The 67,358-nt window shown below is 41.3% G+C and overlaps 1 protein-coding gene across 1 annotated transcript; it reads right to left on the bottom strand.

The window, feature by feature from the left end:
• Positions 1-22,528: 22,528 nt before the first annotated feature.
• On the bottom strand, positions 22,529-67,109 carry LOC122553008 (heterogeneous nuclear ribonucleoprotein L-like). Its single transcript, XM_087991553.1, has 13 exons — positions 66,647-67,109; positions 53,248-53,414; positions 43,541-43,778; positions 43,163-43,248; positions 41,004-41,100; positions 40,842-40,914; positions 36,533-36,592; positions 33,282-33,481; positions 32,632-32,753; positions 32,328-32,529; positions 29,444-29,501; positions 24,914-25,009; positions 22,529-23,146 (listed from the first exon to the last, which is right to left on the bottom strand). The coding sequence occupies exons 1-13, from the start codon at positions 66,800-66,802 to the stop codon at positions 23,091-23,093; spliced, it is 1,611 nt and encodes a 536-aa protein (XP_087847679.1). The 5' UTR covers positions 66,803-67,109; the 3' UTR covers positions 22,529-23,090.
• Between the last annotated feature and the right edge of the window lie 249 nt (positions 67,110-67,358).

Raw genomic sequence — 67,358 nt, 5'->3', positions numbered from 1 at the left:
AGGTTAAAGCACTGGCTGGAAAAGAAATGAAGCATTTTCAGTTCATATAAAGAACTCCAGAGGTGCGATAACCACTGCTGCTGCAACGATGAAGAAGTATTCAAGACTTTCCTCAGGAATGAACCTGACAGACAAAATGCTTTCCAGAGAACATTCTGAAGACATTCTGAGAATGAAGAAATTATCATTTCCCTAATAAATCTAGGGCAAGAAGATCTCTTCCTGTAAGTAGTAATACTATTGGCATATTCCATTCAGCTTGAGGCTGCTTCTCTTCCGATAACAAAATCTTGGAAACTCCATCAGTGAGAATGAGGGTTCCATCATCAACAATAATGTACAATAAAGGTGAAGATTTGAGGAATCTAGACTCTCAAAGATACCCAAATCAGGACTGGAATTTAAAGGAAGTTCTGCAGACTTAAATGAAAGTTGAACTTTAACATCTCATATTTTACCACAGATAACGGGGAAGGACAGTTGCTGTTGGTACTTCTTCAGTTAGTTGTGCTGTAACTTTTACTTCTGTCTGATGCTCTGTAACCTCCTTAGATACAGCATAGCACTTGTACATTGCTTTACTACAATATATTCATTTTATTCTATTGTACCGTTTCTAATGTGTGACTCTTTCTCTTCCTGAGGTTTGATGGTGCTGTGTGACTGCTAATAGCTGGGGTTTTAGTTCAGCAGTCTCTTTTAGATACTTGGACTTCTCCAATCCTGCTTAATTCTAATATTTCCAAGTCTCATTTGAACGTTCTGAAGTAAAGTCACTTTGAACTCAAAACATTAACTCTATCCCTAAAATAGATGCCTGTCACATACGCTGTTTCTCCAGCATTCTCTGTGTTTGTCCTCAGGATGATATTCCTTTCCAGAAGACTGACTCAAAGCAATAATGAGTCAACGTCAAATTCTGCTGGAGTTGGAGAAGAAGAAGGGGAGATGTCAGGGGTGGGTTCTTTACCCAGAGAGTGGTGGGGGCATGGAATGCGCTGCCTGTGGGAGTGGTAGAGTCAGAATCTTTGGTGACCTTTAAGCGGCAATTGGATAGGTACATGGATGGGTGCTTAAGCTAGGACAAATGTTTGGCACAACATCGTGGGCCGAAGGGCCTGTTCTGTGCTGTATTGTTCTATGTTCTATGTTCTATAAGATTCAATGCTATGCACTTTAATAAAGAACATTGCTGATGAGAATGACATACAGGTTATCAGTGATCTCTTTCCCAATACAGTAAAGTATAGCCTGCAATTGTCCTTTTGCCCTTATTACGGTGCCCCCTGCAGCCTGACGTTTAATGAAAGATGGTTGGAAAAATAAAAGCTTCAACCACAGTGTTGCATCTGAACGAATTGCTATACCTGTCTCGCATCCAGTTTAAAATTAGTTTTCTTGTTATTCACCTATATTGGAAATCATCTACTGTTACCTTCAAGAGGAATGTTAATTTATTTCTTTGACAGTTGCACTTGGCAGTGATCTGGTTTTAAGCTTTTGTCCCATTGGTGGAACGCCCCTACAGCCTGTTTCAGCAAACCCCTTTAAATAGCTTCATTTATATCAGGCATGGAAATTAACAGGTTTTGCACCAATTTGGAATTTTCCAAAATTCCAGTCTTCCATTACATTTCAGCCCTTTATAGGTTCATCAATCAATGTCCTATAGTGGGAATGCTCTGCGAAAACAAGTAATTTATAAGAAGATTTAATAATTTCTCCTGGCTCCTGGCTGCACCAATTAAACTTCTCCTGGTCTATAATATGATTGCAATTCAAACTAAAATAAGAATCAAAGGCCTTAATTATGTTGTTATATTTGGTGGTTCCTTTTTCTATCCTCTGTTTAATCAAAATGGCATAAGCACCACCACAGATTTCATCCAGCAGGTGACTGGATTGGATCCTCCTCATAATCTAAGGGCTTGGGTAAAGGCAAGGTTTTTGGCATCTTCAGCTTTAGCTGTTGATGGCTCCATTGGTGTGCTGCTCTTGTCACTGTTGTGGGTGAATTTCTGAGGTGGATTCTGATGGTTGAAGTCTTTAGTAGTTTATCAGTATTGCACACAGTTGCACTCTCTGTGGTCTGATTGCTGGGCCAACCTTGAAGTCCTTCTCTGTCTGATGCCACTGCTAGCTTCTCCTCAAGCGTTTCCCTTTCTACAGTCTAATTACTAGGCTGACCATCAAAACCCTTCAGCTGCTGCTTTCTGCTACTGCATTTTTTTGTTCAGGCTTTTGGTTACTGTTTTCAGCTGTTTTTTATGATCTGGTCACTGCTTGCCACCATATAGGAATACTGTTAGCTGGTACTTCACCAATCCATCAGGTCTCAACACTATGACATAGCTTGCTAGGCACATGCTCAGTAGCTATTATTACAGTATGTGTCAGCAAATCCTTTCATTTGCCTAGTAAAGATCATCTTTTCAAATGTATTATAAAGTTGCCTGCTTTTCGTTTGTGAGTTGCTTGATTACATTGCACAAATCTATTATTTCTCATTAGTCGAGAAGGATATTTCTCATGGAAATTTTAGTTCAAACCAGCATTTCCAATAGTCCTCATGAATATCGAATCCACCACTTTAGAGGCCCTATGTATTTACTTGCTGAAAAAGTCTCTGGAGAATTAGCTCATCAAGATACTGTTGTCAGTTTTGTTCAGTGGCTAGCACTCCTGTCTTTGAATTTGAATGTCATAGATTAAGTTCCACTAAAGACTAGAGTGTATTATCCAGGCTGACACTTTGGGACAGAGGAACTATCTTCTCAGCTTAGCATTAAAGATGCCAAGGTACTAGTCCAAACAAGAGGAAGAAGGCTCTGTTCTGTGTGCTAGACAATATTTATGTCTCTCTCAGTTCCACATTTTTTTAAACATTATCATATTAGTTTATGGGGATTGAAAGCCATATTCCCACATTACAGCTGTGACTAAACTTCAAAAATACTTCGCTGTCTCTAAAACAAATGCTTTCATTGCCAGTGAAATCATTTTTGACGTTTGGGTGCCTGCTTTGTGCCATAGTTTTCCAGCTCTGCTCAGCATCAACATTATTAAACTACTCATGCGATACACATTGGACCTTGGACTCCATAAAGAAAATATTTATGTGTCTTTCCCTGCATGATTTCAGCCTACCTGGCCCCTTCCCTCACCTCTGTTTCCAGGAGACTTAGCTTTCAGATCACAACGGGGCAGAATCACAAAACACCCAACTTTGAACATATTATTTTTAAAGGTGGCTTTCTGTAGCTGGTATCCCTTCACTCTCCATCACAATCCCCAGCAAAATTCAATTAAGCAGAATTTGATATATCTGAAAGTTGTGGCTCTGTTTGTAGGACTTTCTCCTCTGATTTAAAAAGTTGATTGTGTAATTCATACTCCAGTGACTTGAACATAAAATCTAGGCTAATGCTTCCAGTACAGTATGGATGGAGTGCTGTATTTCACCTAAAAATTATTTTTTTCTCTCAAGTGGTTTTATTTGATGAAGATCTGGGGACTTTCCCTCAGTAACCTGGTTAATATTTATCCCTCATTCAACATCATTAAAACATTTCCTAATTATCATCACATTAATTTTTGTGGTATCTCACAGCACACAAATTTATTACTGCATTTCTTCCTATAGTGGAGAGTAATTCATTGACCACAGAATTCTTTAGGACATCAAGAGGCAATGAAAGCCTCTATATAATTACAAGTCTCTTTTTTAGAGTTTTCAATATTTAATTAATATATATTATTTGATTACCTTTTTAAACTAAAATTTCTTTATAAGCACATAGCACAATGCACAATAAATTGAGGGCATTGCCTCTAATATTACATAATTTAACTCTCTTATCCCTCTCCCAAACCAAGTATCACAGCCAAAGAGACCAGCCTAATCCCTGACCTGTACAGACCTAACGGCTCCCAACTGGAGGGGTTAGCTCACCATAATTCACCTCAGTGCCCTGGATTAGGGAGAGAAACATTGGACTATTCTTGCTTTCAAAAGACTTGCTGAAAATGGCTGTGCAGACATCAAATGTGAGCTTGGTTCTGATGCACCCTGCACAGGAATAGGTTGCCATGGTTTACTTGCCCCTGTTCAAGCTTAAATGGACATCTGTGTTAGTTATAATGAACCTTCAGGACATATAGATTTGGTCTTCACCAAAGAGTCTGCACATTCCAAGGAAATAAGTGGGAAAAGTTGATGTGGACATATTTTATTTAAAAGTTTGCTCAAAGCACTTTACTTATAAACACTAATTGTTGATTTCTATTTAAACAAGTCTACCTGTGCCTGGAAGTATGATGTTCAGTATTAGGCAGAAGACAGCCATTGACCGGCTCATGCAGGGGATAGCTCCAGTGATCTTGGTTGGCTTCATCTCAGGGTCATCTGTGTCATTCGCTGAATCCTCCTCTTCCTTTTGCAAGACTCCCCGGACCAATGACACCAGGTTATTTCTGGAATCAGTGAGAGAGGCTCTCCTGAGATCGAGGTGAGCTATAGACAGCCCATCCCAGAGGTTCACTGGTCGACATCCCAATCCAGGATTTTGTTTATCATGAGAGGGTGTCTCCGGGATGTGGGAGATGAAAAACGTTGGACACCTCTTGTTGATACTCATATTTTCTTCAAACATTTGTTTTGAAATAACAGGATCCCTACACTGCTGTCAAATCTGCAATACTTAACTTTTAACTTGTCGCTGTTCAGTTTCTCATGCCACTTAGTTAACTACTTCTTCACTTCAAACTAAAACAAAAGCAAAAGCAAATTTTCTAAAAACCTTTTATTTTCAGTGTCAAACCCAGACAGAGGAGTTATATAGAAATCGAAAGATGGCACCAGCTAGCTTGTTTTCCCCTCAGGCTGGATGTTGTTTCACTGAAATGAAGTTTTAATTCCAACTCCTGGGTCATGCTGTTTCACAGTTGAGTGTGCCTTTAACCAACCAGATCAGTCAAGAGCTAATAGGCCTGTGATCACAGTGCTGTGATTTATACAGCTGACCCACAATAGGGAGTATGTAGATGAAGGCCAATAATCGACTGAGGGAAAGAAATTGTAGTACAGTAACGGGCCAAAATATGCTGTTCCCTCCCACCACAATGATGGATGTTCATGCTTAGTAGGCAGTCTGAAGGCTAGCTATTAAATTTTTAAAAAATTGAAAATGTGGAAATAGGTAAGGAACCAAAGGACAATGTAAAAGGGATGACATTGGACCTAAAATTCCACCAGAAATCTTTGAAATGAATGAACACCTTCAGTAACTAAAATAACAAACATGATTCGGAGATGCCGGTGTTGGACTGGGGTGTACAAAGTTAAAAATCACACAACACCAGGTTATAGTCCAACAGGTTCAATTGGAAGCACACTAGCTTTCAGAGCGACGCTCCACACAATCACCTGATGAAGGAGCGTTGCTCCGAAAGCTAGTGTGCTTCCAATTAAACCTGTTGGACTATAATCTAGTGTTGTGAGATTTTTAACTAAAATAACAAAGTATGACCAGTTAAAACACTGTGCTAAGTTATTACTGTGTGCATAATAAATATTAACTAGAATTGTACCCTATGTTATTTATCACGTAGTTTCTAGCGGTTAATTGGTTTGTCAACAGTCCAATTTTTGGCATTAATTTCTGTAAGATCACATTTTTCACATTGAATTAAGCTCCACCCATAATGGATTGTGCATGAAAGCTCAAACACCAACTTGAATTGCAGTCAAGAGGGGAACTTGATTAAAATAAACTTCGTTTAAACTTTTCTAAATTCTGTTAAAGCAAGTTCACAATGAGATGGGTGACTCTTTGAACAGTTGGTGTGGACTTGTGGGCTGAAGGGCCTGTTTCCACAGTGTAGAGAATCTAATCTAATCTAATCTGGAACTCCTCAGTTTTCAAACTGAAAAATACTGGAAATCTGCTCTATACATTCCTCGACACAGAGAGCTTTAATGCATTATACAAGTATTGGAATATATATCAACTTAGTTTCTCCTGGCTTTAGAAATATTTAAACACTTCTGACAATAAAGTAGTGTTGCCTATATTAGATTGTGTGACTCTGTGCACTATTCCTCTTCATTCTTCTCAGCCTGTCTACAACTTTGAGACAGTTGAATGCTCCATCTTTGTTCAATGCCTCTCTTCTACCATCCAGTTTTATTCTTATCCAGCAAGTTATAACCAAAGGATCACTTGTAATAGTTTACCTCTCCCTTCCATTATCTCTGGAGCCCCCAAAGGATCTACGTTTAGCCCCCTTCTATTTATTATCCACATGCTGCTCCTTGGTGACACTCTCCAAAAACACAATGTCAAGTTTCACATATAAATGATCAACACAGGTACCTGTTTCTAACTCATTTTCCCCTCGTTTGTTCCTTCCAATGCCTTTGGTTTGTCATGCTGCTTCTCTGACATCCAGTATTGGATGAGCTGAAATTTCCTGCAATTATGTAATGGAAACTCTGAAGTAATTGCCCTTGCCCCTGCCATAAATTCAGTTGCCTAATCATCAATTTCAGCCCTCTGCTCGACTACTGTCTGAAGCTAAAGTGGGCTATTTGCAACCTCAGCGTCCAACTTAATCCTGACTTAAGGTTTCAAGGCCACATCTCTCACCAAGACAGCTAGTTTCTATATCACAATGTCAGCACTCTCTGCTCCAGCCTCAGCTCACCCATTGCTGAAACTCTGACACAAAATGGGACTAATTTAAATTGCGAAAACTGGGCAGCATGGGCCTGTTTCCATGCTGTAGATGTCTATGACTCTATGACTCAGTGCCTTTTTTAAATCAAACTTCCAATGCCCTGTTGGGCATCTGACCTTGCATTATCTGTAAACTCCAGTGTTTCCAAAACTTTGTTGTCCCTATCTTATTCCTACCCAAATGTCATTCTCTCATTACCAATGCACTCACCGTACTACAATCCAACAACGCCATAGATTTGAAACCCCTACCCTTGTGATAATATCCTTGTACAATCTCTATATCCTCCCCCATCTTGGCAACTCTCTGAGAATTCCGTATTCCTCCAAATTTGGCCTATTGTGTATCCCCGAGTTTCTTCAGTACTTGACAGGAGGCTGCGATTTCAATGGTCTTGGCTCTAAGCAATGGAAGTTCCTCCCTAGACCACTCTGCTTCACATTCCTTTAATATACTCCTCACAACCTACCTCTTTGGCCAAGCATTTTGGTCACCTGTCCAAATATCTTTTTTTAATGTGGATTGATGGCAAATTCTGTTTGTTAATTCTCCTGTGAAGCACCTAAGGAGGTTTGACTGTTTAGAAGGTATCACATAAATTTATGTTGTTGTAGATGTAAAGAATTGCATTGCTATAACGTTTTTCGTGTACACTGCATGACTCAGATTGCTTTACATTCAATGAAGTACAAAACATAACCATAATGTAGGAAATGCAACATTTAATTTGCATTGCAAAGTACCACAAACAGCAGCATGACTTTTCGTTGTTGAGGAATAAATATTAATGAGGCCACCAGGGTTAACACACACACACACACCCGCCCTCCCCCCCCCACCCCACGTTCTTCTATGAAATAGTGCTATTGACCACTTACGGCCATCTGAGCAAGTATCTTGGTTTAATATCTCATCTGAAAGATGGCATTGCTGACAGCACATGTTCCTTCCATGTTGTGTTGGAGTCTCAGCCTTGATCTCTGTGCCCAAGCCCCGGAATGGGACTTGAACCTGGAAACTTGTGATTTGGAGGCATAGTCAACACTGCCCTTGACAACGGGGCCTAGTCCACTCTCTGACTTTCAGGTATAATTGGAATAAACTGTCAGGGCAGAGGTTTAAACTGAGAGGGGAAAGATTTAAAAGGGACCTAAAGGACAACTTCTTTCACAGAGGATAGTTCATATACGGAATGAACTGCCAGGGGGAGTGGTGAAGGCTCGTACAATTACAACATTTAAAAGGCATCAGGATGGGTTTATGTATTGGAAGGGTTTAGAGGGAAACGGCCAAACGCTGGCAAATGGAACTAGATTTTTTTTATTTCAAAAATATACTTTATTCATAAAATACTTTGATGATCTGTACAACTGGACATGCCATACATATGTAAACATTCCATTTGTTTGAATACCGAAACAGAGTAATCATTCCTATTTACAGGTCTGTACGATTACATTTTTAGCTGAGGCGTCAGCAGAGTCCAAATGACTGCGCGGGCCCCCTGTTCTTCTTTAGGCAGGCAGATGTTACACGGTGGTCTTTCCCCACCGCGCCTTGGCGGCAGCTGCCCCAAGCTTCAGCGCGTCCCTCAGCACGTAGTCCTGGACTTTGGAATGTGCCAGTCTGCAACACTCAGTCGGGGTCAACTCCTTCAGCTGGAAGATCAACAGGTTTCGGACCACCCAGAGAGCATCCTTCACCGAGGTGATGATCCTCCAGGCACAGTTGATGTTCGTCTCGGTGTGTGTCCCAGGGAACAGGCCGTAGAGCACGATGTCCTGTGTCACAGCGCTGCTCGGGACGAACCTCGACAAACACCACTGCATTCCTCTCCAGATTTCTTCTGCGTAGGCACATTCCAGAAGGAGGTGTGTGACAGTCTCGTCCCCCCCACAGCCGCTTCGAGGGCAGCGTGTGGTGTGGCTGAGAGTCCGGGCGTGCATAAAGGATCCCACAGGCAGAGCCCTTCTGACCACCAGCCAAGCCATGTCTTGGTGCTTGTTGGAAAGTTCTGGCGATGAGGCATTCTGCCAAATGGCTTTGACAGTCTGCTCAGGGAACCGCTCGAAAGGATCCGCCCTTTCCTTTTCCCGAAGGGTCTCAAGGACACTACGTGCTGACCACTTCCTGATGGACCTGTGTTCAAAGGTGTTTTTCTTTATAAACTTCTCCACGAAGGACAGGTGATACGGAACGGTCCAACCACTCGGAGCGTTCCGCGGCAGCGAGGCCAGGCCCATCCTTCGCAACACCGGGGACAGGTAGAACCTCAGTACGTAGTGACACTTGGTGTTTGCGTACCGGGGATCCACGCACAGCTTGATGCAGCCACACACAAAGGTGGCCATCGGGGTGAGGGTGGCATTGGGTGTATTTTTTCCCCCGTTGCCCAGATCTTTGTACAGCGAGTCCCTTCGGACCCGGTCCATTTTGACCTCCATATAAACTGGAAGATGGCCTGGGTGACTGCAGTGGCACAGGTTCTGGGAATAGGCCAGACCTGTGCCACGTATAATAGCAATGACAGTGCCTCACGCCTGATGACCAGATTTTTTCCCGTGATGGAGAGCGACCGTAGCTTCCGTCTGCCCAGTTTCTGCCTCACTTTGCTGATACGCTCCTCCCAAGACTTGGCGCATGCCTCAGCCCCCCCCGAACCAAATACCCAGCACCTTCAGGTGGTCGGTCCTGACGGTGAAGCGGATCGAGGATTGGTCGGCCCAGTTCCTGAAGAGCATGACCTCGCTCTTGCCTCGGTTTACCTTGGCCCCCGAGGCCCATTCGAACTAGTCACATATGCACATGAGTCTGTGCACGGACAGCAGATCCGAGCAGAAAACGGCGACATCATCCATGTACAGGGAGGCCTTAACCTGAAGGCCCCCGCTGCCAGGAATAGTCACCCCTCTCAGGCTCGCATCCTTCCTGATGGACTCGGCAAATGACTCTATGCAGCACACAAACAAGGCAGGAGAGAGAGGGCAGCCCTGCCTGACTCCAGATCTGACTGGGAAGCTATCTGATTCCCACCCATTGATTGAGACTGCACTGATAATGTTGGTGTAGAGCAGTCTGATCCAATTGCATATTCCCTCCCCAAAGCCCATTTTGGAGAGAACATCTCTCATATACGTGTGTGATATCCTGTCAAAGGCTTTCTCCTGGTCCAGGTTGATCAGGCAGGTGTCCAACCTTCTGTCCTGCACGTAGGCGATCGTATCCCTGAGGAGTGCGAGACTCTCAGCGATCTTCCTGCCCGGCACAGCACAGGTTTAGTCAGGGTGAATCACCGACCCCAGAGCAGACCTGACCCGGTTGGCGATTACCTTTGACAGAATTTTGTAATCTGCATTCAACAGTGAGATTGGTCTCCAATTTTTGAGTTCCTCCCTCTCCCCCTTCCGCTTGTAGATGAGGGTGATGATGCCTTTCCTCATGGATTCACTCATGGTACCTGCCCGAAGCATACTGACATACACCTCCAGCAGGTCCTGGACAATCAAGTCCCACAGAGCAGAATAGAGCTTGACTGGTAAGCCGTCGCTTCCGGGAGTTTTATTCTTTTCGAAGGACTCGATGGCCTTGGTCAGCTCGTTCAGAGATAGCGGCTGGTCCAGCCTCTCGCGTGTTCTGTCGTCTAAGACCTCCGTGATAGAGGACAAGAACGACTGGGAGGCTGCGCTGTCAGTCGTCTTCGCGTCATACAGACTGGCATAGAAGGATTTACTGATCCTCAAGACGTCAGCCTGAGATGACGTTAGCGAGCTATCTTCTTCCTTCAGGCTGCTGAGCACAGAGCTCTCTTTGTGCACCTTCTGGAAGAAGAAACGTGAGCATGTCTCGTCCTGCTCCACCGAGCGGACCCTGGACCGGAAGATTATCTTGGAGGCCTCCGAAGCAAAGAGCGAGGCTTGCTGGCCCTTCACCTCCTTGAGGTCCTCCGTGACATCCACCCCCATCGTCTGCAGCAGGAGCAGGTTCTGCATACTTTCCTGGAGCTGGGACAGTTTTCCCCACCTCTCTCTCGCCTCCTGAACACCTTTGAGGATGAAGAACCTCTTGATGTTCCCTTTTACTGTTTCCCACCAGTCCGCTGGGGATTCAAAGAGGGGCTTCACGGTTCTCCGACCTGCGTAGGTCCCTCTTGAGCTCCTCAATGTTTCCCGGGTTCAACAGCTTTGTGTTCAGCTTTCACGTTCCCTTACCAGCCCGTTGCTCGTCCTGTAGGTGACAGTCGGCCAGCAGGAGGCAGTGGTCAGAGAAGAACACCGGCTTGACGTCGGTGGATCTGACCGAGAGCATTCGGGACGCAAACAGGTAATCTATCCTTGAGCGGATAGACCCGTCTGCCCGTGACCAGGTGTATCTACGCTGCGCTCCGTCTGCAGGGGTGCTGAAGACGTCGTGCAGCTTGCATCTTTTACCGTGTCCATCAGGGCTTGGGACGTGGTGTCCAGTTTACTGTCCCCCCCGCCGGATCGTCCATCTGCATCAATGATACAGTTGAAGTCTCTGGCGAGAATGACCAGCCTGGACGTAGCCAGCAACAGTGGAAGCTGCTGCAGGATGGCCAGCCATTCACTCTTACCCACTGGGGCGTACACATTGATCAGTCTCAGGGGAGCATTCCTGAACATGACATCGGCGATGAGGAGGTGCCCGCCCACCACCTCCTTAACCTCGGAGATGGTGAAGTTGCCTCCTCGCAACAGGATACCCAGGCCGGAGGTGCGGCTATTGTTGCCCCCCGACCAAACTGACGGCCTATGGGCCCACAAGCTCGACCATCTCCTGTAGATGCTGAAGTGCGGTATCCCACACTCCTGCAGAAACAGGACATCGGCTTAAAGTTGGCCAGGAAGGCCATTGTAGAAACACATCGCGTAGCCAATTTGATGCTACGCACATTGATGCTGGCAATTTTTAACCCCATTTTAACAGTTTACAAGGTTGACACTGTCCATTTGCTGCTGGTCTTGCCCCTCTGGGGTAGCTGTGTGCATCCCCGTGGTGATGGCAAACTGCTGGACCCTCCCAGGGCTGAGGTAGCTGTCCGGCTCCACGCTGAAGCCATTTCCCCGCTCTGGTGTCTTCGGGTCGGGCCCAGGGTCCGCATAGTCCAGTTCTCCATCTGACAGCGAGGCTGTCACAGGACCGCTGCTCCCAGTTACCTGGAGCTGTGGGGCGGTGGGTACCTCTTGGTTCTCACCGGGTGGGGGGAAGCCTTTACCCATCCCCTCAGAGGGATCGTCTTTTCCTATTTGGGCGGTGCTGCACTCCTTTTTCCCCGCGGCGCTCTGTCTCTTCCTCTGGTGATGACCCTCCTCACCGTCAGATGAGCTGCCTGTATCCTCGTCGTGTAGGTGTCGTTTCCCCCCTCGCTGGGTGGCTTTGGGAGGTTTCCTCTTCCTGCTTTTCACGGTAATCCAATCCTCTGCCTCCTTTGATCCCTTCTCTTCCATTTCCTCCGTCTGTCCTGAAGGAGCTTGGATCGGCTGCTGCATCTCCCCGCTGTCTGCCGTCTGCTCCGCTACAGCCTACCCTTCCTTCTGGGTACCTCCTGACACCATTCCCGTGCTGTTTTGTGGTACCTTGCTGGTCTTAGGCGGTTCACGGCTCGTGTTGCCACTTCCGGCCATCTGTGCGTAGGTGGCGGCCCCTCGTCTTGGGCAGGCCTTGTACATGTGGCCCGCCTCTCTGCACAGATTACAGTTCTTGGCCTCCTTACATTCCTTGGTCGGGTGGCCTGCAAATGGAACTAGAATAATTTAGGATATCTTGTCGACCTGGATGAGTTGTACATCTCTATGACTCAAACCTGGCCGACTGTTCTTCACAGTCAGTCTTTATTGTAATCAGTGGCATAGGGATTTTCATGCACCACATACATTTGACACACCCTGAACTTTTCTGGCAGCTTTTACCAATTATTTTTTGAATAAATTAGAAGGATGATGAATTATAATTCCACAAGCAATTGGCAAACAATACGATGATTTCATGCTACAGCTAATCATGTCATCGCACTCTTTTCTGTGTACAGAATAGTACCATGGCAACCACACCCTTTATCAAACCCCGAAAACAATGAGGCCCCACATGGAGTACTGTTGTGTGCATATTCCCCAGCCCAGTTTCCTGTCGTAGGATAAGGAACTGCCCTTCTGTATCCATGACGACAAAGTTCTGTTCTTCACACCAAAGTGGCTTTTTGATGTAGTTTGTGATATCATCTTATTACATTCCAACAGTTTCAAAATTGCTCCTCTGATTTTAAATGATTTTGAATGTCCTGGCAACATGGCTTTTATAAATGTCCTATATTTTCTTTCTAGCAAGCACACTCCTCGGCTAAAAATTTTACCTAAAACTCTAAACCCTGACTACTATTTATTAATAAAATCTCGACCTAACTGATTGCTACATTTGCTCAATGGCCTAACAGCTGGGTGACTGAGCCACTCCAATAAGGGCAGGTGACCCAGTTTTGATCTTTTCTCCATGTTGTCGGCTGTTCTCAGCTGGAACAGTGGCACCATTGGTTTCTGTTACTCTGAGCTAGATGGAGAGTGGGAAAATAGCTATGAATCTGATTCTTTATGAAGTCAGATGAAGACAGGACTTGGCTGGGATGCTACCCATGATCAAACAGTTCATCAGTCCACACTGATCAATAATGACCATCTGAGTGATGTGGTACTGGAATTGTAGCTTCACAAACTTGGGCACCTTATTATTAATTGTGCCAACTGCTCTTAAATCAAAACAAAAATCATTAGAAACCTAACAATAACTTGCATTTGTATAGTGCCTTTAACTTGGAATATTAATAGACATCGCTTGACATTGAGAAAATAAAATCATTTTGGGATGTCATTTTATGTTGGTGCTATAATGAAATACAAATTATTTCTTTCATGTCTAAATGCTGACAAAACATTAGCCTGCATAAATTACCATATTTAAGCTGAGAGGTATTAGGAAAGAGTAAAGTACAGTACAGCACAGGGAACAGATCCTTCAGCCAACCAAGTCTGCACCAATACATAGAGTCATAAAGATGTACAGCATGGAAACAGACCCTTCGGTCCAACTCATCCATGCCAACCAGGTATCCCAACCCAATCTAGTCCCACCTGCCAGCACTTAGCCCACATCCCTGTAAACCCTTCCTATTCATATACCCATCCAGATGCCTTTTAAATGTTGTAATTGTACTAGCCTCCACCACTTCCCCTCGAAGCTCATTCCATACACGCACCACTTTCTGTGTGAAGAAGTTGCCCCTTAGGTTCCTTTTAAATTTTTCCCCTCTCACCCTAAACCTATGCCCTCTCATTCTGGACTCCCCCGCCCAAGGAAAAAACCTTGACTATTTACCCTATCCATGCCCCTTATGATTTTATAAACTTCTATAAGGACACCACTCAGGCTCGGATACTCCAGGGAAAACAATCACAGCTTATTCAGCCTCTCTCTGTAGCTCAAATGATACCTTTTTTTGCAATATCCCTTTATTCCCTCGAAGGTGGACAAAAGAAGAAAGAGGTCAGGGACAGGGAGGAAGGAATTCCAGAGTTTAGGACCTAGTTAGTGAAAGGCATAACTACCAATGGAGCAGCAATTAAAATCTGGGATGCACAAGTTCCTAGAATTGGAGGACAGCAGATATCTGAAATGGTTGCAGGTTTTAAGGAGATTAGAGAGATAGAGAGTTGAAATCAAGAGGAATTTAAAAACAAAGATAGGAAATTGAAAGTTATTGTGTTACCAGATTTTGAGTCAATGCTGATCAATGCCATGTGAGCACATGTGGTACAGACTAGAAATACTGGAAAACAAATAATTTTAAGATTTGACATCAGAAACATGGACTCTCTGGATAACTTAAGTGGCTCATATGTCAGGTCCCAAACTGAATCAAACATTTAGTCAATTGCAGTTGGCCTCAGTATCTCCAAGATATAAGTGTTCAACAACATTCTTCATGGGAGCCTGGTTATCAAGGTTAGATCTCATGGAATACAAGGGAGAACTAGCCATTTGGATACAGAACTGGCTTAAAAGTAGAAGACAGAGTGTGGTTGTGGTGGAGGGTTGTGTTTCAGACTGGAGGCCTGTGACCGGTATGTGTCACAAGGATCAGTGCTGGGTCCACTGCTTTTCCTCATTTATATAAATGATTTGGATGTGATCATAGGAGGTACAGTTACTAAGTTTGGAGATGACACCAAAACTGGGGGTGTAGTGGACAGCGAAGAAGGTCACCACAGAGTATAATAGGATCTTGTACAAATGAGCCAATGGACTGAAGAGTGGCAGATGGAGTTTAATTTAGATAAATGTGAGGTGCTGCATTTTGGAAAAGCAAATCAGAACAAGACTTATACACTTAATGGTAAGCTCCTAGGGAATGTTGCTGAACAAAGAGACCTTGGAGTGCAGGTTCAATGTTCCTTGAAAGTAGAGTTGCAGGTAGATAGGATACTGAAGAAGGCATTTGGTATGCTTTCCTTTATTGGTCAGAGTATTGAATACAGGAGTTGGGAGGTCATGTTGTACAGGAAATTAGTTAGACCACTGTTGGAATATTGCATGCAATTCTGGTCTCCTTCCTATCAGAAGGATGCTGTGAAACTTGAAAGGGTTCAGAAAAGATTTACAAGGATGTTGCCAGGGTTGGAGGATTTGAGTTACAGGGAGAGGCTGAATAGTTGGGGCTGTTTTCCCTGGAGCATCAGAGACTTATAGGGGTTTATAAAATCATGAGCAGCATGGATAAAATAAATAGACAAGATCTTTTCTCTGGGTGGGGGAGTCCAGAATGAGAGGGCATAGGTTTAGGGTGAGAGAAGAAAGATAGAAAAGGGACCTAAAGGGTAACCTTTTCACACAGAGGGTGGTGCGTGTTAGGAATGAGCTGCCAAAGGAAATGGATTCTGGATCAATGGTGCTGGAAGAGCACAGCAATTCAGGCAGCATCGAGGAGCTTCAGCAAAATCGACGTTTCGGGCAAAAGCCCTTCATCAGGAATAAAGGCAGAGAGCCTGAAGCGTGGAGAGATAAGCTAGGGGAGGGTGGGGGTGGGGAGAGAGTAGCATAGAGAATGGTGGAGGCTGGTACAATTACAGCATTTAAAAAGGCATCTGGATAGGTACATGAATAGGAAGGGTTTAGTGGGATATGGGCCAAGTGCAGGCAAATGGGACGAGATTAGGTTATGATGTGGAGGAACCAGTGATGGACTGGGATGGACAAAGTTAAAAATCGCACAACACCAGGTTATAGTCCAACAGGTTTATTTAGAAGCACTAGCTTTTGGAGTGCTGCTCCTTCATCAGGTGTTTGTGGAGTAGAAGATAAGACAGAATTTATAGCAAAAGATTACAGTGTCAAGCAACTGAAATAATATATGGAACAAACCTGGATCGTTAAGTCTTTCATCTTTTATAATGAGTAGGTTTCAATTCATTAATATGTAAATCCAGAACTTCTTTGAAGTCACCTTCTCAAGATGACTTAAGGATTTATAACAAAAGGTGACATCTCAGCTCAGAGAATGCATTAAAGGCATGAGGTCATTGTCTGTCTGTATCCCAATCTTAAGTCAGACCAGTTCTATTTCCACAGTGGAATTTACAAAATATTACATGGATTGACAGCCTGCATTGACTGCCTCCGGTTTGTGCATTTTTTGAGAAAAATAGAATGTATCTGCAAGTATAATTTTGAAAATTCAAATTCACCCCAAAAACATGTGTGTGAGTGTGCATGAGAGAGAGAGAGAGCGAGTGTGAGCGAGTGTGTGTTTGCGTGTGTGAAATCTTGGTAAAGTATGCATGTGGGTGTGATGGAGTAGAAGCCTGTGAGAGGGTGTGTGCGTGGGTGTGAGTGTGGGGGGTGTACAGTATATGTGTGTGCGTATGAGAGACAGTATGTGTATGGGAGAGAGTCTGCGTGAGTGTGTGAGTATGCAAGAGTGTGTGCGTGTGTGAGAGAGAGAGAGTGTATAGTGCAGTGGGGTCACCTGTAGCATGACATGAACCCAAGACTCTGGTTGAGGCCATCCCATGGGTATCAAAATTGGCTATCAGCCTTTACTCGAGCATTTTGAGTTGTTGCCTATCTCAAAGTCCACCTTGGAGAATGGTCACCCAAAGTTCCAAGACCGAATGTCCCTGACCGCTGAAGTGCTTCCCGATTGGGAGGAAACACCTCTGTCTGTTTGTTGTGTGGTGTCCATTCACCTGTTATCGTAGCGTCTGCTTGGTCTCACCAATGTACCATGTCTCAGGGAATCCTTGCCTGCAGCATATGAGATAGACAATGTTAGCCGAGACACCAGTACCTGTTGTGTACACGGTGGTCATATCCCCATGAGTAATGGCGATATGTGTCAACACTCTGACACACCTTGCAATGGTCGCCATGACAGGGTTGTATGGTGTTATGGTCGATGTTGTCCTGAAGGCTGGGCAGTTTGCTGCAAAGAATCGTCTGTTTAAGGTTTGGGGGTTGTTTAAAGGCAAGAAGCGGAGGTGTAGGAAAGATTTTGGAGAGATGCTCATCCTCATCAGTAATGTGTTGCAGGCTGTGAAGAACATTGCATAGAATTGTGACTCCCGGAAAGTACTGGACAACGAAGGGTACCAAATAACCAATGAAGGCTTCCAAATAAACCTGTTGGACTCTAACCTGGTGTTGTGTGATTTTTAACTAGGTTGTTAGGAACTCTGGTCAGCATGGATGAGTTGTACTGAAGAGTCTGTTTCTATGTAATATATCTCTATGACTCTATGTATAGATCACTGACATATGCAGATGTATGAGTTAATAAGATAGATCAGGTTCAGCTTAAAGGTGGTGGTTTGTGCAATCTCATGGTTTGACAAAATTTAGAAATGAAAAATTATATTGGAGAAACTCAGTAGGTCTGGCAACTTCCGTGGAGAGAAAGCAGAGTTAATGTTTCAAATCCAGTGACCTTTGTTCAAAAGTGAATTGCTGCTTTTGGTTCCAGATCTCCAGTATTTGCAGTTACTTGCTTTATGAATAAAAGACATTGTATTTTATATAGCATCCTCACAAATAAATTACTTTATTGCTAATTATGTATTTTGAGATGTTTAGTGATTTTTGAAATTAATTCAGTGATTGTGGGTATCACTGACTGAGCCAGCATTTATAGTCCATTCTGAGTTGCTCTTGACAAGGTGGTAGTCTTTTGAACCACTTCAATCCATTTGGTGCAGGTATACCCACAATGCCATCAGGGGGGTAATTCCAGGATTTTGACTCAGTGACAGTGAAGGAACAGTGATACATTTCCAAATCTAGTTTGTGAGTGGCTTGTAGAGGAATTTGTGGGCAGTTGAGTTCCCCTGTATCTGCTGCCCTTGTCCTTCTAGATGCTATTGGTTGTGCGTTTGGAATATACTAAGAGTCCTTAGTGAATTTCTGCACAGCATCTTATAGATAGTACATATTGCTGCTTCTGAGTATGTGGTAGAGGGAGTGGATGTTTGTGGATGTGGTGTCAATCAAGCAGAGCTGCACCCATCCAGGCAAGTGAGGACTATTGTGCCTTTTACAAAGTGGACAAGCTCTGGAGTCAGGAGGTGAATTACTTGCTGCAAGATTCCTAGCCTCTGACCTGCTCTGGTAGCCACAGTAGTTATATGACGAGTCCAGTTCAGTTTCTGATTAACGGTATCCCATGGAATACTGATAATTTCAATAATGGTGATATCAATGTTTATCAAAAGGTAATTAGATTCTCTCTTGCTGAAGATGGTCATTGCCTGGTGGTGCGAAAGTGACTTGCCACTTTTCAGTCTAAATCTATATACTGCCTAAGTCTTGTTGCATTTGGACATGGACTGGTTCAGTATCTGAGGAGATGCAAATAGTGCTGAACCCCGCTTCTGACATCATAATGGAAGGAAGTTAATTAATGAAGCAGCTGAAGATGTTAGTGGTTGGGCTGGGACATCCTGCAGAGATGTCTTAAGAGCGGAGGTGACTGACCTCCAACTACCATAACCCTTTGCATTGGTTACATCTTCCATCACTTTACTGATGATTGAGAGTGACTGATGAGACAGTAATTGGGCTAGATTGGATTTGTCCTGCTTTTATGTACCAGTGAAGCAATAGCCTAGTGGTATTATCACTGGACTTGTTAATCCAGAGACCCAGGATAATGTTCTGGGAACCTGGGTTGGAATCCTACCACAGCAGATGGTGGAATTTGAATTCAATAAAAATCTTGAATTAAGAGTCTTATGATAACCATGAATGCATTGTTTATTGTCAAAAATAAAATAGAATGCCCTTCAAGGGGGGGAAACTGGTATCCTTACCCGGTCTGGCCTACGTGGGACTCCTGACTCCTAAGTGCCCTCTGAGCAACCAGGGATGGACAATAAATGCTGGCCTACCCAGAATACAGATTCCATGAATGAATGAGTAATAAAAATTCTATATGGTTGGGTATGTGCCAGTTTTGTAGCTGTACTAGGATCCTTTTTGACTTTTATTACTCAAGAATATGCATTAACTGAATTGTCAAATGGACTTCACTATTTTGTCTTCTACACACTGATTGTCATTATGCATCTATATTTTATACATTTATAAACACATGTACTATTGATTTTATTTGTATATTTTAAATGTAATTTACATTTATTACTTCAGCACTTGAGAAAGAAGGGTAACTTTGCCCAATACCAACAGCCAATGGTAAAAACATATGCTCCCAAGGAGCAGGAGTCAACATTTCAGGCATAAGCCCTTCATCAGGAATGTGGAAGGGAAATGGCTGAGATAAATATAAGTGGTGATGGGCGGGGGGGGGGGAAGGAGAGATATAGATAGGCGGTGACTGTGATAGGTCAGTGGGGAGGGTAGACTGGATGGGTGGTAGGAAGATGGACAGATAGGTCAATTCAAGGGGTCAGTGCTGAGTTGAAGGGATGCATCTGGGATGAAGTGGGTGTGGAGATTTGGAAACTGGTGAAGTTAATATTGATGCAGTGTGGTTGTAGGGTTCAAAGGCAGAAGATAAGATGCTCTTCCTCCTGACGGCAGGTGGCTTCAATTTGACACTGGAGGCAGCCCAGGATTTGCAAGTCCTTGGGGAATTGAAGTGGTTGGCCACAGGGCACTGGAGTTGTTTGGTGCGTGCAGAACAGAAATGTTCCCTGAGCCACTCAGTGAGTTGGCGCTTGGTCTCCCAAATGTAGAGGAGACCATTTTCAGAGTAATTGAGGTAGGAGGACGTGCAGGAAAATCTCTGATAGATTTAAAATGATCCTTTAGGGCCTTGGACACAAGTGAGGGGGGAGGTGCAGGTTTTGCACCTCGTGCAGCTGCAGGGGAAGGTGCCAGGTGTAAGTGTGTTGGTGGGAGGTGTACTTAATGAGGGTGTCACAGAGGGAATGGTCTCTGCAGAACACAGTGTGGGGAAGAAAATATATTGGTGGTGGGGTCTGACTGTACATGGGAAAAATTGAAGATAATGCACTGTATCCACAGATTAGTGGGATGGTGGTCTATCCATGTTGCCATTGTGGGGCTGGGTTTCAAGGGCAAAGGTGCGAGAAGTGGAGCAATTCCACTCCAGGCCATCCTAGATGTGGAAAGAGCTGCTTGCAAGATTGACATTTATTGTCCATCCCTAACATACTCAAGGTGGCAGTGGCAAGCTGCATTCTTAAACTGCTATCCATGTGGTTTAGATACACTCATGGTCTTTTTATAGAAATAGGACCAGGATTTTGACCCATAACAATGGAGGAACAATGACATTGTTCTAGTTCAGATTTGATATGTGACGTGGGGAGGAATTTCAAGCGGTCACATTCTCATGCATCTGTTGCCCATGTCTTCTGGAATAGTCGAGCTTGTAGGCTTGAAAAGAGGCTTGGCAAATTGCTGCAGGGCTGATTCCAAACAGTACACATGCCCACTGTGAAAAGTGAATACTTAAGCTTATGGTTGAGACGCCAATCATTAGAACATTTTATAGTGAATGGAATCAAAACATTTTCTGTGTTGGGTGAAGTACATGATGAAGTCAAAATTAAAAAGGGCATCTGGCATCTTTTGAGCAACAATTGACAAAATGGGACAAATTATGGTTCTAAGAGATTCCATCATTTTTACTTACTCGCAGTCAAGCTTTGAGAATTCCAGAGCAAGTAACTCCCTGACTTCCCAATGTTGAGCCTGATTGTGTACCCTAGCTTCATGACTATTCCAGAATATTGATAATTGGAGTTGCTAGATGGTAATACCACTGAATCTGAAGTGGAAGATTCACACAAACTTGAATCTTGTTCAGGGTTACTGCATGCAAGGTAGGCCTGTCATATACTGGCCTGAAATAGTGTAAATGAAACTGAACATTATGTAATCAATGAGCAACCCCATTCTGACCTTGTGTTAGAAAGACATTGGGGAAAAAAAAAGTTGAAGACAGTGGAGCAGGAACTCTGTACTCACCTCTAGAATTTAGCCTGTGCTTGCACCAAAGCTTTAATGAAGTCTGAAGTCAAATGGGACAAACACGCGTGTGTGGGTGAGGAGGCTGACTGAATATTGATGACCTGAGCAGTTTCAGAATGAGGGTCACTTCTATAAGGCAGATGAGAAGAAAATCTCTATCTGAGAGTGATTCAAGCTGTCATTGGATATTCAAGACAATGGTACATATCTGGGAACGAGTACTGAAAATAAACAAGGAGTGGAGGCCAGTAACAAACCAGCCATAAACTTACTGAAGGGCTTGCAACACCATGTGGCTTATTTCCACTAGCTATTTCATCATTTGATCCCTCCTGTCTTCCATCCTATCACAGATGTTCTTTTTCATTCCCTCCTTACCCTACCTGTGAATACATGTGGCACTTGTTACAATCCAACTTTTGCCAGTTCTGATCTAAGGTCAGAACTTTATTTTATGTAGATTTCCAGCATCAGCAAGACTTTGTTTTGACAGATTATAAAAGGTATTCCACTCATCTCAAAAGATATGGTTCTACAATGCACCTTGGGCACATGGACTTTAAATATATTTAACAGATTATATAAATTGCTGTTGCAATTTTATAGCTTCTGTCAGATTCAGAAAGTGCGCAGCTTTGCTCTAAATCATTAAGAATAATGTTCACACGAAATAATTTAAATCATCAACTTTTAACAAGATCATTGAATGATTATAACATTTTCACCAGCAAGAACATTCAGAATATATTTAACCAGGTGGTTCAAAGACATCCCTGGCAACAAAGTATCAGAATTGTGAAAAACCCTCATAGCTGTTTCCTAAATGTGATAGCTAAGCCAGTTTAGAGTCTCAGTGCTCGGAGGTAATTCAGAGCTGTAGTGGCAAGACAACTGCTCTGTATGGTTAAGCTGTACAGTTCAATTCCCACTGTCATGCCCACTGGGAAGGCTCCCAATAGAGGATTTGGATAACACGAGCTCGTTTTAAATAAATCAATTGATCATCTTTTGGGAAAGGGAACTCCACATCTTATAAGCAAATGATGCATTTAGATTTCCCAGCAACGTCAAGATCAAATTCTGTAACACAAGCTTCAAACACAAAACTGGATTTGTGATGTGTAGGGTTAGGGGAGGAAAGAAAAGAAACAAAAACAAGTAAATATTGAGAGTACAGTTAGCGACAACTGGTTTCTTAGTTGCAACAAGTTGACCACCAATTTTAAGTTTAGTTTTACAACCTTTATTATTGCTACTTGAGAAACAAACCACAGGGTAGTTGTAATAATTGTTTAATGAATTAGTGAACCACAGCAAGAATCAACATGTGGCAACAAGCTATACATATACCAAGTATGGGTATAGTGTTCAAAATCAGCTCAGTTGGCACTTCAGTTTGTAGAATACATAACCTTCCAGATGACAACTGTTTTTCATTAATAGCAAAACAAACTTGCAAACTACATTTCCCAAAGAATAAAAATCCTAGTTTCATCTCACTATGGAAAAGTGCCTTTAAATTTGTAAATATGCCACAAGCAGATATTTTTCACCACTTGCATAGTTCTAACGTACAAGGTCACTTGCATAAACATTAAGCTCCAAGTACTGATACACTGACTGCAAAGAAAATTACCTAGGAAAAGGAACACTTTAGTTAAATGTCTACTTTTACATTGATACAATTCTGAAAAAAATTACAATTTGAACAAAACAAAGAAAATGTCTTCCACTTAGTAGGTAGTTGCAAGATAGGACTCCTCTCTCGCAATTTGTAAATAGCCCATTTATATTTACTACAAGTGTTAATTCAAAATCTTCAGACTTTACTTGGATCTTCATGCATGGGACATGGTGGAAAAGCAGAGTTTCAAGGTGTAAGGATATGGGCCATCTAAAAATTTAAAAAAAAAACATTCTTGGCTTAATGTCACATAACTGAAAACAGAAGTTAAAACATATTTTAAATAGCACTACAAAGTAAAAGTCATTATGTGTAGAATACCCCACTACTAATTTGCAATTTGGGGACTAAAATTAATTTGCTATTTGCTCATTACAACTCATTGAAAAATGCTTGTTCCATAAGTGTTACGCAAGATACATTTTTCAGCTGGCAAATTGCATGATTAAATAATTTTGTCACAAAAGCTACTCCACCAAATGTGTGGGCATACCACAATCAAAAAACAATTCTGTTCTGTTTCCACACTTTTAAGTAATCTAATCTAATTAGAAAAGAAAGTTGTTTGAATTTGAGAACACTGACCCATTATCAGAATGTTTTCTTTCAAGAAAAAAACCCATCACATTTTAATTTCATTTAAATCATTACCATCTTTGACAAAATTGTCAACCAAGTTCTGCCATTCATAACTACACTACCAGAAATCCCTATAAAATTCAATTCGATCAATTCAAAAAGCTGCTATAATCCATAAATCAGTAAGACACACTGGCCTGAATGTGCAATCAAATATTCCCAACATATGAATCTGTTCAATAAAAAACTTTTGTTCAAGTCTGAAGTGAAATAATTTCTGTCTGATAGACATTCTTAGTGATAATGTAGCAGTGAATCGGATTATTACACATATTATTTGTTGTCATCCAGGGTATTTCAAGTATTGCTCAAAGTCAGCCATTCCTGCCTTCCTTATTGATGCAGCACTCTCCCATTCTAAAATGTGTTAAATCATGTACAGTAATTTACCCCAATTAACTCTGTAAAATGAGGATTCAGCTTTTTGGCCCTTTCCTATTGATGCAGTGACTTGCATTTTTTCCTCTCTCATGAGAGTTAACGTTTAACTAGGCTTATAATCTCTCATTTCCCATATAAACAAGAACTCCTAAGAATGATAGATGTATTTGAATCTCAAGTCATAAATTTTATCATTTGTTAATTTGTGCTGCATATACAAAAGGTGTATGGAAATAAATATCTTATTTGAATACACACACACACAACATGCTTATTGCAGCACATGCATTTTTGCTGGTCTTCTCAATTTAAAAGATATAAATCCAGCTGCACTGAGTTGCTAGAATTATCCACCTCATCATACCATAACTACTCTCATATTCTAAATAAAAGATGAAAATGCTGAATAGGTCTGGCAGCATCAGCTTCTGTAGAAAGAAATGTGACAAGAATTAATGTTTCATGTTCTGACAAAAGACCCAAAACATTAATTTTTCCCCCACTTCCAGTGTTTTTCCAACATCATCTGTATTCAGATTTCAAGCATGTGCAGTACTTAGTACTGGTTTAGATCATGGCTATATAATCATGACACAGATGAACATGGTTTATGGCTTTTTTCCCTTCCCCAAAGATTAAGGAAACTGTCAAATAGTCACTCTGCTACTCATTCTGTAGGATTTGCACGCAACAAATCAAACAAGTTATTGCTGAAAGCAACAACAGGATAAAATTTCTCACTAAAGTCAATGTGAGTAATCTAGTCACAGTCACAGCTGTACAGCACTTCCCTCAAGTTTCCCACATTACCTAACAGATTGACAAATTTGAATTTACACAATTGGACAAATTTTCATATCCATTTCTAGCTTAGGCTCTGGGAGGTTAAGATAATCCTTACCTATTACACAAATTGAACCTTTTAAGCTTTCACCATCCCACTTATAGAACACTTACTTGTGTTTTTCATCTGGTAGTGATTCAGGACAGTCAGCGCTTCCACGGCATCACTTTTCGTCTCCCATTCCAAAAGGCCAGATAAACTCCTATCAGCTAGAAAAGAGACAGATTACCAAAAGTCATCTAACAAGTAGACTACCAGATTACTACACATTCAATTAAAACAAAACTAGAAAGAATGTCAGTGTGATGTCTCAGAAATGACTGTTCGGACTCAAGTGTTACCATGCAATGGACGCAAGCTTATCCTCATGTCTGTCGTCAAGCTACCCTAAGCGCAGATTAACAAACAAGGCTGAAGATATTTAATACAAAACAGAATTCCCAAACTTTAAGACACCCATGCTGACTTCACAAATCTCCCTTTCATATTCTAATCGTGAACTTAAAAAGTGTTGTCCAAGAACCCATACACAAAAAGACAATCACCAAGCCCACTTCAACAATTTCCCTGTCTCTACTTTGACTCATGCTTTTTCTTTATTAAGACTGGCTTTCTAAACAGCAACCCTGAATGAACTTCAAGAGCCTGCATCTCTCAGTGCACTAAGTTCACTATCCACTACTCCAATTGTTCAGCTTTTTAATTCTAGTCAATGAAGCTTTGCTACATCTAAAACCCCTGCCTTACACTTTTAGATTGCAACTCTCCACTCTTCTAGTTTTAAAGATTGTGTTGTTCCTCCATTACACCCAACATACACACTTTGAAAGTCCTTTCTCAGAGCCCACAGTTAGTAGTACATCTTCAAAACTCGCTTTTCTTCAGCTAGATACACACCTTCCTAAACCTCCACTTCTACCCCTTTTGTTCAGTAATCCATTTGTTTGTAAGACACATCATTAAATGGTGATCGATATCAGGACCACAGATTCTCTTAAATGTATATAATTTGGGTTGACACTCAGAAAATGAACAATGACAAGATTCTTAACAGACTTGAAGAGGACAGTGCGGTAAAACGAAACAGATAGTTGGAAAGTGTGTATTCGATGAAATCAGACAGCCAAAAATTTTAGGATAAATGACAGACAAAGATAAAAACTATGCTGGCAGTGAAAGGAGTGGTAGTTTGTCTCCTGGAGGTCCGCCATTTCAACAGTATTACATAAGATCAAAAATACACTGCAAGCTTAAATGGAACTTCACCCAAGCCCATGGTATTCAAACTAGCAAAAGCCCAGTCAGTCATTGTAAAAGCTAGTATCATCACATTTGTCCACCTGGCATGAATGCACCCTGGGTGGGAAATTCCAATGTCCATTACCAAGACTTGCTCAATAATGCCCAAACTGACCAATTGGTCGAGTCCTGAAGGGCATAAATGCTAAATTGGGTCTACACACGTGGCAACGGAACCAAATGTGAAAAACCTACTTGATCCTGTCATCAGTAATTTACCTGCTGCAGATACATTTGTCCATGACAGTAACGGCAGGGGTATCCACCACACACACTTGTTGAAACAAAGTCCTGTCTTCAGAGAAAGGATATCTGCCAATGTTGAATATCACTACCGATGCTAAATATGAGATAGATTTCAAAACATCTAGCAACTCAAACATGGACATCTATGGGGCACCAAGGGCCATCAACAGCACATCTGTATTCAACCACAATCTGTAATCTTACGGCCACAACATAACCCACATTCTACCATAACCGTCAAACCCGAAGATCAATCCAAGTTCAATGAGTGAGAAAATACCAGCAGCAAAAGCAATATGATACCAAAGTGACGTATCAGCCTAGTGACGATATAACACCGAACTACCACCATGCCAAACAAAATTATGTGATATGCAGAGCTAAGCTATTCCAAAACGAACAGATTAGATCAAAATTCTACAGAACTGCCAAATTCAGTCATGAATGAAGGACAATTAATCTAACTGGAACAGCAGACTCCAGAAATATCCTCAATGATAAGTAAACACAGCCATCAGTGCAAAAGTCAAAGCTTTAGCACTTGCAAACATCCAGAGTCAGAAGTGCTGAACATATGATGGATCTCTTCCTGTGGTCCCCAGCATTACAGATCTCTGCCAATTTGATTCCCTCCATATTAGAAAAAGGCTCAAGGAACTGAATACTGCAAAGACTATAGGCCCTGACAACACTTCAGCAACAGCACCGAAAGGCTTCTGATTTTTAAAAAAAGCACCTAGTTCTTCGCCAAGTTGTTCCAGTACAATTGTAATGCCAACATTAATCTGGCGATGTGGAAAATTGCGTAGGTGTGTCTTCTCCGCAAAAGAGGTTAAATTTATTGCCTCGATCAACCCTTGATTATCAGTAACACGATAGAAAGATTTGTCCAGAGGGATGTTAAGCAGCACTTACCCAGCAATAACATGCTCAATGACATTCAGTTTGTACTACATCAGGGCCACTCAGCTCTTGAACTCATTACAGACTTGGTTTGAACATAGAAGAGCTAAAGTGAAAACAGGAGGTGCAGGTGACTGCTGTTGACATCAAGGCAGCATTTGACCAAGTGTAGCATGTAGGAGCCCTAGCACAATTGGAGTTAATGGGCATAAGGAGAAAGTGAGGACTGCAGATGCTCTGATCTCCAGCATCTGCAGTCCTCACTTTCTCCTGCGCTTTTCCAGCAACACATTTTCAGTTAATGGGCATAAGGTCATAGCTGGCACAAAAGATAGTCATGGTTGTCAGGCACGAATAGTCTCAGTCCCAGGACATCACTCAAGAGTTTCTTATGTGTCCCAGACTGAATCACCTTCAACCAATTCATCAATGGCTTTCCCTTCACCACAAAGGTCAGAGGTGAGCATGTTCCACAATATTTAGCACCAATCCTGACTCCTCAGATACTGAAGGAGCCAGTGTCTACATGCAGCAAGACCTGAACATCACCCAGCTTGGCCTGATAAGAAGTGACATTCATTTACACAAGTGCCAGACACTGTCCATCTCCTACAAGAGGGAATGTGGTCACCTTCTGTAGACGTGTGACAACATCCAGGGATCCCACTTACCAGGAACTGACCTGGACCAGCCATATACATATATAGACACATACACACACAAGAATACACCAGACACTCCTGACTTCCCAAAGCCTAACAACCATCTGAAAGACACAGGGCAAGAACGTGATGCAATAATCTACACTTGCCTGGTCAAATGCATCTTCAACACCACCTAAGAAGCTCGAAATCATCCAGAACAAAGAACCCCACTTGATTAGCCAACCATCTAACAGACAAATTCACTCTGTTCGCCACGGATGAAGTGATGCATCAATATGTGCTACAGCAACTCACTATGGCTATTAACATCACATTATGTATCTCCATATCTAGAAGACAAGGACAATAGATGCACATGCACACAGCACCTGCAAGTTCTTCAAATAACACATTCCTGACTTACAACTAAATCTCCATTTCTTTACTGTTTTGAAGTCAAAATATTCAAACACCTTCCCTAACAGCACTATGGGTATACCTACATCCCAGGGACTTCGGCTGTTTAAGAAAGGGGTTCCTCGCCACCTTCAAGGCGATTAGGTCCACAGCAGTAAGTAAATATATGAAAAATTGCTAGTTATGGTAATTTTTAACTTTAAAATGCCAGGTACAAATTATGCAATAGCAAATCATAAAAGTTTGGGTGTGGAGGACATGCCTCTGTGTGCCTCCTGGCATTCATATATTTCAGATATCTCATACAGGCATAGGGTAGCAAGGAAGTATTGCAAGAACTAATTGCAGGAACTATGGGAAAGTGAGACTAATCAGATTACTCTTGAAAGTAAAGCTAACACAGATTCAAATGGCTTCAATTCAAATGTTATATTATTCTAAGTTATGACACTTAATCAAACTGAAGGTGTGATTTTTATGATCAAGGCTTCCCAAACTAAAGGTTGTGAACTCCAGCAGCTGCCATGGAGCTCCAACTAAGTGCTAACAGCTGTGGGTCTCCTTTAAATCTTGCATTTCTAACAGTGGGCCTGGCCCAAAAGACTAATCTGGCACACCTGAAACTGATCTAGAAAAAAAATCATTGGAAAGGTAGGCACATTTTACTTTAAGAAGTTGTCAGTTAAACAGTTCTCCACTCTCCCACGTCTAGCCCTCTCCTTACCTCCCTATCTCAACCCTTTTTCCACTGTCACAGATTTCTCATACCTTCGGATACATACTCTACCCATCCCCGCTGCCACAGGTCTCTTGCCCCTCCCCATTCAGTGTCACAAGTCTGGAATCATTAAAATTTTCAAGCAGCAAAATGGGAGAATGAGAAAAGTTTTGGGAAGCAATGGTGTAATGCTCAGATTGAAGGTAATGAATAGCTGAAGCTAGATTTCAATTATTCGAAATGGAAATTGCATAAATCACATCTGTTTTGAAAAGGTTTCACAATGTTCAAAGCATGATCAAATCTCAAATCATTTAAAAATATTTATCACAAATAAATTAAGTTTCCATAAAAAAGTAGAGATTAAAAATATAGAATAGCACAATTATGACTTGAGTTTTCAATTGTCCACTTACATTTTCCAGTAAATGTCTTGAAAGTTCTAAAAGGTTTCAGTTCACAATCTTCACAAACCTAGGTGAGACATAGAACGATTTACATTAAATGCTAAAGAGAGCATGAATGATTTTATAATAGTGAGGCAATCATCTCAGTGCATTACAACTAATTGTGAAGCATTCCTAATGGATGCAAAATTATGAATTTTATACAAGTGACCAAGGATTGCTCAGTAGTCACTAAACCAAACTACTTGTAAGGAAACTAGCATGAGGGTGTAACCTATTTGAATCTGTCCATATTGCCATAGATATAACAGCATTGGTATGATGCACAGTCTCTACAGATAAGACAGCGAGGAAACTCCATTTCATGTCGTACAATTGCCATACTGGAGGAGAACTGATTGGCTATCCAAAACTGGACAGTTTATACAGAACCAAGAATCATCAGGAAGAGACATGATCACTCTATATGTGAGTATGATACTGTTGCAAACAGAGAGACATGAAGGAAGGTTGAGACTTCTAGCTCAATGTGCCAGGGTATAGAAATTTCAGACAACATTTTATTCTTTGGGTGGGGGGGGAAAAGAGAGAATAACGACAGGGACAGCAAGAAGAACAGTGGGGCATTCTTGTATTCATAGGAAACCATCACTGCAATATGCTGGTACAATTACAACATTTCAGAGGCATTTGGATGGGTATGCGAATAGGAAGGGTTTGGAGGGATATGGGCCGGGTGCTGGCAGGTGGGACTAGATTGGGTTGAGATATCTGATCGGCATGGACAGGTTGGACCAAAGGGTCTGTTTCCATGCTGTACATCTCTATGACTCTACTGTTGTAGGGCATCTCAATTTTACCAACATTTACTGGGATTACCTTAGTGAAAGAACTAAAATGCATCCAGGAGAGCATTTTGTGCCAGTACGTAGATTATCCTACTAGGGAGAGGGTAGTGCTGGACAGAATCCCAAACAGTGAAACCAGTCAAATGGTTAAAGTGCCAGTGGGCAAGCATTTTAGGGATAGTGACTGAATTCTTAATTCTTAAGGGGATAAAGATAATGCAGAAGTTAAGTGTATAAATTAGAGAAGGTTGATTTTAACATCATTAGACAAGATTTAGCAAACAGACTAGGAGAATTACTTGCAGATAAGTCTATTTTTGGAAAGTAGGAGTCTTTTAAAGTAGGAGAATTCAGGGCCAGCATATTCCTCTAAGAGCAAAGGACAAGGGAACTAAGTTCAAGGGATCTTGGGTGTCAAGGGATATTAGAGAAAGATGATATGCCAGGTACAGCACAGTAAAACAGGGGAGGCCCTTCAAACATAGGGTGTAGGATGTTGTTTAAAAAGGAAAGTAGGAGGGCAAAATACCTTTGGCAGATGGGATCAAGGAAAACCAAGGCTTTTCTTAAAGTATTTTAAGAGTAAGACGATTACCATGGAAAGACTGAGAACTGTAAGAGACTAAAGTAGCAACCTGTGCATGGAGCCAGCTGACATGGGTGAAGTCTTAAATGAATGTTTTTCATTCATATTCACTGAAACACCTAGTAGCCAGGAATATCAGCTGGGATGAAGTTCTTGTACACATTACGATTAATAAGGATGATACACTAAGACATTTTAGTGGGCATACAGATGCATAAATCCCCAGAACCAGATGGTATGTATCCCAGGCTGATAGGGAAGCAAGAGGGGAGATTGCTGGGGCCCTGGCAGAGGTGTGTAACACTGCCCTGGCCACAGGTGACATGCCAGATGACTGGAAGATAGATAATGTGGTTCCTTTGTTCAAAGAGGACAGCAAGGATAGGACTAGTTGGTTTGATATCAGCAGTTGAGAATTTATTGGAAGAAGTTTTGAAGAACAGGATTAAATCAATACTAGATAAAGGCAGGGATTGATCAAAGATAGTCAACACTGATTTGTTAGAAGGAGATTCTGTCTAATATAAATTTATTTCTTCATTTAATTTTGAAATGGTGAAGGTGGTACAGTGGACGTGGTTTACATTGACGCCAGTAAGGTATTTACAAGGTCTGACATGGAAGGCTGGTCAAAAGTCAGGAACCCATGGGATCCAAGACATTGGCAAACTGAATCCAAAATTGCCTTACAAATAGGAGGAAAAGATTGATGGTAGAGGGCTGTGATCAGCAGTACCATGGGGATCGGTGCTACGGCCCTTGCTGTTATGCACATTAACAGCTTGAAAGTTGATGTAGAAGGTTTAATTAGCAAGTCTGCAGATGACACTGTTGATATGGAGGATAGTCCCAGGTTAGTCTGATATTGATCAGCTGGTAACTTGGGCAGAGCAATGGCAGATGGAATTTAATCCTAATAGTGAGAGGTGATGCATAATAAGGGAACAACATATACAAATGAATAGCAGGCCCCTAGGGGGTAATGAGGAACAAAAGAACTTGCTGTACAAGTCCATAGATTCCTGAAGGTGTCACTACAGGTAGACAGGGTGAAGGCAGCATATGAAAGGATTGCTTTCATTAGCTGGGGCAAGAAAATTGTTACAACTTTGTAAGACTGGAGGGCATGTTTAAGATGAGCAGTAGTGAGTTAGATGACATCTAAGAGAAAAACAAAAGTCACACAGAGGGTGGCAGACATATGGAACATGCTGCCTAAAAGGGTGGTGGAGGTAAGTAGTCTCACAACATTTATGAAACATCTGGATGAGTACTTAAAATGCAGGGGCATAGGAGGCTATGGACTAAGTGCACCTAAATGAGAGTGGTGTAGTTTGATGTTTGTTAGTTGGTGGGGCAAAGGGCCGGTTTCTCTGCTATATAATTCAATTCCCCAGTCTTAACTTCTAATATGGGAATAATGGAAGTCTTACTATTTCACTTGCATTAGGCATCTTACCTCTTGAAAGATTTCCTCTGTAACACAAGGTGGAGCATTGAAGAAGTGAAGTACGTTGGAAGGAGGCTGGATCCTATTTTTGGCTGCCTGCCCAGGATTAGTGAAGCGGTTATTCCTCGAATTGGTGAACTCCTTGTAACTATCAGTACCATCCACCAACTCATATGATTGGCTTGGCACAATTGATGCCTGTTTAGAGACACTGAAGCAGCACAGTAGTTACAGGGACTACCCACATCACAAAAACTGAACTGAGAATTCTCTACAAATGTGAAAGCATTTTTTAACAAAGAAAACTGCCTACCACAAATTAAGTTTCTTTCCAAACATCTCCACACCGTTCAGATGGGTGATTGCTCGCTCCACAGAAAATTCATCTCCCATTTCAACCATAGCAGCATCAGGCATACTCTTCATGAACTTGACCTAAGATCAACAGATCATTTATAAAGACTGGAAATTTCTTTAAAAGGCAGCCACATTCTGTAGCACAGTATCTTACAAAAAAAAAGTTATTTTTAAAATATTACAAATTAAATTTTCTATTTGGCTGTGGTTTTCACCCCAGCTTGGATGGCTTGGTACCAATATTCTTCAGTTCGTAGAAGGAATAAAACCTTGTTTAAAAGAGGTTCTTGCAGGTTCAGGTGGAAAAGTTTTTATAATTTAGCATCTCAAATCAATTACTGACAAATCAGGCCCATACAGATGTTTAGCTTCATGAAGTTAGGGTATAAAAATAAAGAAATCTTTACGTGAAATTATAGTTCTGCTGCAGTTTGAATGGTATGTCAATCCCAGACTGTTTCTAAAGTATGGCATCAAGTCTGTACATTTTGATTCTGGAGTTTAGAGCTATTGTAAAAAATTCAATTCAGACAAGCTTAAAATTCAACAATAAAGGCAAGTAAGCATTACAAATCAAGACCAAAACAGAAACAATTTAAGTCTTACTTTTTCAATATTGCCATAGAGGCACAGAAGATTGAAGATTTTTTCACAATTCATTTTATGCGGATTAAGTCCATAAACCATTATAACCTTGCCCTGAGGCACAAATTCAAAGTCAGGAGCAGAGTAGAGATGCATCGGTCTACTGCTGGAAGAGCGTGGATCCATTCTATGTGCTAATGCCAATGGGCTTGTTTGATATCCTGTTCAAAGATTGGTAAAATTATCTTTTATGTCAAATTTGTAAAGTAATTATGCACAGATATAATACCAGAAATAAATAAATAGATTTCTGAAAAGCATCTTTCATTTAAGGACAAGCTTCATTCAAAAAAAAAATTGGTGAAATGTTAGTACCGTTGGTTGTTATTTTTAATTTCTGAATACACCAAACTTCAAAGACAAACTGTTCATGTCCATCTTTTCCAACTAGTTCTATCCCATGGCCTTGACATGAAGAAATGTCTTATTGTCATCAAGATGTATTTCCTTCCAAATCTATACATGTAACCACAATTAGAGTAAGTAAATATTTAAGTGTAACAGCCAGCTTAATGACTGACTTTCTGCCTTTTCATCTCTTTCCTTTTGACTGTAATCTTTACATATCAGTGAATATGTTTTTCTTTATCATATTGGTCTCCTCCCCTTCAAAAACATGGCATATGACCCTACAGCAACACACCCATGTAGCCTCATTGGCTTTCATCATGATATTTCATTTATTACTTTGATAATTCAAAGTTTTTTTGACAAAAATTACAAGTCAATCTGTGATGTTGGGGTGGTATTTCTTCTCGAAGAGCCAGGAAGCAGTGGAAGTGAGAATAGAAAAGCTGTTACAACTCAAAGGTCTATTCTAGATGACAATTATAATATGAAAGCTTTTTGAAAGATGGAAAAGCTTCTTGATAAACATGTGAACTAAAACACCAAACTTATATCTGCTGTGGCTGTGCTCAATTTATTTACGAAGCAAAGCCAAAAGAACCAGGCCAAGGGACACCAAACATAAATGCAGGTCCCACAGAGGGTCGGCAGAAACAAACTGCATTAGAATGAGGAGTAGTTGAAAAGAGAGGGGAATGAGGAGTAGTTGAAAAGAGAGGGGAATGAGAAGCACAAACTGGTAAGATACAGACACAGGGTGCAGGTACAAGACAGTTGTAAGTTATGATAAAATAGGGCAGGGTCAGCACGATTTCATAAAGTAGAAGTCATTTATGACAAATCTATGAGAATTCTTTGAGCAAGTAACGAGCAGGTTAGACCAGGGAGAGCCAATGGATGTTATTTACCTGGATTTCAAGATGATCTTTGACGAGGTGCCGCACAGGAAGCTACAGACTAAGATAAGGGCCCATCATGTCAGAGACAAGGTGTTAGCATGGATTAAAGCTTGGTTGCCTGGCAGAAAGCAGAGAGTGGGGACAAAGGGTCTTTCTCAGGGTGGCAGCAGGTGACAAGTGGTGTTCTGCAAGGCTCAGTGTTGGGACCACAAATTTTCACTTTATGCGTTAAGGATCTAGATGACCGAACTGAGGACATTCTAGCTAAGTTTGCAGATGGTACAAAGTAGAGGGGCAGGTAGCATTGAGGAGGCAGAGAGAGAGTGCAGAAGGATTTGAACAGGTTAGGAGAGTGGGCAAAAAAGTGGTAGATGGAGTACAATATGGGGAAGAGTGAGCTCATTCACTTTGGTAGAAAGAGGCACGGACTGTTTTCTAAATGGGGAGAAAATTCAGAAGACTGAAGTGCAAAGAGACTTGGAGTTTGAGTTTGGATTCTCTCAAAGTAAACTTTGGCATTTATTTTAAGAGGACTTGAACACAAAAGCAGGGATGTACTTCTGAGGCTCTATAATGCTCTGGTCAGATCACGTTTGGAATATTATGCACAGTTTTGGGCTCCATATCTCAAGAAGAATGTACTGACCTTGGAGTGTATTCAGGAGGTTCATGAGAATGGTCCCAGGAATGAAATGTTTGACATACGAGGAACGTTTGAGGACTCTGGGCCTATACTCAATGGAGTTTAGAAGGAAATGGGGAAGATCTAATTGAAACATACAGAATACTGAATGGCCTGGACAGAGTAGATGTTGGGAAGATGCTTCCAATGGTAGGAGAGACTAGGACTACGGGGTACAGCCTTAGAGTAAAGATGTTTTAGAATGGAGATGAGAAACTTCTTCAGCCACAGAGTGGTGAAACTATGGAATTCGTTGTCACAGGAGGCTGTGGAGACCAGGTCATTGAATGTATTAAAGACTGAGATAGATAGGTTCTTCAGTATCAAGGGAAGCAAGGGTTACAGGGAGAAAGCAGGAGAACAGGGTTGAGAAACTTATCACACATGATTGAATAGTGAAGCAGATTCGATGGGCTGAATGGCCTAATATCTGCTCCTGTGTCTTTTGGTCTAAGTTGAGACAGCTGCTTAAAAGGTATAGAAGATTGTTAGACTTATGGAGTCTGCATAAAAATAAGGAAACCTTTACATGAAATAATAATTCTGCTCTAGTTGGAGTGGTTTGTCAATTCCAGACACTCTTCCAAAAAAGTGTGGTTTCAAGCCTATGTACAAAACACTTCAGTTATTTTGAGTGACTATAGAAAACCGAGTTGCTCTGTTTAAAACAGATGTTAAAAGGGAAGATGAGGAGAAACTGTTACCATTGCAGGATTCGTAAAAAGTGGGCAGAAATTTAAGATAATAAAGACTCATTGGTAAGAAAGCACTGTCTTGCCAGTAAATAATAACAAATCTACAATTTATTTCGAGAAGGCAGTTTTGAAGCAGATTTGATAACTTTCAAGAAAAAACAACTGAATAAGCATTTTGATGGGGAAACTTTGTAGAGATTTGGATAAAGAGCAAGAGAATGGGATAATTTGGATAGTTCTTTTGAAAAGATGGCACTAGAACAATTGTTCAACTGGTCACATTGTGCTCCCAAATCATGCAAGTTCCTCTTCCTGTGGAACCTACAGGCAATACTGCAAGGCAGACGCAGGTTCAGTAATAAGAGAGTTTCTGCAATGGCAAAGGAAAATTCAAAAAATGCAAAATATTCTCCTATGCTTTCAAATAAAGGCTCAAAAGAAAGAATTTTCACTTTGCTTAACAGATGACCATGAAAGCAAGCCTTTTTTTCAATAAGACGAAGTGAATATCAGTCTATGGTTACAATACTAGGGTTAGTGAATATAAAGAGAAGAGTCCTGAAATATTTTATTAGAACTGCTGATTACCCCCATATGTTGAAGGGTGATCTCCTAGAAGGGCTGGCTGTCCTTGTCGCCTTCTTTCATCTGGAATTAAAGAAAGGAACAGAAATTAAGTGATTTGCAAATGCTTGCATAATCATGCAAGTACAGTACTGAGATTCAGTACTTAGGTTCCCCTGTACAGTATTTATTTAAAAACAAAAATTGCACTTTTCATGAACACATTATACAGAAAGTCAAAAAACACTTGCACAATGCATTTTACAATTGATAAAAATACAATTTTGAAAAAACAGTACCTGTTCTTTTGTACCATAAGCTTCAAACAGCAAGATACAGCAGTTTCAAAACGGCCTTCTTAATAACTTGCAGGAGGATTCAGCAAAAGCGAGATGCTTCGCCCCTGCATTACAGTTTTATAATCAGTAAATACAGGGTTTTAAAAGGTAAACATACATAATTTTAAAAAAAAACTTTACATGTGGTAAAATAAAAATCAGAATAGTTGGTTGGGCAAATCCAATGGCTTTAACGTTTTACAAATACCTCATTCTATATAGAAATTTGCCTCAGTCAGCAGACATGTTAGGAGTGGTTTCTTTGCCGAGTTAGATGGGTAATAACAGAACAGAATATTGAACAAGTATTTTGGCTTTGAAGCTAAAGCCATTTATTTTAATGTATGGATATGGTCAACCAACAAAGCTTGATCACAAATCCAGAAACAAATCGAATGTTGTGCAAAGATGGAGTAAGAATAAACCGAAACAGGCATTTCTGACATTTCTACAACTTTTAAGATCTAAAAAAAAACTCTGCTTTTTTGGAATTAACTGTAAGTATCATGCTTACAAATACTCAGCAATTTTGGCAGATTGTCATTTCCAATGCATTTTATGGCCAGAAGTTAGGTTGAAAACAGAGTACTGAAAGGTCCATCAAGAATTACAGTAACCAGTTATATTCTCAAATCAATTATTGATACAAAACTACAATGAATTTGATCAAGACAATTATAAACACATTGCCATAATGACAAAAAAAGGGCCAGCTTATGATGAGAATGAAGATATCTTTCTTGCGCTAGCTGTTATTTTTGCTTTCCATTTTAAGGGGAATCCCACATATCTCTGCTTTGACATTCAAATATGGAAGCCAGTAGAACACAATTGTAAACAGACAGAGGAGAAAGCATAACAGTATGAGAAGGAGAGGGCTTTATGGGCATGCACCAATTTACTTTTCAGTACCACAATCTAAATATCCATCTAGTGTTGGCAGTTGATACAGTAACTGCCCTCATCAGTTTCTTCTCCTCCTCCCTATTTTATAGCCTAACCCCAAGGATACTGAAACATGTCATGCTTAACAATTAGAAGATATACTCATATTTTGAGTTAGTTCAATTTCATCAACAGACTCTATTGAATCTTAAAGAACTGCACAATTCCTGGCTTAAATAAAATTTGCTATTTCCTCATTAACGTCTAAATGTAGTATTAGCCAGATGTTCAAATTGGACTTAATTGAATTAAGGTTTAATTATTTTTAAAGTAAAGCATTTCCAGTTTGTAAACATCTTGTGATGCTTTATGAAGATGACATTTATATAACCTTGCTAAATAAACTTGGGATGGCTGAAAGTGCATTATAGCCAATGATCTACTTTTTGAAGCATAGTGACTTACACAGAAAAACAAGGCAGCAAAATCCCAAACTGCCCTATGGAAGTGGCAAAATAACCGGTTTCTCAGGGTTGGATGAAGTCATGGAAACTTCCCTGCACTTAATAAACTGCTAATGAAATAAGTGCTTATACATTTTCTGGACAGAGCACGCGGGATCTCAATTAAACATCTCTTATATCTCAAAAACAGCACACCCGACAGTGCAGCATTCTGTTTCTACTGCAGTGAAAATGTCAACCTGCAAAATGGACTCAAGTTTCTGCAGTAGGACTTGACAAATCAATGGTCGCCTCACTTAGTCAAAAGTGATATCTACAAAGTCACAGGAAGACAAGGGCTTCATTTAGTTGTAAAGCAAGTGAAAACAAGCTTTCGAAACATCTTACACCGCTGATATTTTAGGTCTTAAAAGCATGTATTAGTAACAAAAGGGCACACTGGGAATGTGCCAATTTAAAAATGACAATACCAAGTGATCATTATCTCACTGAATGCACTACAGAAATTTTACCATTAATAGCATATGGCTATTATAAACAAAAAATTCCCTGGTAATTCTTATAGCCCTCCATCTAGCAAGCATACAGTGGTTCCTGGATTTGTCAAAAAGCTCAAGTTACTTCAATCTTGAACTGAAACTCAGAAGTCTCCACAAGAATTAAAAAGCAAACAAACAGTCATTAAGTGGACTTCTTCTCATCAACAAAAACTTACAAGAGCAGCTTTTTCCTTAAATAATTTATTTCACAGCATTAAATGCATTCAAATAGAATTTCATTTCAGTCTTACGATGAAACTTTGCAAACATATCCTCTGTGCACCGATGAATGGGGAGAAAAGAAAAGTGTCCTTCCTGATCAAGTTTCCTGAGGATGTGTTTGCATGCAGTCTGGGTGATCTGAGATTTATTGAGAGTCTGTTCTGTTTCTGAAGGCTGGATTGTTGTCATTTGTAACTGCGAAATGCTGGCATTCGTTGGAGAGGTGCATGAATTGATTAGTTTGCCTGGCTTGCCCCTCTTCTCTCTGTGGTGTCACTTTCGCTGGTGTACCTGAGAAAATGTCTTGCTCCAGAAGGGAGGGGGGGAAAAAGGATCAATATCCTTCCAACAGTGAAGATATTAATCTGCAGAAGGTGAATGTAGCTTTGAAGATTTAGTATTTCTGTAACTGAAGTCTTGGTTCTCTCTCTTTCCCCTCTGAGTGAAATGTTCTTGAGTATTGCGTGCGACTTTGAAATCTGCGATTTTCTGTGCCGTAGCCTTGTTTGCATGTACAGTTCATGTAGGTGAGTTGCAGCTACACAGTGCTATAACAAGTGTTGCAAGTGAACTTCAAAACATCCAGCAGAGGACAGTGCAGGTCAACACAGGCAGCTAAACCTGAATAATATTCTTTCCAAAAATGTTAGACTACCAGCAATTGCTGCAAAAATATACAAACCATCAAGCATCAAAGTGGTTACAATAGTTAGGAAATGATTATGCAACAACAGCAGGAACCATTTTTAAAAAAAACTCTCTTCAATTCCATAAAATGAATGCATCAAATTTCACTTCTTGGCAAAAAGCTAATGGATAGCTAACTTGTTTAGTAAGTTCTTCATTTCTCAAGCCTCCTTTAAGAAAAAATATTTAAATCTCTTGATTAGTTCATAATCTGGGTTGGATTACTTTGACAAATGTAGCAAGAATTTAAACCAAACTAAAGCTGTACTGTGAAATGAGGATTTGGCTTTCTTTTTTAAGGCTACAAAATTACAGAACGTGAGTGCTGCATCGCTAAAAGCTTAAATATGAAGTCAAGCCAATAAAGACCCCTCCCACACACCCCCAATTTAAGATACCCTTCATTTTTTATACAAGAGTTGGACAACTCAATTTGAATCACAGAGCCGTTCTAACAATCTGCATCACTCAGGTCACACATGGTTGCACTGAAGGACTCCCTATATTTCCAGCTCTCTTCTGAAACCAGTAACTCTCAAGGCTTTGATTCCACAAGAGAGAATGACCAGCTTTTACACAAAGACCAATTAATCTATCATGTCTTTCACAATCTCAGAATGTCTAAGCTTTTACAGCCAATTAACACTTTTTGAAATACAGTAACTGTTGTAATATAGTAAAAATACCAATGCCTGGTACAAGTCAATTAATTCAGAAGAAATATATATTTTATGCTATTAACTGTGTCTGATTTCCACTGGGAAGACATAAATTAGAACGAACTCAGTCTAAATTGCACCCTTCAACAGTTCAGAATATTAAGAACCATTTGTCATCACCCCTTATTTAAAGGCCAATTTTCCCATGTCCATTAGGCAAAAAACCCCACAATTTTAAAAGACAAATGTGAATCCTCGACTGCTAATTAAAACAGATAGAAGTTAGTCAATGTTATGAGTGCAAACCAAATAGTGTTTGAACATGGTACAATAGATTGTATAATTTTTAAGGCCATTCTATATGACAGATTCTTATTTTAGCACATGCCCTGTTGCTAAGTTAAAGAGAGATTTCTGTCACTATTCCTGGACTTGAGGCAAAATGGAGGTTTGTTGCTGGAGGTCTAACATGGTAACAGGATGCATCATGTGCAAACAAAATCTAAAAAGCTGACACAAATAATGAGGGTACACCATACCTCGAGCAGTTAAATCGGGATTAGTGTAGTCCCAGGATTCGCTATCATTCTTGAATACGTTCAGTCGAGTAGGCTGGTGAATTGAAAGAACACCTTCTTGTTTTAGTGTGTGAAAAGCAAGAATTGAATTCTCATTCAGAAAATGAACCATTTTAAGATTACCTTGGCATATTCAATTTTGAGAGTGCAGCAACCAGAATAAATGTCTGCACCATTCAGAGAGGCCTTTGCCTTCTGGGCACTTTGGACTGAATCAAATGTGAAAAATGTTAAGGAGCGAACAGTGACTTTAGTAAGTAAATATTAACAAACAACAGTCATGGCCATACCCATTTCTGTCCTATGAATGTGGATAAAAGGTTCTTTTTCAATCCAGTCCCTCCATCTTGAGTTGGAAGTCGGTATGCAAAAATGTTTCCATCTTCCCAAGGTAGAAGACTTGAACTGAAAAGGTGTTGGTGGAAAAGCGCAGCAGGTCAGACAGCATCCAAGGAGCAGGGGAAATCGACGTTTTGGGCATGAGCCTCATTCCTGAAGAAGGGCTCATGTCCAAAACGTCGATTCTCCTGCTCCTTGGATGCTGCCTGACCTGCTGCGCTTTTCCAGCAACACATTTTCAGCTCTGATCTCCAGCATCTGCAGTCCTCACTTTCTCCTAGAAGGCTTGAACTCAACATAAGTGGTTGACCATTCAGTGCTGAGAAGAATTTAAATTACTAGAAGGAGTTGTCCATCCAAGGGTTGTGGATGTCCAGTTGATTCAAACATTCAACATAAGATCAATATGATTTTGGCCCCTAAAGAAATTGAGGTTTATAGGTATATATTAGAAAGGTGCAGCCCAGGTAGATGAATAGCCACAATTTGAATGAATACTGGGGCATGGTCAAGAAACTGAAAGGCCTACTCATGCCATGCTCTTATATGCAGCTTTCAAAACCTCAAAATATCCAAATTAACTTTACATCCATGGAGTACATCAGATTCATAGTCACCACAGTAATATAGGAAACTTAATAACAAACCTGTCGAGCAACAATCTCAAGCAGCAATGAGTCAACACATCATATAAATGGCTTTGGTGATGCTGGTTGAGGGGTAGACTTAACGCCCCTTCTCTTCACCTAGTGGTGTCAATAAATGTTTTATATCCATTTTTGAGCACTGGATGAGCTTATTTGGATGCAAGGTCCATGCCCACTTACTGCAACAGCACATCTTCCAATCCCACAACCTTACAGCTCCACACATTCTCTCTTCAGGTAATTAATCAATTCACTTTTAAAAGCCACAAATGGATTCTGTTTTCTCAGGCAGCGCATCCCAGACCTTATACACTCTTGAAAACGTTTTCTCTTCTCAAAATTTCATTCTTACGCTATTGTAATTGGGCATGGTGGCTCTGAAACCAATGAGAATAGTTGCTCACTCATGTCCTTACCTAATAGTCTACAGGCGAGTGCAAACCCATACCAATGTGGTTGACTTTTAACTGTCTTCTGGGCAATAAATGCTAACACAGCCAGTGATGTCTACATTTTATAAGTGAATAATAAGATCTACTCAATCTGGACCCCTCATGATTTTCAGCATCTCAATCAAATTTCTCCTGAAGCTCAGGATCATTCTGATAGATATTCATATGCGATTTTCTCAACCTACACTGTCAACTTCAAAGGTTTGTGCAATAATCTTTTATACTGCCTCTCCTCGCTCTTTCTACCAGAATATACCACTCACTCCAACCACCAACTCTAAATACCTCTTAATTTCTATCATTCTCTTCTTCACAGTACTTCCAAATCTTGTGGAATCAGCAAATTTTGAAATTGTGTCCTGCATACTCATGGTCAAATTATTTAGAGAACAGGAAAAGACATGGTCTGAATAAGACTCCTTAGAAACTCCACTTTATATGGTCCCCTAACCTGAAATAAGCATACTCACCCCTACTGTTTCTTGGTCTTGAAATCAACTTCTCAACCACACTACCACAGTCTCTTACTTCAAGGGTTTACATCTGCTTACAAGACTGCTACATGGTACTTTATCAAAGGTTTCCTGGAATCCCAAGTAACTGCATCAGCTGCATTATCCTCACTCATTCATTGAAATACATTTGTGATCATAAACGTATTGGTGACTAAATAGTTAATGATACTGTAAAGCAACTACTTGAACACACTACAGGTTTAAAAACCCATAAACAATCCTGTAGTAAAATAAAAAAAAGTGTTCTAAAACGTGATCATCAATTGGAAGTCAAAGCCAATGGATGTTGCACACTGGGACAGTGCATTTCCCCTATTGCAAAAAGATATTCAACCAGAGCCTGTATTCCATTCTTCTTGAAGATGACAATACGGAGGACTGGACCACATGCATTGCAGACAGTATACAGAACATCCTGGAAAAAAAAAGACATGGGGATTGACACAGCAGGATTGAACACAAGATCAAAATAATAAATAAGACGAAGATGCAACACCTTTCAAGGTTTGTCTCTTCCATTAGAATTTGGTCCAGACTGTAATTCAGTCATTATTTTTCATTCAATGAAAATTTAGCATAAGGCGACACGCTCTAAATAAAAGACATAAGTTACGATGACTTACAAATTGTCAGTCTACCATATGAGGAGTTTCAATCATTTAAAAACAATTGTGACTTTATCTGTTAAGGGTTTAAGACAAACCTACCGTTGTGATTGGATATAGCGGATTCTGAATAGATAAGAAGAGAACATTGTTGACATGCTTTGGATCTTCAGGACCCCCAGGACGGGTGATCCGTTGACTTGTGGAGAAGTTAAAGAAAGCAGGATGTCCAGCAATATTGACAATCCGCCGTTTAGCATAAGCAACACACTTCTGGGCACTTCGCAAATCTTGAAATTCCACCAGAGCTTGTCGTTTGTTTGGTAACATCATCACGTAGCTGTAATGAAAAGTCCAGCTATGAAGAATTGCTCTTAGGACTAAAACACTTCTGTAGCCCAAGCAGCCTACAAGAGGAAAGACACTTATTCGAACACCTGAACTATCTCCACAGCAGTGCAAAAACAGCACAAGTCAACATTATCACTTCACCTACTCTAATTGGGGTGGCATATTAACTCCGGTCTCCCTTTACCCACCCTTTGACAAACCGTATTTAGGGTATATCATAGCAAAACATGCCCAAACAAGTCCAACACTAAATCACTAGACTTCCTAAAAGTTTGTAACATTATGCTTTATTAGCATCTTAAAATAGTCTGGAATAGGCTTGTTCTCCTCTCATCATTCTCTTCAAAGTTATAAAATGACGAGACATTAAACAGGGAGAAAGTGTTTCCTCTCAGCACAAGGATCACATCCAGAATATCGATTTAAAGTGAACATCTAAAGAACCAGCTGGAGCATGACCAAAACTTTATCTAAACAAAAACAGCAAGAGGCTAGATTCTGCAGTGAGTTACCCAAAACTGTTCGTAACAGATTAAATTGAGAATTTTTTCCCAAATGGGAAATGATTCATTTCTGAAAGAGAGAACATTTGCAGGGCTACAATGGAAATATAGCAGAGTGGGACTGGTTTACTTTCTTTAGAAGAGAGCTGGCACAGACACAATAGGCCATAACCATCTAATGATTTGTGAATTAGGTTGCTGGGTTAATAGGGTAACCTTTAAGATACAGGTAGTTCTTCTATAACTAGATGGTTGCATTATTGTGCAACCCTGCATTATAGAAAAATTGTGCTTTAGAAAGAGCACTTTAAAATGTTGGCAATGTAGTTGTATGACAGTCAACACATGTTTTACAAGTTCATGCTTTAGAAACAGTGTCCCCAATCCTGATATATCGAATTTGTGCTAACAAAAAGACCATTGTAGGAAAATGACTTGTATAAGTCTAGACCCAGGTGCCAATTCTTCAAAAATTATTTGGACAAACGTAAAGAAATAGTTAACAAAAGTAAAATGCTGTATTTAATCAATGACCAATTTAGGAAGTTATCCAGCCTGCAGATTAAACAGTAATTTGACTTGGAAGCTTTTGCTTGTCCAGCAGTGCATGACACAAAGTATACAGTTATGTCTACAGGCTGTAGAGCTTGAGGAAACCATTCCAAATCAAACAAACTCCCCTACCTGCCATAAAAGCTTTACAGTGGATGATCAACTTGTTTGATTAATTTATGAACACACCTTCCCTGTGGCCATCAGTCCCAGGAATACGACTCAAGCCAAGAGCTTCTGGTTCAAAGGGTAGATACATTATCCACTGCACCACAAGACTACCTCACCTCAACACATTAAAGAACAAATTAATTGTAAATAACACAGGTTTACAAATAAAAAGAATTCGAACAGTTGAGACAAATTTAAAAATCTGGGGCCGAAATTTAAATTAGATCTTGATCTTAAACACAATAGGAAGAACTAAATCTTAGATGTTTGAAATAATTAATCAGATGGGCAAAAGTACCAGTATATAGACAGAAGTGTCATAATGGACAGTTGGGAAAATGAGGGAACTTGGCAGTTCAGTTATATTTTTATGGTTCCTCACTCTTTGCTATGACACTATTAAACTGATGGACATGTCACAAATTATTCAGGTGGGTAAAATGTTCTTGTCAGATTGGGACAAAGCAATCTTCTGAAATTTATTACTGTTGGTCTCTAGTTTCAAAGGTATCAAATCACCAAAAGTGACCAGAGCATTTACTGCAGTTGTAGCATGTTATACAGGACAAAGTCTTTGCTAACAAAAGAATGTGACCTTGTAGGAGCAAACTACTGCACAGGCTGCAATCTATACTGAAATCCAATGTGATCCCTATGAAAGACTGGTGGTGAGTTCCAAAGGCAAACATAATGGGCAAAAACCGGTCTTGTCAGTGACATCCACAAATTGGAAATCAATGAAACCACAATGCCAACAAAAACAAAACTACAGTGACATTTGGTTGAAATTTCATGTGCTATAGATTAACACACAATCATATCAATATGAAAATGTTTTAAAATGCTTTGCAAATCCCTTATTTAGTCATTCGCGTGGGTTGCGTCTCCTGAAGACAGAAAACAGTGAAGTTCCTCCTCCTACACACAAAGTGTTCATCTTTTCTGTCCCATCAGACATCTGCCTTCCAAAGCAACCTCCACACATCTTCCCCACCCCTTCCAAAATCACACTTTATTCATGTTCAGTGTAAAGTCATTCATTCCGCCCCACCCCAAAGATTTCTCCACTTTGCCTAGATGTAAGATAGCTGGAGGACCACAATTTCTTGTCCTATCCCCACCTCCTCTTCAAGTGGAGAGCCTAACATCTATTTCAGGACTTGTTTTGCAAATTCCTTTGTAACTGAACACAAGATGCGCCATAAATAAAAAGAAGACAGAGGGCCACTTTGAAATGATCCGCAGTGGGCCTCACAGTGGGAACTACATTGCAATCATATACGGATTTGACCACAATCGAATTTCTCGACCAGTTTTTTCCAAGTCCAGCCTCATAAGATCAGAAAGCAGCTTTGTAATTCTTTGCAGGACCACATCCAGTTTTTCAAAACCCCTTGTTTCTTGATTTCAAAATGGAACTTTACTCCAGGTAGCATCTGAGCAGAACGATCAAATTTGGATTATCAACTTTTATAATGGGCCATGGAGTTTAATGCCTTATTGTCTTTATTGATTATTGCGCTAGATACATTTAGCATCAAGTCTAAGATACTTATCTCAGTCATTTCGGAATTACAGGTTATTCATAAAGTACACTACTTTGCTCTCACATGCAGTGCATTAAACCAAATTTCAACAATTGTTTTGTTCATTATCATTGCTCGTCTGACTAATACTGAGAAGGCACATCACAGCTTCTGAGGGGTATACACTAATGTTGTCAGTGTTAAATTCTTACTGTGTTTCAAGATTTGTATAAACTTACAAGTAAAAGTGGAGGGGATCCAAAATGGCAGCGATCTAAGATCATCACTTTGCAGAGCTCTGCACCACATCGCAGGCAGGACAAAGCCCTAACCCACCCTACCCAGTACTCTATGACTCTGAAAAAGTTGCAAAGTCCTAAAAAGTTCTAAGAAGGCAGTTACCCGTCCCGGGATGCCTAAGAAGGGAGCAGACTCGCCCGCGGCCAGGGACGCAGCCCAACTTACAGGATCCCCGGACTTCATTTCTTACCAGGCCCCGATATCGGTGCTGGGTAAGCAAACTGAAAAGAAACTGGCCTCGATCTCTATTATGCTGCAAAAGCACAAACAGTAGCTAGGAGACCTTGAGATAAGGTCGGACAAAGTACAACACAGGGTCACAGTGGTGGAAGCGGAGACGGATTCCTTTAAGGATAGGATCCAGGCCCGGAGAGGCGAGTCTGTAATTTGCTTGACCAGTTTGATGATCGAGAACACGGTGTGCGGCACGGTGGTACAGTGGTTAGCACTGCTGCCCCACAGCGCCAGAGACCCAGGTTCAATTCCCGTCTCAGGCAACTGCCTGTGTGGAGTTTGCACGTTCTCCCTGTGTCTGCGTGGGTTTCCTCCGGGTGCTCCGGTTTCCTCCCACAGTCCAAAGATGTGCAGCTCAGGTGAATTGGCCATGCTAACTTGCTCGTAGTGTTAGGTAAGGGGTAAATGCAGGGGTATGGGTGGGTTGCGCTTCGGCGGGTCGGTGTGGACATGTTGGGCCGAAGCGCCTGTTTCCACACTGTAAATAATCTAATCTAAACAGGGACAGGAAGAAAAATATTCAGACCATTGGTCGGCCAGAGGGGTAGGAAGGAGAGCAATAGTGGAATTTATTGAGGATTGGCTACCAAAATCCCTTAACTTGGAGTCTGGAATGGTCAAGTCTGAAGGTTAAGAGGGCTCACCGAGTCACGGCATGAAGGTCAGGTCTGGACCAACGTCCTTGCCCTATCCTGGTGCGGTTCCATAATTATAGAGACAAGCAGAGAATCATGGAACCTTCCAGAATCCAGGGGAAGGATCAAAGGCCTTAGTTTATGAGGTCCCTAGGATCATGCTTTTCCAGGACTTCCCAATGGCGGTGATCCGGAAAAGGAAATCCTACAATGGCATTAAGAAAAGACTGAGGGAACTCAGGATCTAGTACTCTCTAAGATACCTGGCAGTGCTTCAGATTACCTTTAATGGATCCATACACTTCTTTGACTCAGGGAAAGCAAGAGACTCTGGACAAGCTAACTTAGTCTGAATCATTTAACATGTACAGGTAATAGCATTGTTTGGAAGTCTTTTTTTTTTGAAAAAAGGAAAGAGTGTTGGGGTTTTCTTTTCCTCTTTCTTTTTGGAAATAATCTGGGTTCAATTATGCTCTGGGATGAATGGGGAATTTACTTTTAACTTCTAAGTTAAGCTATACCAGGGGATGGGTGGGGTACTTACTATTCACTTTTAACTTTGTTTACAATATTATTCTTTCTTATACTTTCTTTTTTATTGCCGCTTGTGTTTATGGTGCGGCTCTAGCTAGGAGACGACAAAATAATTGGGATGGCAAGATGCCTACTTACTGCCACTTTAAGCCAGTTCAGGTATTTAAATGCCTTGGTTGCTGTAGATGCTGGAGATCAGAGTTGAGGGTGTATTGCTAGAAAAGCGCAGCAGGTCATGCAGCACCCGAGGAGGACTTAAGCCCTTCGAAACATCAATTCTCCTGCTCCTCGGATGCTACCTGATCTGCTGTGCTTTTCCAGCACTACACTCTCGACTAGGTTTGTTAATTGTAGTGGTTTTAGTTTGTGTAGTTTTTAAGGTTCTGTGGATTTTCTTTTATTAAGGCTCAGCAACTTCTAATTCAAGTTCTTCCTCTCTGGAGTCTAAATATTACTGCCGAACATTATGGCTAATGACTTGTTTAAATGGTGCACCTGGACTATCAAAGGGAGTCACTCGCCAATTAAGAGGAAGAAGGTACTCTCAAGTCTTAGAAAGGAAAAAGGTGGATATTGCTTTGTCACAGGAGAAGCACTTGAGTAAGAGGGAACATTTGAAATTGCAGCAGAATGGATTTGATCGGGTTTACTTTTCATCTTTTAATACTCAGAGTTAGGGAATGGCCATATTGGTTAGGAGGAATCTCCCTTTAAGTTACTAGGGTGTGTGTTAAAGACACACATGGGAAGTTTGTAATCCTTAAAGCTTTGATAAATAGTAAAGAATATAGTATTTTAAATGTCTACTATCCCCTGGCCCATCCCTCAAATTTCTGGTAAATGCGTTCTCTAAATTGATTAGTCTTGAATCGCAGCATATCATAGGGGGAAGTTTTAATTGTCTTATGGATCCTGCAGTAGACAGATTGTCCAAAGCCCCCCCCGATACCTTCTTTACAAACCAAGCAATTAGTGGATGTGTGTGTGTGTGGAGTGAGGGTGGGTGGACATCTGGAGGAGTGCCCACCCTACAGCAGGGATTTTACATTGTTTTTCCCCCAATCTGCACAGGTGCCACATCAGGATTATTTTTTTTTGACTGCCCCAAGGCAATCCTGGACTTGGCGATCTCTTGTACGATTGGTAATATTGCCATCTCTGATCAGGCTCCAGTGTACTTTTTGGTTAAGATTACGGAAGCTGTAGTGGGTCTCAAGAGACTGTCGAATGGATCCTTTTATCCTGAAGGATAGTAAGTTCGTGGAGTTTTTCTCTACTGAATTCAGGGCGTTCCTATACATCAATTCAGGTTTGGCTGGTAGCCTGTCCGTTCTTTAGGCAACTAAAACTTATGCCAGAGAGTTAGTTATTTCCTACTCCGCCGGTAGGAAGCAGCAGAAGGGGGAGCAGCATCATCTGCTTGAAGCATGGTTGAAGGCAGCCAAGAAGTGGTACTTCGACAGGGCCTCGTTGACTAAGTAACAGGATCACAGCTCTTTGGTCTGCATTGAACTCCATGCTCAAGCAGACAGCAAAGAAGGAGCTTACTTTTGCAAAACAAAGGCTGTTTGAGCATGGTGACAAACTGGGCAAGTACTTAGCGTATCTTGCCAGGAAAAGAAAAGAGTGCCCCTCAATCCATTACATCAATCAGGGAAGGTGCTGGAAACCTAACCTGTGATTCTAGAAAGATTAATGTAGCATTTCAGAGATTTTACCGAATTATACCAGTCTGAAAGTAGAGAGGATGGGCAGGCTAGGATGGAGCCTTTTTTTCAAGAATCTGGAGCTTCCAGGTATAACTCCCGGACAAGAGAGTTTTTTGTTAATGCCCCCTTATCAGAGCAGGAGGATGTGAAGCAGCTTCAGAGTGGAAAGGCGCTTGGTCCTGATGGACTTACCAGTGAATTTTATAACATATAAGCATATTTTCAGGCCCAATGCTCAACATGTTCAATGACTCATACAGTCATGATCGCCTCCCACCATCTAAGAGAGGCCAATAGCTCTCTTATTCTTAAGAAAAGGGTAAGCTCGGAGGACGGTACCACTTATAGGACCATTTCACTTTTAAATGTTGATTTTAAAATCATTTCTAAGACTCTTGCGGAAAGGCTGGAAACTGTGTTGCTTTCTATTATTAAAGAGGACCAGATGGCCTTTATAGAGGGCCGCAGATCTTCCAATAATGTCAGGTTATTTAATGTAATTCAAGCGTGTTAACAACAGTCTGTACAGGGATTGGTGATCTCTCTAGATGCAGAGAAGGCATTTGACCGGGTTGAGTGGCTGTACCTTTTTTATACTCTAGAAAGGTTTGGCTTGGGTAAAGCCTTTACAAGATGGGTAAAGGTGCTCTATGGTGACCCTCTCGTTGCAGTTCTCACCAATGGTGTGCGATCATGCAATTTTAATATCTTTAGGGGCAGTCGATAGGGCTGTCCCTCATCGCCATTGCTTTTTACATTGGTGACTGAACAGTTGTCGAAGGCTATTCATAGGGACCCTAATATATAGGCTCCAGAAGTGGGGTCAAAAGCACACAAGATTTCGTTGTATGTGAGCAACGTCCTCATCTTTTTGTCAAACCCAGCAGTTTCAGTGCCTCGCCTGATACAATGTATCAATTTGTTTGGCACTGTTTTGGGTTGCAAGATCAATTTTGCAAAGTCATACGCTATGCCTATAGGTGGTCTTACAAAAATGCTAGGTTTTGATGGCAAATCTCGATTCCCTTTTAAGTGGTCACAGGGAGGTTTTCTGGATTTGGGTATATTCATTACTCTCGTTTTCGATTGGCTGTTTAAAGCTAATTTTTGTGCATTTATTTGACAAAGATCAAACAAGACCTTCAAAGAGGCATTTCTGGTTTCTTGGTTAGGTCAGATAGCCCTCATTAAAATAAATGTTCTTGCCCCCACCCCACCCCTCTATTGTAACCTATGCGAATGGTCCCCTCGATTTTCACTTGGCAAACATTCAGGAGACTGAACAGCTGATTCAGCTCTTCTATGTGGCATCGTAAGTATCCCATTATTAAGTTGGCTAAATTGCAATTGCCTCATGGACTGGGGGAGTGATTCTCCCAGACATTAAAATCAACTAAGCTCGTTTTTATCTTATGAGTGTGACTAGGCTTGTGGGTTAGATATGGAGACTTCTCAGGCAAGGTGCCCCCTTGCTAGTTTGCTGTTTCTGGACAAAATGAGGACAGTTATGAAATATTGCCTGGACAGACTAATGAATTATCAATACTGTTAAAGCATGGAAGGCAGTGTGGCTGAGTGAAGGCAATATATTGCCAAAACATTTTTTTTTTTAAAAACACCTACACAGTTGGTATGCTGGGTTTTCAACTGGGGATGATGGACTCAGGATTTAAGCTTTGGGCAGCTAGGGGTGTGACTGAGTGCTAGAAAAGTACAGCAGGTCAGGCAGCATCAGGGGAGCAGGAGAAATCGATGCCCAAAATGTCTGTTCTCCTGCTCCTCGGATGCTGCACTTTTCCAGCACCAGACTTTCAACTCTGATCTCCAGCACCTGCAGTCCTCACTTTCTCCTATGGGTGTCTCCTGCATGAGTGATTTATTTGAGGGGGAAACAATGATGTGTTTTGACAAGTCAGCTCGGAAATATGAGCTACATAGCAGGGACCCGTTTTCATTTTTTTTCAAATTAGGGACTTTGTTCAAAAAGGGAAGGAACATTTAACCAATTCCCACAGTTCCAACATAGAGAAGACGGCGCTCAGTGTTAAGAACACATTTTCTGTCAGCACGCTTTATCACCTGTTGGGAAAACGCAAGAAAGATCTTAATTTGCAATTTACAGTTGAAGATTCCCCACAGGGTCTTCAACATGTCTCAAGTGCAAAGCACTCTGACTCAGTGCCTCTCTGGTCCTGCTGCAGGCTCTGAACATACTGGAACGTTGTGGCAGGTACAATAAAGAGGATCTTGGGGACAAGGGTGGAGATGGACCAGATTTCTCCTCTTCTTGGCCTTCCCAGTGTATTGCCTGCAGATGCGCATCAGAAAAAAAACTTTTCAACATCCTTATTTTTTGCACAAGGAAGAATATTCTGTTAGGTTGAGTATCTGAAAATCATCAGAGTTTGTAGGGTTGGCATAAGATTCTTATGGCACATATCCCTTTGGATATTGTTATAAGTATGGTGCACCATAAAACAGAAATTTTAATAAGACATGGCAGCCCTTTACGGACTACCTGGACATAGATGTCTGCCACACTAATAAGGGTTTTTATATAGCCAAACCAGTTGTGTTTTAAGAGTCTAACACCTAGAGAGAGGGAACTGCGAATGTATGAATGTGGAAATTAATGTTCTCAAGAGTCGAGGGCTAGTGTTTTGTCTCACTGAGCTGTATTATTATGATTTACTAGTTAGTTATTGTTTATTAAAGTATTTAGGTTTTTTTATATACAGATTTATACACTTGTACATGAGTGCAGTCTGGTTTCTCTTGTTCTTTCTTTGTACTGTTTTGAATTGTATTGTTTGTATTTGTATTTGTAATATCAGAAATTTATTTTTCAAATTATATATTTTTAAAAGAAAAGTAAAATCAAAGCGTTTGAACCTCATGCACAATATTGACCTTGAACATCAATTAAATAACTTCAACCCTAATCCTAACGGCTGAGAAAAATCAGCTGCTGTTGCCAGATATTTCATCTTGAGAATTTGAAATACAATATGGTGATGAAGCGCATTTACGCAAAATTAGTGAATGTGTAAGCGCAACATACATCTATACTACAAAGTGTCTTTAGTAACCCCTCCCAAAACTCTTGGAGAATTCACTCCTCCCACTTCCACCAATTCATTCTTTGTCTTCTCATCTTACACTGAAAGAGGAATCCACGCAACCTGATCCACAATACTTTTATACAACATAGTTCACTTTGGAAACAGAAGAGGTGCATGAAGGTCAGTGAGAATTCTAACCAACTACCCTTGGCTAATTAGGTGAGTCACTTACCTTATGAGCCCAAATCGATCAACGCCTTTCACCAGGTCAGCTTCGATCACAGAGTCACACAAAGCACGGACATGAACCACAGGCGATGGGGCAGTCTTATGTTGACTTCTCGGTCGATCATGATCTCGGTCCCTGTCTCTATCGCGATCCCGATCTCTATCGCGATCCTAAAAGGGGAATGTTTGTTACTGTAAATAAATTATCTTCAAGACAATTCTATTTTAATACTTTATCCCTGCATGGGTCATTGCATCAAATCAAAATATTCACAATGTGCAAGTTAGGTGAATTGGCCATGCTAAATTGCCCATAGTGTTAGGTGAAGGGGTAACTGTAGGAGAATGGGTCTGGGTGGATTGGTCTTCGGAGGGTCGGTGTGGACTTGTTGGGCCGAAGGGCCTGCTTCCACACTAAGTAATCTAATCTAATCTAACCAGTGTTATTTCTCTAATTTGAAGCACTCATGCAGTCAGAAGTAACTTTAAACAAGTCTCAAGTAATAAGACTTAAGTGTTTTAATTGTTAATTGATGCTTAGTAATTTAACTGTGGTTCAGTAGGCATCACAAATCACTTCTTGAATGAGTTCCAATTCAGGAATTTGAAAATCAAACTGACACACGGTGCAGCAACACTTAGTACTGCGACATTTACAAAATAGTGGTCATCTTTAAGATGAAAGGACAATGACCATGTAAATGTCCTTAAAGTTGGCAAGTCTACTACTGTTGCAGACAGGGCATTCCACACCCTTAGTACTCTGAGTAAAAGGGACTACCTCTCACATCTATCCCAGATCTACCAACCCTCAACTTAAAACTATGTCCCCTCCTGTTAGCCATCATCAGAGGAAAAAGGCTCTCACTATCCATCCTATCTAATCCTCTGATCATTTTGTATGTCTCTAAGGCATCTCTCAACCTCCTTCTCTCTAATGAAAACAGCCACCAGTCCCTCAGCCTTTCCTCACAAAATGTTCCCTCCACACAAGGCAACATCCTGGTAAATTTCCTCTGCACCCTCCTTTCCAATGCTTCCACATCCTTCCTATAATGTCATGACCAGAACTGAACACAATATTCCAAATGCGGCCGCACAAGTTTTGTAGAGCTGAAACATGACCTCATGACTCCGAAACTCAATCCCTTTACCAATAAAAGGTAACACACCATATGCCTTCTTAACAACCCTATCAACCTGGGTGGCAACTTTCAGGGATCTACGCACATGGACATCAAGATGTCTCTGCTCATCCACACTACCAAGAATCTTACCAGCAGCCCACTACTCGGTATTCCTGTAACTCCTTCCAAAGTAAATCACCTCACATCTTTCCATGTTAAACTCCATTTCTCACCTCTCAGTCATCTTTGCAACTTATCTATGTCCCTCTGTAACCTGCAACATCGTTCCGCACTGTGCGTAACTCCACCAACCTTTGTGTCATCCGCAAATTTACTAAACCATCCTTCCAGGATGAACATTTCCCATCAACCACCACTCTCTGTCTTCTTACAACTAGCCAATTTCTGATCCAAACCGCTAAATCACCCTCAATCCCATGCCTCTATTGTCTGCAATAGCCAACCATGCGGAACCTTATCAAATGCTTCACTGAAACCCGTATGCACATCAACTGCTTTAGCCTTATCCACCTGTTTGCCCACCTTCTCAAAGAACTCAAGGTTTATGAAGGGTAAGTCGTGCTTCACAAAACCGTGTTGACTATCGCTAATCAACTTATTCCTTTCTAGACGATTAGAAATCTTATATCTTGTAGTCTGTTTCAACACTGTACCCACAAGCGAAGTAAGGCTCACTAGTCTATAATTAACAGGGTTGTCTCTACTCCCCTTCTTGAACAAGGGACATTTGCTATCCTCCAGTCTTCTGGCACTATTCCTGTAGACAATGATGACAAAGATCAAAGCCAAAGGCTCTGCAATCTCCCCCCTAGATTCCCAGAGAATCCTAGGATAAATGCCATCCGGCCCAGCAGGACTTACCTATTTTTGCACTTTCCAGAATTGCTAACACCTCCTCCTTGTGAGCCTCAATCCTGTCTCGTCTAATAGCCTGTATCTCAGTATTCTCCTCAACAATACTGTCTTTTCCAAGATCCATAAGGGGGAGGGGGAAAAGCCCCAGGTCATCGTCCACATAAGAACCAATGACATAGGTAGGAAAAGGGATGGGGATGTAAGGCAGAAATTCAAGGAGCTAGGGTAGAAGCTTAGAGGTAGAATAGAGTTGTTATCGCTGGTTTGCTACCCATGCCATGTGCTAGCAAGGCAAGGAATAGGGACAGAGAGCTACATGTTCAACTACTACAGGGATGGTACAGGAGGGAGGGATTCAGATACGTGGTTAATTGGGGGTCATTCTGGGGTAGATGGGACCTCTACAAATGGAATGGTCTGCACCTGAACCAAAGGGTGGTGTACAGATGAACCAGAGGAGTACCACTATCCTTGGGGGAAAGAGGTGGGGGGGGGGGGGTGCTAATCTTCTTTGGGAGGGTTTAAACTAATTCTACAAGGGGATGTGAACCTGAATTGTAGCTCCAGTGTACAGGAGGTTGAAAGTACAAGTAGAGAACCCATTATCTTAAATTCCAAAATCCAAAAAGCTCCAAAATCCAAAGTCTGGTGGTGCGTGTTGGGAAGGGGGACAATATTGACATAGTTGGCAGGATTCAAACAGATAGTTACAATCAGATGGTGTCAGTGGTCACTCGGTGTCGAGACAGATGGGCCCACAAGGTAAGATTTTAAACCTTGGTCCCTCTCAACATTTGTATGGCAGAGATGGTCCCCTCATTCAATAATTCTCTATTCCATGGACTCCTCAAACAGTAATTAGTTCAGTCGAGACAGACAGTTATGCAATCGCGCTGGCAGGCAGAAGTTACAGTCCTCCTTGCTGCATTGGGCAGATGGGTGGGCCTAAGAGGTTAGAGTCCTCTGCATGGTACTGGGGCTCGAGTCCCCTAGGTGGGGTTGATTGCGGTTCAAGTCCTCTGTGTGGATTGGGGTTTGAGTCTACTGGGTGGATTGATTTGAGGTTCGAACTCTGTGTTTAAGTGAGGTTCAAGCCCCAATGAGGATTAAAGTGAGAAAGGGGTTAAAGTCCCCTGGTGGCAAAATTTGAGCCTCTGCGAATCTTTGCTCTGGGAGAAAGAGAGCGGCTTGGACTACAGTGCCATGTGGTCCACTGCGAGGGCTCTCTTTTTTAAGTGTAATTTCAGTGAGGATGAAAAAAAATAAAAAACAAGAAATGCTGAAATTAAGGTTGTACTAATACTTGGGTAGAAAAAGGAAAGTTTTGATGTTAATTGTGCCATGCTGAGCGCATTTGATGTTTAAAAACTTGCATTTATTAAAATACTGATTCAGAAAATCCTTTTGAGTAACGGTTTTGCCTTGTTTGAATCAGGATCTCAATTCAATGTGTTTTGTGGGGGTATGTAATGGGCCAGATTTTGTGTTTACATTGATCATTCTAAACATGACATAGTGTTGTACAATTTCAAACCTGTAACCTTAAAACAAATTGATCGAGTGCCTTGAGCCCCTGATTTGTTTCAAATTCTACAATGCCCGTTTCAGAAAAAAACTATTGTCAATTATCATGCTTTAGCCAGACGATAGTATTGCTGCTGTGTTTTTAAACGCAAAGTGTTCACAAAAAGAGTGCATTTTGAGTTTGATGTTTTGTTAAGATTTGGAGAATACTTGAACTTGAGGCTGAGCTGTTTCAGTTCTGTTAATTATTGTTAACACTTCATTGGCCCCCTTCATGTTGCAAATTCAAGGCATGTTGATCTCTATCAAGGTTGCCACCATAATTCTGACTATTTTATTTAGGAAGTTTCAGTTTGAAGTTTCAGTTTTAAAATATTCAGCATTTATTTCCCACAAATATTTGAGATTTAAATCTGAACTGAAACAGCCTCTTCAATTACAAAAGCACAGGAAACATTTTTTCATTGGTTTGCCATTCCAGACTTTTGAAATACTTTTCCTGACAGCTTTCACCTCGGGGACTCGAGCCCCAGTACCATGCAGAGGACTCTAACCTCTTACGTCCACCCATCTGCCCAATGCAGCAAGGAGGACTGTAACCTCTGCCTGCCAGCTTTCACATTAACCAAGTATCAATTTGTTAAAGGAAAATAATTTTTGAATAACCTGAATGGGGTGCCCAGAGGGTTTGACTTTAGGACTACTGATTGTTGTTTACAACTGACAATTGTTTAGGCAGTACAATTTAGAGGTTTATGGATTGTATAAAACTTGATGTCATAAATAATTAACAGGCTTCAAGAATGCAGATAAGGGGGAGATAGACAGACGCAATTTAGTGTAATTAGATGTGTGACTGTCTTCATACTGATGGCCACCTTGGCGGGGAGAGGAGACACAAGGATGCTTTCAGCACCTAACAGTTTCTCTAGGGTTCCTCCATTCACAGGATTGGCACGCCTTCATACCACCACCCACCCCCTACAATCTGATCCAGCGGATTCAATAAGATCCCCAGGCATGCGCATGAGGGGTGGATAGGCTAACAACAGTGAATAGGAGGTCAGTACGCTTTTTGTCAGTGGCCTTCGATAGACATTAGGCCACATAAGCTTTACCTTCACTTTCGATCATTTAAGGATATGAAGGATCACTGATCAAGCGAACATCGGAATGGCCATTTGGCTTTGTTACATTTGACAGCAGAGCAGGAGCAGAGTCAGCGAAGAATGCTGCTTTCACCTAGCTTGCAGTTGCAGCTGCTGCACTGCACGCTTAGATGCGCTGGTATCCTCCATCTGAAGTATCTCCAGAAGAATGGAAGTCTTGTCAGTGTTGTTAAGCATTTAACTGCACTTATCCAAGAATTCAGATTTCTCTGTGGAGTGATACAGAAGGACAAGACTGAATTTTGTTTTCGGGTTGGACTTTACAGAAGGAGATTTTGGAGAACTTGCTCATTTCCACCTGACTTAGAGGGATGGAGTGGTCGCTAAAGATTGCGGATTTAGGATCTTTACTGGTGATTTTTTTCTCCCCCAGATGGGAGAATTCTTCAAATTCTATTTACTGTAACGACTAGTAATTTTTGTTGTTAGAAAAAGGTTACCTCAGATTACAACAGGATCTTGATCAGATGGGCCAACGGGCTGAGAGGTATCAGATGGAGTTTAATTTACATAAATGTGAAGCGCTGCAATTTGGAAAAGCAAATCTCAGCAGGACTTATACACCTTAACGTTAAGGTCCTAGGGAGTGTTGTTGAACAAAGAGACCTTGGAGTTCCTTGAAAGTGGAGCTGCACTGATAGGATAATGAAGGCGGTATTTGGTATGCTCTCCTTTATTGGTCAGAGTATTGAGTACAGGAGTTGGGAGGTCATGTTGCAGTGATGTTGTGAAACTTGAAAGGGTTCAGAAAGGATTTACAAGTGTGTTGCCAGGGTTGGAGGATTTGAGTTACAGGGACAGATTGAATAGGGCTAGGGCTGTTTTCCCTGCAGCGTTGGAGGGTGACGGGTGACCGTATAGAGGTTTTTAAAACGATGAGGGGCATGGATAGGATAAACAGACAAAGTTTTTTCCCTGGGGTGGGGGGAGTCCACAACTAGAGGACATAAGTTTAGGGTGAGAGGGGAAAGATATAAAAGAGACCTACAGGGCAACATTTTCACTCAGAGGGTGGTATGTGTATGAAATGAGCAGCCAGAGGAAGTGGCGGAGGCTGGTACAATTGCAACATTTAAGAGGCATCTGGATGGGTATATGAATAGGAAGGATTTGAGACGATATAGGCCAAGGTTGGGATTCTGGTCGGCACGGACGATTTGGACCGAAAGGTCTGTTTCCGTGCTGTACATCTCTATGACTCTATAATCATTGTACACTATGTATCAATAACTTGCTTGAATACTGGCTGTCAGAATCTTATGAAAGCTGGTAGTGCCATCTAGGTGGTTATCACAAAATGATAGGAGGGAATGAGAATGTGTATGGGTATAAGCAGGTCGGGAAGAGTTACGCTTTGAGTTCTGCGAAACACGAGGTTCAGCTGAGCAGGACTCCGATCAGATAAGAACATTTAGTTAACAATTGGGTGCTGGAGGCAAGGGTAATGGGTTAACAAGGTGGAAAAGCATTCATTATGTACAGCCATTTCACAATAATGGAAGTATTCAGTAAGATCAGTTAACAAGGTGAAAAGTATTCATTATGTGAAGCCAGTTAAGGTTAAGAACATTCATTGTGTAACAGCAGATGGTTTAATCGCTATTGACACTTTGATTGTGACGGTCACCCAACATGTATGTGGCCTTATCTGGATGCTCCTCCCTGTGAAATGACTTCAGAGGAACCTCAATTATTCAAATATCAATTATTCGATGGAGATCGAAGTCCCGATAGAAACATTACGTGAAAGAGCCATTTCAACCCTGATCAAATCTTCTGTTTACACCGATTAAACAGATCTCTGCCGAGAACAGTACTGGACATAGATGAGAGCCAAGGTATTGTCTCCAAATGACTGACCTCCCGCCCTCTCTCCCTTGCCACACATTTGGGGTTTTGGGGGTGGGTGGTGTTGGAGGCGGTGTTCTGCTGCTAGTCTACCGAATAGGGAGCAAACTTAATAGAAAACTCGAGCCCCAGAGGAAAGGGATTGAATCAATTAACTGAATATTCAATTATCCGAACGAAATAGTGCCTACCCATCTCATTCCGATAGTAGAGGTTCCTCTGTATATAATTCCTTAAGAAACTGTTGTTCACGAGAGAAGGTCGAGAACTCATGTCTCTGTGCACGTGGGTGATCGCTCCTCTCTCCCTCCAGGGCCCGGAATAAAGATGAAGGAGGTAAAACTACACTGTGTCTGAGTATTTTGCTTCGAAAGGGGGTGGGTATCTAATGTTGATTTTGCCTTTGTGCACTTCCTGTGCACCCATGATGGGCAGCACGGTGGCTCAGTGGCTAGCACTGCTGCCTCACAGCACCAGGAACCCAGGTTCGACTCCTGCCTTGGGTAACTGACTGTGTGGAGTTTGCACATTCTCCCTGTGTCTGCGTGGGTTTCCTCCCACAATCCAAAGATGTGCAGGTTAGGTGAACTGGTCATGCTAAATTGCCCATAATTGGGGTGAATATAGGGTATAGGTCTGGATGGGTTATTCTTCATAGGGTCAGTATGGACTTGTTGGGCCGAAGGGCCTGTTTCCATACTGTAGGGAATCTAGTCCTAACCATGTCTGGTTCATTCTGTCTAAACACCCTATGATCCGTATGTCCTTGTATGTCATGATTTGCCTGTACTCCTCGCAAAACAAAAGCTTTACACTGTACTTAGGTTAATGACAAAAATAATTTTTTTTAAAAATCAAAGTAGTCCTGAATTTTGCCAACTCACAAAGCCATTCAAGGTAATTGGCTGATTGTGATACTAACAGTGAACTGAAGTAACACATGCCACAGAGCAACTGAATGTAATTTCACACTCAAGACATTTAGCAAAAAATTGAGCAGGCAATTTTTAACAGAAATGCAACAATTTATGAACATTCAGGTCTCCCTGCTATGGAAAGGATGTTGTAAAACCACGAAAGGATTCAGAGATGTATAAGCATTTTGCCAGGACTGGCACCTTACAAAGGAGTAGTGCTCTGAAAGCTTGTGATTTTAAATAAACATGTCCAATATAAATAGACTCAATTTTAAAATGTATATATTTAAAAGAAACTATTTAGGGCTAAAGGAAAGAAACAGCATCAGAGAGACAAATGAATAGCTTTTCCAAACTCTAACACAAAAGACTAATTGGACTTTTCTTGCATTTAATGATTCAATAAAAGGTTTGTGAACAGAGCTGCACAGGTATGCTCAAAAATCATTATGGAATTCCTACTTTATGCAACTTACAAAAACACAATTCTAAAAACTTGCAGAATTCCACAATACAATTACACAATGCATGATCAAAATGCTGAAGATAACTGCCCAGACTTCACGTAACGACCAGAAATACCCACATTCATTCCAGCTTTTACTTTGCTGAAATAAAACAAATCTAAGAGGGTGCAATGACAACGGTGCAAATTATGTGCATTTGCAAATGGTGACTCACATTACAGAGGAAAGAGCTTGCATTTAGTGTACCTCTCATCAATGTGCATCATTTCAAAAGAACAAGACAGCCAATGTTTACTGATATAATGTAGGAATTTTGGATGCTAATTTGTACATTGTACTTTTATGGGACCTTGCTGTGATAGGTGGGATTTAATATTTCAACTGAACATACCAACAGCACAGCACAGCACTCCTTAGCACTGCACTGGAGTGTCAGCTAAGGTTAAGTGTTCAAGTGATACTGGAGGCTATAAATCTGATGGTTAAAAGCAAGAATACTACCAATGAACCAAGGATAAAACGCTTAGAATACATTTTCCAAAGACTGAAAAATACTCAGCTAAGATAGGCATGGTTCCGTTGCCTTTGCTAAAAATTTCAATGTAAAACTATCATGGAGGTCAGAGACAAAGACAGGAAAACAACTGTCAAGGTGCAGACTTTGATTGTGATCTAAGTCAATAGCAGAATAGGCTCTTAAGCACTGAATACTTCTGTTATACCGCCCCATAAAGCTTAAATTACTGGATAATAACTCGAAAAAATATAAAGTAATTTTATTTTTCAGTAGGGAGAAAAGAGCAGATGTAACTAACTAATCTAGCTCCAAGTATAAAAAGTGTATCTGGTTGACAGAAAACATAGCCAGCTACGAGGTGCAAAATAGTTGTAGCATTCAAAGTACATAATACAGTACTAGTTTTCCAAACAAGTTACGTTAAGTAACACATTATCCAACAATCCACAAGTTAGCTATAAGTAGCAAGAAAACTGAAATGTCAACCATTTTAAAGAAAACCAGGTTTCAACAGAGCACATCAACATGATCTTTCTCTCACCGATAAACCTGATCAGCATATCACATTCTCCAAATTTCTAATAGCACTCCTATATTGAAGGTGGAGAATTTTAACACTCCAAAGGATCTGGAAATAAATTATTGGCAAACCACAGAAACCAAAGTCTCACAACACATAATAGGAAGATGGATGGCAAGAATGATAATTTTACACAGTTTATGCCTTGAACTGTTAAAGATTCACTTAACTATTTTAATTGAAATGTCCATTTAATAATATACAGGCTAAATCAAGTAATAGTCAAGAAAAATCAGCTGAGGACTTTTCGCTCGGACTTATTTTCCGGTCTTTGTCTAGGGTGTAGGTTTGCTCACTGAGCTGTAGGTTTGATATCCAGACGTTTCATGACCTGGCTCAGTAACATTGTCAATGGCGACATTCAAGTAAGCGAAGCTGTCGTCTCCTGCTTTCTATTTATAGGTTTGTCCTGGATGGGGTTCCTGGGGTTTGTGGTGATGTCATTTCCTGTTCGTTTTCGGAGGGGTTGAGAGATGGTATCTAGATCTATGTGTTTGTTTACGGCGTTGTGGTTGGAGTGCCAGACCTCTAGGAATTCTCTGGCATGTCTTTGTTTAGCCTGTCCCAGGATAGATGTGTTGTCCCAGTCAAAATGGTGTATTTTTTCATCGTGTGTAGGGCTACAAGGGAGAGAGGGTCATGTCTTTTTGTGGCTAGCTGATGTTCGTGTATCCTGGCTAACTTTCTTCCTGTTTGTCCCACGTACTGTTAGTGGCAGTCCTTGCGTGGAATTTTGTAGATGACATTGGTTTTGACCATGGGTTGTACTGGGTCTTTTAAGTTTGTTAGTTTTTGTTTGAGTGTGTTGGTGGGTTTGTGTGCTACTAGGATTCCGCTGGGTCTTAGTAGTCTGGCTGTCATTTCTGAAACTTCTTTGATGTATGGTAAGGTGGTTAGGATTTCTGGCTGTGTTTGGTCTGCTTGTCGTGGTTTGTTCTTGAGGAATCTGCGGACTGTATTTTTTGAGTATCCGTTCTTCTTGAATATGTTGTATAGGTGGTTCTCCTCTGTTTTCCAAAGTTCGTCTGTGCTGCAGTGTGTGGTGGCTTGTTGGAATAGTGTTCTGATACAGCTTTGTTTGTGTGTGTTGGGATAGTTGCTGGTGTAGTTAACTATTTGGTCAGTGTTTGTTGGTTTTCTGTATACGCAGGTTTGTAGTTCTCCATTGTCCTTTCTTTCGACTGTGACATCCAGGAATGCGGGTTTGTCGTCTGTTTTTTCCTCCTTGGTGAACTTTATGCCTGAGAGAGTGTTGTTGATAATGTTAAATGTCTCTTCTATCTTGTTTCGTTTTGTGATGACAAAGGTCTCATCTACGTAGCGGACCCAGATTTTTGGTTTGATGGTTGGTAGGGCTGTTTGTTCTAGTCTTTGCATTACCACTTCTGCTATGAATCCAAATAGCAGAGATCCCATGGGTGTGCCATTAGTTTGTTTGTAGATTATGTTGTTGAAGGTGAAGTGGGTGGTGAGGCACAGGTCCAGTGGCTTCATGATGTTTTCGTTGGTAATGTGATTGAGGGTGGTTGGGGTGTGTGTGTGATGGTCTCATCTAAAAGTGTGGTCTTTGTCTCTTACATCAATGATACATTTGTCCAGCAAAAATATATTAATCTCAAATTAGTTAAATAGTTTTACATTGAAACTTTTAACAAAGACAACGGAACCATGTCTAGCTTGGCTGAGTATTTTTCAGTCTATGGAAAATGTTTTAGATTTTCAATATTTATAATTTTCCTCAATAGGAAATGTACTTGTAATTTAATAAACTGAGTGGAATATGCACGCAATATAACAATCCTGAAATTTTCACGTAAACCACACTAGCAGATTTGAATTTACGAAGCTCAGCTCCCTCATCTTGACTGCTCTGGGAAGTGAATGTCTCATTACCCTTACAGGCGCAGAAAACACGAAGCTTGAAAGATGGAAGATGTTCATGTGAATGAGAGAGCACGCATGAGCAAACGAGACAGGTAAGAGTCTGATTTGAGTGAACACTGGCTTGTCATGGATTGAATGTATGTTGTTCACTGGAGCTCGAGATTCAGGAAGGTCATGAATTTAATTCTTGGAGTCTAAGATGATTTTAAAACAAAAAGCCATTTTGTAGGATAATAATACTGGATATGTTAGCTGAGCAAGGTTACCTCATGACCTTTCCACATAGATTAGACTAGTCCCTTGTTATGAGGTACTGTTTAAAGGGAAGGTTATCCAGCCAAAGCAATCAGCCATTTGGGACCTGGCTGGATCAAGGTTTCCCACTTTGATGTACATGTAGCTTAATTAGTCAAGCATATGCAGACCTGTCAATGAGTTTCTCTTCCTCTGCAAACTTTTGCCATTTTGTTGCTGCTTATCTTGAGGACATGTGGCACTCTTGTAATGTTAATACTCTGCTAAAGGTTTTAGAAACTTAGCACAAGCCGAGCTTGTAGGTATCCGTGTTCTGACTTGTAAGTATTGGTGTTATAGTGTAACACTGATGCCATTGGTAAATAAAAGGTAATAATTTAAACTAAACTGTATGTAAGAGTTTTATATTCCAGACTACCACAGAGTACGATCTCTGGGGCGATCCAAGAGAAGATACAGGTCAAGTCCATCAGGGATTCCCTGAGCAGTCTCAAATAGGTATTTTAACAGCTGTACTGTCAGGATTCTATGATTCATAGAAGGAAACATATAGTATGACTGTCACTAATAAGTTAATAAAATATGACCCAGAGAAGAACTTCACAAGTGATACCTTGTGGCATTGCTTAGGAGTATATTTGCCCAACAACTCTACGAAATGCAAAGCTCTTCTTCATCTGTGTGTGTGTCTACAGCAAAATAAATCAACATTCAAGTACTTGGTCAAAATTGATTGTGCAGTTTGGAAGCCTGCTGGGGGGATGCTCTAAGTATTAAATTATCACACTATTACAATTTGGGAGCAACTACATGAAAAGATGTCAAAAGGGAAATAGTTATGAACAAAGCTTGGCATAACAGGAAACATTAGTCAAATAGGATCATGTCTCCATAGTCCCAGAGGACGATAGGATTGCTCTCACTAGAGAGATGACTGAAAAAATATTTATCTTGGAGATAGCACGAAAAGACAATTTCCATAATTTGTAATATGGAAGATTAATTTACGTGAATTTAAATTGTATGTCAAAGACTTGCAATTCACGTTTGAAAGACAAATTAACGGAAAGTCCCTAATGGAGGGGAAGGAATAATACCCATCACAAATGTTCATTCCCTTCACTGGTTTATAAGCAGAACAAAAACACGCCAACACTCGCTAGTCGGCATACTGCGCTACAGAGGTTGACATCTCCATTACTCATTTCTATTTCAGGACATCGGAACAGCGTTACTCCTTTACAAATATTGTATTTTTGGCTTATACTGCAGAAATATAAAGGTATAACAGGCTCCCACCAACCCTCCATCATAATCTCACACCTAATGTGGTTAGCGGATTTATCCGGCAAACAGCAGTATATTTTAAGCTTTGAACATTAAGCACCGGTTTCTTTGGGTCTGAGAAACGGAGCTTTAGGATCAATATTGTAGTTTAACAGGTTACACAGCAACATTTTAAAAAATCCACACAGTTGTTGATTGAGTCTTTATTTCAATTTCTGTAAAAATGAAAATTTGTTTGATTCGTTAAAATAGAATAGGCTTTGCAACCTCCGTTGTCTCAGTGGCTCTATAGGTTATCTAACCAGCAAATGTGGCAATTTTTATCCGCGGTGCAAGCAGAGGGAATGCGGACGCTGGACAAACATCTCCAAAAGCCTTTGCCTAACCGAAATAATTATCGCAACCAGCCGCTGGTAGACTAGCGTGCGGTGGTGTAGACCGATGAGGTTTTAAAAATGTAGTATGCAAATACAGGCTCACAACTCCAGATGGAGGCCTCCCCAACCTCTCAGGTGGTGATGGCACTCACGTTAAAGATAGATCAGCAGCCGCACTTTGGCTGGAGTACGCAAAATAGAAAAAAAACAAGTGTCACGCTGGCACATTTGGTGCAGTGCGAAAAAGCAGAGTCGGGATCAACGAAACAAACGAACGAAGCCGGGACTTTGGTGGGTGGGGTAATTCATGCGCGTACTCTCTCTGAATTACAGTATTTAAAGTTACTCCGAAATTTCAGCACGGCCTGGGAGCGGAGTATGTGAAAGGTGTAAAGTTGGAACGTGCAGGAGCGTTCACCTCCCCCCCATTGTTACATAACGTTCGAGCGCCAAATCTTCACCACCTCGCCCCTCCCCCATCCCAACCACCCGCCCACCCACTCCACCTGCTCCGCCCTTCCCAACCGTCTATCCTGACTCCCATACCCACCCCTCCCCCCAACCTCGCAGCTTACCCCGGCATCCGAGCCGCCAACGTCGCGTCCTTCATCCTCCTCGCTATCGAAGTCGGTGTCGCTTTCGTCGACCTTGAGCCGCTTAGACGGGTGCCGGGAGGACTCGTAATATTCGTCCAGATAGTCCGTCGACTCGTAATAGTCCGCCGACGACATTTCTCCAGAGAATTTTCCCCCAAAATAAATGCGATGCAGAGGGAGAGAGGAAATCGGAGGCCGCAGCTGTTATGTAACTTTTTTTTTATAAATCGGCAACTAGACAATTTGAAAAGGGGCCAGTTTGTCAGTCACCACTCGATGAAGGAAAGCCTTGCTAAATGAAAACACCTCAGTTCAGCCGGCAGCCTCTCCGTTTTCTTTCCCCGCTCCTCTTAGCGCAACCGACCCAGCGTTTCACTCTTTTGTCCACGATCGCGAAAATGCGATGGATCGCCGGGGCACGGCACAATCCGCGCGCGCGTCCCCGCCCCCAGCCTCTCGCCCATTGGCCGGAGGGACACCCGGCGGTCGTCCCTGATTGAAGAGGAGAACAAAGGGGCCCGACGCTACTTGAGCCTTCTGTCTTTCTATTGGCTGCTGGGACGTCAGTACTCCCGCATCTATTCCCGCCCTCCTCTGCTGCCGGCCGCCCCCTTGCAGTCAGAGGCAGAGCGGCTGGAAATGTTGAGGGGAGTGGGAGATTGTGTAATCTTTCACCATTCAATGGGATTGT

This window comes from Chiloscyllium plagiosum, unplaced genomic scaffold (assembly GCF_037043375.1).
Source record: "Chiloscyllium plagiosum isolate Xiang-an unplaced genomic scaffold, Cpla_swu_hap1 HiC_scaffold_10, whole genome shotgun sequence".
Taxonomy (NCBI): domain Eukaryota; kingdom Metazoa; phylum Chordata; class Chondrichthyes; order Orectolobiformes; family Hemiscylliidae; genus Chiloscyllium; species Chiloscyllium plagiosum.
The sequence above is the reverse complement of the archived record's forward strand: the minus strand, read 5'-3'. Positions and strand labels throughout refer to the sequence as shown.

What these genes read in the sequence shown, in the direction of transcription:
- LOC122553008 (XM_087991553.1), bottom strand. Translation starts at nt 66,802, where the DNA reads ATGTCGTCGGCGGACTATTACGAGTCGACGGACTATCTGGACGAATAT. An exon ending in TTGGCGGCTCGGATGCCGGG is followed by an intron (nt 53,415 to 66,646) that starts GTAAGCTGCGAG and finishes TTCCCCTTTTAG; the next exon opens with GATCGCGATAGAGATCGGGA. An exon ending in TCTATGGCAATATTGAAAAA is followed by an intron (nt 32,754 to 33,281) that starts GTAAGACTTAAA and finishes TGTTGATCTTAG; the next exon opens with GTCAAGTTCATGAAGAGTAT.